The sequence below is a fragment of the Notechis scutatus genome, chromosome 1, assembly GCF_049901735.1.
Source record: "Notechis scutatus isolate UNSWTSFEM ecotype Mainland chromosome 1, rNotScu1.2, whole genome shotgun sequence".
In the NCBI taxonomy this organism is placed as follows: Eukaryota; Metazoa; Chordata; class Lepidosauria; order Squamata; family Elapidae; genus Notechis; species Notechis scutatus.
The window spans coordinates 7837173-7909106 of NC_142009.1; the positions used below are offsets into that span (position 1 = coordinate 7837173).

At 44.1% G+C, this 71934-nt stretch overlaps 1 protein-coding gene across 1 annotated transcript; it reads left to right on the plus strand.

Moving 5' to 3' along the window:
- Positions 1-4750: 4750 nt before the first annotated feature.
- TBX4 (T-box transcription factor 4) lies at positions 4751-53642 on the plus strand. Its single transcript, XM_026682731.2, has 8 exons — positions 4751-4906; positions 5790-5884; positions 27081-27200; positions 27914-28061; positions 33980-34132; positions 45237-45325; positions 47378-47619; positions 52992-53642. Exons 1-8 carry the CDS (start codon positions 4751-4753, stop codon positions 53627-53629), a joined length of 1641 nt encoding a protein of 546 aa, XP_026538516.2. The 3' UTR covers positions 53630-53642.
- Positions 53643-71934: the final 18292 nt, after the last annotated feature.

Consider the following 71934-nt stretch of genomic DNA (forward strand, 5'->3'; position numbering starts at 1 on the left):
AATAGAATAGAATAGAATAGAATAGAATATATGGAGTGGAATGGAATACAATAGAATAGCAATTAGAATAGAATAGAAAATAGAATAAAGTAGAGTAGAATAGAATAACTTTATTGTCACTTTGAATGTACACTAATTGACATACATTAACAATGAAATTTCAATGCATATAGCTCTTAAAGGGTCACCACCTCCAATTTTACACGAACGTAAACATTACATATATATTATATGACACATAGAAACAACAGAGTCTAGTTGGATGTATACACATACTCCCTGTATATTCAGGGGAATTCTTATATAAGTCCCAGACCCTGAGAACAATTGAAATCCAGCATCATAGGGCCTTTTTATGTTGGTACCCTAGCATTAATATCGCCTTTCCTGCAGGCGAGGCTGCCCTTTGCATTTTTAATTTAATTTAATTTATTTGTATCTGGCCTTTATTATTACAGTCCTATTTATGGCTCGGTATCCATGCTGCTGGTTATTTATTCCTGCATTATGCTTTGTTTAAAATCCCTCTCTCTGCTTATCCTGGCTTGTTTTTATGGAGTGCCGCTTCCATGAGATCACTATTGGGGCGAGTGGGTGGGCTGCCGATATTTCAATCGAATAAATAAAGAAGAAAAATTAGGCCTCCGGGTAGTCAGGTCTACCACATTTTGGAATAACGGGTTTTGTAATACAGGCAGTCCTCGACTTACGACCATAATTGGGCCCCAAATTTCTGTGGTTGAGCTGGGACAATTGTTATAAATGGGTTTTCGCCCATTTTACATCTTTTTTCTTGCCACAGTTGTTACTGCCGTGGTGGCGCAGTGGTTAGAATGTAGCATTGTAGGCTAACTCTGCTCATTGCCAGCGGTTCGATCCTGACTGGCTCAAGGTCAACTCAGCCTTCCATCCTTCCGAGGTAGGTAAAATTAGGACCCAGATTGTTGGGGCAAGAGGCTGACTCTGTAAACCGCTCGGAGAGAGCTGTAAAGCACTGTGAAGTGGTATATAAGTCTAAAGCAGTATATAAGTCTGCTATTGCTACTGCAGGCTAATCCTGCTCACTGCCAGGAGTTCGATCTGACCAGCTCAGTGGACTCAGCCTTCTGTCCTTCTGAGGTTGGTAAAATGAGAACCCAGATTGTTGGAGGGGCAATAAGGCTGACTCTGTAAACCGCTTACGGGGGTAAAAGCACCATGAAGTGGTATATAAGTCTAAGGACTATTGCTATTGTTATTCCCCGCCGCCCGTTCTTGCTAAGTGAATCATGTGGTCGTTAATGGCTGCAGTTGTTAAGTGAACTATCTGGTTGTTGAGCAAATCATAGTTGTTAAGTGAATGACGTGGCTGTTGAGTGAATCACATTGCTGGAAAGCAAATTGCTGTTTCATTAAGTGCATCATGCGGTTGCTAAGTGAATCACCATAGTTGTTAAGTGAACTATCCAGTTGTTAAGCAAAATCACTGCTTGTTAAGTGAATCACATGGCTGTTAAGTGAACCACATAGTTGGAAAGCAAATTGCTGCAGCTGTTAAGTGAATCATGTGGTCGTTAAGTGAATCACCATAGTTGTTAAGCAAAACATCGAAGTTGTTAAGTGAATCACCTGGCTGTTAAGTGAATCACATCATTGGAAAGCAAATTGCTGCAGTTAAGTGAATCATGTGGTCATTAAGTGAATCACTGTAGTTGTTAAGTGAACTATGGTTGTTAAGCAAGTCACCACAGTTGTTAAGTGAATCATGTGGCTGTTAAGTGAATCACATCATTGAAAAGGAAATTGATGCAGTTGTTAAGTGAATCATGTGGTCGTTCAGTGAATCACCGCAGTTTTTAAGTGAACTATCCGGTTGTTAAGCAAAACACCAAAGTTGTAAAGTGAATCTCGTGGCTCTTAAGTGAATCCATCTTCCTCCCTTCACTTTGCTTGTCAGAAGCGCCCTGGGATCCCGCAACTGTCATAAATGCGTGCTGGTTGACAAGCGCCTGAATTCTGATCATGTGACCACGGGGACACTGTGACGGGTTGTAAGGGTGAGGACCGGTCATAAGTCACTTTTTTCAGTGCCATTGCAACTTCAAATGTTGTAAGTTAAGGACTACTATACCTGTGCAATGGAAATCGCACCTCTTCCCCCTCCCAATGCACCCAGGAAGGCTGAAATTTCACAGGTATAGCCAGCAGCTCAGCATTTTGAATCCAGTTTGCAGATGTCTCCGGAGAAAAAGGACAAGGTCTAATATTGTTGTGTTCTTCTTCAACAGCTACACAACAGTGGGATTCTCTTCCTTGCATCCGGACTTGGAAAGCGAAGGGAGATTGATTTATTTCTTAGATTTATTTTTTAATCCCATCTTTATGGCTTTATAAGTAATTCAAGGCAGAGAACATGCACGATAGTCTTTCCACCTTCTCCTATTTTGGCCCACAACAACCTTGTGAGGTGGGTTGCGCTGAGAGAGAGAGAAAGAGTGACTGGCCCAGTGTCACCCAGCTGGTTTTCATGCCTAAGGAGGAACTAGAACTCATAAGATTGGCCCAAAGTCACCCAGCCAGCTTTCATGGCTAAGGCGGGACTAGAACTCACAGTCTCCTGGGGATTGGCCCAAAGTCACCCACCTGGCTTTCATGGCTAAGGCGCGGCTAGAACTCTCATCTCCTAGTGATTGGCCCAAAGTCACCCAGCCAGATTTTATGCTTAAGGCGGGACTAGAACTCACAGTCTCCTTGTGATTGGCCCAAAGTCACCCAGCCAGCTTTCATGGCTAAGGCGGGACTAGAACTCACAGTCTCCTGGGGATTGGCCCAAAGTCACCCACCTGGCTTTCATGGCTAAGGCTAGAACTCTCCTTTCCTAGTGATTGGCCCAAAGTCACCCAGCCAGCTTTCATGGCTAAGGTGGGGCTAGAACTCTCATCTCCTAGTGATTGGCCCAAAGTCACCCAGCCAGCTTTTATAGCTAAGGCGGGACTAGAACTCACAGTCCTCTGGGATTGGCCCAAAGTCACCCACCTGGCTTTCATGGCTAAGGCGCGGCTAGAACTCTCATCTCCTAGTGATTGGCCCAAAGTCACCCAGCCAGATTTTATGCTTAAGGCGGGACTAGAACTCACAGTCTCCTGGGGATTGGCCCAAAGTCACCCAGTCAGCTTTCATGCCTAAGGCGGTACTAAAACTCACAGCCTCCTGGTCATTGGTCCAAAGTTACTGAACCAGCTTTCATGCCTAAGGTGGGACTAGAACTCACAGTCTCCTGGTGAATGGCTTAAAGTCACTCAACCAGCTTTCATGCCTAAGGCGGGACCAAAACTCACAGTCTCCTGGTCATTGGCCCAAAGTCACCCGCTGTTAAGATTTCCAACTCAAACCAGGAACCAAAACTTTTGATTTTCTTTCTTTTATTATGTTACTTGATTGATTTTCAAAAATAGAAGGTTGACAATGAAATGCAGAAGAAAAAAGGGTTTGAAAAAGATAAATTATCACCACGACTGCTGTTTATACTTATTGGATGGGTGTTTTTTTTTTTAAATGTCTTTTACCTTTTTTCAGAATTTTAGAATTGTAAGCCACCCAGAGTCACATGGATGAGTTGGGTGGTTACAGAAATTGAGTAAAGATATAAATAAAATTATATAAAATAAAAACTGGGCAAAAGAGAAGATAAGACACACAGAAAGAAATTGAAAAGGAAAAGTAAGATAGAGAGAAAATGAATGACTTCTGACTTCTTTGATATAGGTATGGATAGGAAATAAAGGAATAATTAAATTCTTACTCTAGCATTAATAAAATCTTTTAAGTGTCTTTAAAGCTTATTCTCTTTCTGGTACAAATTTACTAAGTCTGCATTACTATTTCTATTAATCCTCCCATGCTTCCTTTCACCCATCCCCTCCCACTTGTGACTGTATGACTGTAACTTTGTTCCTTGTATCCTTACGATTTTTATTGACTGTTTCCTAGTATGATTTGATTGCTTATTATTGTACCCTATGACTATTATTAAGTGTTGTACTTGATGATTTTTGACTCTTGATGAATGTCTCTTTTCTTTTATGTGCACTGAGAGCATTTGCACCAAGACAAATTCCTTGTGTGTCCAATCACACTTGGCCAATAAAAGAATTCTATTCTATTCTATTCTATTCTATTCTATTCTATTCTATTCTATTCTATTCTATTCTATTCTATTCTATTCTATTCTATTCTATTCTATTCTTTCCTTTACTTATTCTATCTATCCTATCCTATTCTATTCTAATTCTATTCTAATTCTATTCTATTCTATTCTATTCTATCCTATCCTATTCTATCCTATCCTATCCTATCCTATTCTATTCTATTCTATTCTATTCTATTCTATTCTATTCTATTCTATTCCATTCCATTCCATTCCATTCCATTCCATTCCATTCCATTCCATTTTTCTATGGGTGATTCATCACTTGATATTTTTAAGAAGAGTCTAGACCAGGGGTCCTCAAACTTGGCAACTTTAAGACTTGTGGACTTCTGGGAGTTGAAGTCCACAAATCTTAAAGTTGCCAAGTTTGGAGGCCTCTGATCTAGACAGTCACTTATCTAAAAATGATATAGGTTCTCCTGCTTGAGCAGGGGGCTGGACTAGAAGACCTCCAAGGTCCCTTCCAGCTCATTCATTCTATTCTAAGAATCTCTTTTGCCTGGTGGAATCTGGATAACAACAAATTGATTAATTTCTATTTGGCTTTCTCACTTTCAGGAAATGCTCCAGGAGAAAAGCTTGTCGGATGTGGAGGATGGGTTTGTGGTGCCTCAGGGCCCTGCCCATGGTGAAACCACCAGAGGGTCTCCAGTTCTTGGGGTCGCGGGAGTCAGCAACACACCCCTGAACAGTCCTCAGGTTCCAGATGCAGAACAGGTAAGCAGTTTGCAAATGAGAAACTGTTTACAGACCCTTTTCTCAAGCTTTGCCACTTTAAGATGTGTGGACTTCAACTCCCAGAATTCCCCAAGCAAAATTCTGGGAGTTGAAGTCCATAGTTCTTAAAGTTTCTTGCTGGGGAATTCTGGGAGTTGAAGTCCATAGTTTTCAAAGTTTCTGGCTGGGGAATTGTGAGCATTGAAGTCCACAAGTCTTAAAATGGCCAAGTTTGGACACCCCGATCTAAAGACAATGTTTTTCAACTTCAGCCACTTTTAAGATGGGTGGACTTCAACTCCTACAATTCTCCAACCAAATGGGCCTTGACTGGTCAATGCTGAATAATTACAGGTAGTCCTCGACTTACGACCACAATGGAGCCCAAAGGTTTTGGTTGCTAAGCAAGATAGTCATTTGGCCCCATTTTGCCATAGTTGTTTGGCCCCATTTTGCCATTGCAGTTGTTAAGTTACATGGTTGTTAAGTGAACCTGATTTCCCCTTTTGACTTTGCTGGTCAGAAGGTCGCAAAAGCGAATAATGTGACCTCGGGACGTGACACTGCGACCTGTCATAAATATGAGCCAGTTGCCAAGCAACCAAATTTTGATCACGCGACCACGGAGATGGTGCAACGGGTGAAAAATGTGAAAAATGGTCACAGGTCACTTTTTTCAGTGCCGTTGTAACTCCAAACGGTCCCTAAAGGAATTATTGTAAGTCGAGGATTATCTGTATGACCTTTTTTTTTCCCCCCCTGCCAAAATCGATTAGGACTCCCTGGCTCTTCTGTAAAAGAGAAGAGGCGCTAATTGTCTCCTTCCGCTTTTCCAGCAACTGATCTCACTTTTAATTTTTGTTCTTTCTTGACGTATCGGAAGACCATTGAGAATATCAAGGTGTATTTGCACGAAAAAGAGCTATGGAAGAAATTTCACGAAGCCGGGACTGAGATGATCATAACTAAAGCTGGGAGGTAAGTTTGCTTTGGCAACCATCAGTTTCAACACACACACACACACACACACACACACACACACACACACCGTGTTTCCCTGAAAATAAGACCCGGTCTTATCTTCTTTTGGGCCCCAAAATAAGCACCAGGTCTTATTTTCAGGCCTCCCATGGCTGTGGCGGTCCTAAGGTAAGCGGATGGGGGGGGGATGCATCCTCCATCCTCACGCTAGCTTGATTTTGATGCATGCGCCTTGCCCCACCTCGTACAACCAGATGATGGACGGGGCTTCACTAGAGCTTTTTTTTTTTTGAGGTAGGTGCAGGCATGAAAATCAGGCTAGGGCTTGCTTTCGGGGTAGGTCATATTTTCGAGGAAACACAGTACACACACACATACATCATTAGGTAATTAATTTGCAAAATGTGGATGCTGGAAATATTGGGGAACCTCGGCCAGGTATGACTGTAGAATTCCCGTTCTGGATTTTTATTTTTATTTTAAAAAAATGCTGCATTATTATTTTTGCAAATAATAATTGACAGCATAAATATCTAATACTTCTTCCTCTTCCTAATTTCCCCACAACAACAAGCCTGTGAGGTGAGTTGGGCTGAGACAGAGGGACTGGCTCAAAGCAACCCAGTAACTTTCATGCCTAAGGTGGAACTAGAACTCACGGACTCCTGGTGATTGGCCCAAAATCATCCAGCAGCTTTCATGCCTAAGATGGAGCTGGAACTCACAAACTCTCAATGATTAGCCCAAAGTCACACGGTGAGTTTCATACTGCAGATGGACTAGAACTCACCATCTCCTGGTGATTGCCCCAAGTCACCCAGCAGCTTTCATGCCTAAGACAGAACTAGAACTCATTGTCTCCCGGCGATGCAGTGGTTAAAGTGCGGTACTGCAGGCTACTTCTGCTGAGTGCCAACTGCCTACAGTTTGGCAGTTCGAATCTCACCGGGCTCAAGATTGACTCAGCCTTCCATCCTTCCGAGGCCGGTAAAATGAGGACCCAGACTGTTGGGGGAACAATATGCTGTCTCTGTAAACCACTTAGAGAGGGCTACAAAGCTCTGTGAAGCAGTATATAACTCTAGGTGCTATTGTTATTGCTACTAGCACAAAGTCACCCAGCAGCTTTCATGCCTAAGACGTTACTAGAATTCACCATCTCCTGATGATTGGTACAAAGTCACCCAGCAGCTTTCATACCTAAGATGGGACTGGGATTCAAGATCTCCTCATGATTGGCCCATTCAGCTGGCTTTCATGCCTAAGGCGGGATTAGAATTCACTGTCTCCTGGTGATTGGCCCAAAGTCACCCAGTTGGCTTTCATACCTAAGGCGGGACTAGAACTCAAAGTCTTCTGGCGATTGGCCCAAAGTCACCCAGCTGATTTTTCATGCCTACAAAGTGGAACTAGATCTCACCGTCTCCTGGCTCTCGCTGCACTTCGCATTTCATTTCCAAAGAAGGGAGCTAGCCTGTCCAGGGCAACAACGTTTTTCAGACTGCATGTATGACATATCTGAAGAAGGCAACATAAGAGATGGAAAAAATTATCAGGAAGATAAGGCAGGAAAGAAAGAGCTTTCTCGGGAAGGCTTGAAGGAGACCCAGCTTGGCGGATTTAAAGATTGTGGCGCGATCAAAACGAGATTGCTTGATGCATTAAAAACCTTGTTCCAGCCACCACTGGCCAACTAACCATCACTTTTCAAAGCAGAGTAAGGGAATACAGAAGAAGCACGCTATTCTTGTCTACTGTTTGCACAAGGCAAGAAGAAAGCAAGTCTATAAATTTGCCACGATTTATTGCTAACATCTACTTACCGACTCCCTTTTAGGTCCAGGGGAAAAAAACAACAACTTACCATCAGAACCTGCTACAATGGGCAGGATCCGTTTGCCAAGAATGCAAGTGATTTATAAAGTGGAAACATCTTTAAAATGTTCTCGCTATCTTTCCGATGTTTGGCTGTTCTAGTTACAGGAGGGGGAGAGCAGAGAGATTATTTCATATTAAGATCATCAAAAGATTTGTGGGGTGGGGGGGAAAAAGGAGTTTATATTAACCAAGTTCCCTGAACTTTGCATAAAAGGAGGTGATTCCTTGGTGGATAAAAGGCAGAGAGCCTCAGTTATACAAGACGGAGAATGTTTCCAAGCATAAATCTACGCGCTTTTCGAGGTCCAGGATTTTATTATGACTTTATCTTGGCACGCAGAGTAGCTTTTTTGAAGGAAAAAAAAACCCCATTTATTTATTTGGGAAACAGGCCGTGCGCTAAACCTCAAAACCTCCTGGTTTGTTGGAGACCTTTAAATGATTCTAGGATGGAATGAACTGGTTCATGTGTGAAAAAGAGCATGGAATAACAATAACGGCCATAATTCTTAATATTTCAAGTTCTTGCACAACCGCGTCTTAGCTCTTCAAGCTGAACATACGGAGGGAATCAAAGCTTCATAATTAAGTATCCGCTTATGAGGGTCTGTACATTACGGGAAGCCCTCGACTTACAAACATTCGTTTTTAGTGACTATTCGAAGTTACAACGGCACTGAAAAACGTGACTTACGACTCTTGTTCACATTTAGGACATCTTTGGGATCCCATGATCAATTTTTGGATGCCTGACAGCTGACTCGCATTTATGATCATTGCAGTGTCCAGGGTCATGTGATCCAGGTTCTGACCAGTTCTGGAGAACCGGTAGCGGAAATTTTGAGTAGTTCGGAGAACCAGCAAATACCCCCTCTGAATAGCCCCGCCCCCATCTCTTCTCTGCCTCCCATTGAGTCCCAGCTGATTGGCTGGGTCTCCTTTAGTTGCCCTGCACAGGAGAACGGAGCTGGAAAGCAGGTTAGTGGGGTGGGGAGGGAATGGAGATTTTACAGTATCCTTCCCCTGCCATGGCCACCAAGCTATGCCATGGCCACCAAGCCACGCCCACAGAACCAGTAATAAAAATTTTTGAATCCTACCACTGAATTGTGATCCCCTTTTGTGAACCTCTGACAAGCAAATTCGGTGAGGAAACCAGATTCTCTTATCAACAGTGTTACTGTCTGAACGACTTCAGTGATTGACCTCACAGCTGGGGCATGAAAGGTTGAAAAACGGGACGAAATCTCACTTAACAATTGTCTTGCTCAGCAACCGAAATGGTGGGTTCAACGGTGGTCGTAAGTGGAGAGCTACCTGTATATTGAGCCATCTTCCGATCTCCTTTTGACTTAAGGGAGTTGGACAAGAAGCGGCTATTTGCAGTTATGGTTAGTGATGGCTTTGCAAATGACAGATTGCTTTCACTGTGGCTTTTCGTGATTGAATCAAGAATCCTGTTTCATCATTTTATGCATTGGGCTTGAGGCAGTAGATATAAAGATCGTAAACTTGGATGGACTTTGCTCATTGGCAAGACTCAGCATCTTCTTTTAACAACCCCGTAATCCCTTGCGGGGAATTGTGGGAATTGGCAACTGAATGGAATTGAGTGTTTACTGGCCGGATGCCTTCTTGTTGCCAGTGTGGAGTTTTATTCAGCCAATACATTCTCATCGTGCCCAGAGAGAGAAATATCTGCCTCTACCTAGGATCGAACTCACAGCCTCCCGATTGTGAAGCGAGAGCTGCATCTCTAGGCCACTATACCACTCTTGCTCATGGGTCAAGACTAACCTTGATTAAAGCAGTCTGGCTAAAGATTACCTAGCAAGGAAGGATTGTAGACAGTTTGCTTAGAAGCCCCTCCTTTGCTATCCTGGATAACGCCAGTTTTGTCCGAGGGAGGCAATTATAGGTAGTCCTTGACTTACAACATTTCATTTGAAGTTACACTAGCAGTGAAAAAAGCGACTCACGGCCGTTTTTCACACTTATAACCACTGCAGCATCCCCAAGGTCGTGAGATCAAAAATCCAGATGCTTGGTCTCTGACTCACACTTATGATGGTTGCGGTGTCCCTGGGTCTCCTTCTGCAACCTTCTGACAAGCAAAGTCAACGGGGAAGTCGCAGTTCTGAATTAGTAACTAACACCCTCGGTTAAGGGAATCTCACTTAATTAAGAACTGCCGCAAAAAAGGTCGTAAAATTGGGCAAAACTCACTTAACCACTGTCTCGCAGACAGAAATTTTGGGCTCAGTTGGGGGGGGGGTGTCGTAAGTTGAGGACTCCTTGTGCAACGGTGATGAAATTCAGCGGCATCATTAACCTTGCTCCCACTTCTGTAGGGTTTATAAAGCCCTCTTGAAGATTTACCTTTGGCTAAGTGGAAATCTAATTTTAGCTTTGTTAGGCTTTGTGTATTTCGAAGGTGGAGGGACGGAGGGGAGAGAGATTTTGCCGGGAGGAAGGTGCTCCGCTTAATTTGTAGATCTGGTTAGGAAGCTAAGAAAAACCAGCCGGTCCTTGGAAAGAGGCCAAATGTTGCCTTTAAATCGGACAGCACACAAAAAGTCCTCAACATGCAACCCCTTTATGTAGGGAGTGTTCAAAATTGGAACAGCGTGAAAAAAAGCCACTTCTGTTTTTCGCACTCACGACCGTTGCAGCATCCCCAAGGGCCACGTGATCAAAATCCAGACCCTTGGCAGCTGGTTCATCATTGTGACGGGGTCGTGTGATCGCCTTCAGGGACCTTCTGGCAAGCAAAGTCAGACCACACACCTGGAATACGGCGACCAACGTTGGTCGCCATACTACCAAAAAAAAAGACTGTTCAGATTTTGGAAAAATGTTCAGAGAAAAGCAACAAAAGAAGATTGAAACAGCCTGGAGACTAAAACGGGTGAAGAAGAGCTGCAGGATTTGAGGTTGGCTGGTTTAGAGAAAAGTAGAATTAGGGGTGACACATCAGGAGTGGGCTTCAAAAATTTTAGCAACAGGTTCTCTTCCCGGTGGCTAGGTGGGCGTGGCCATGGTGGGTGTGGCCTAGTTGGCCTCCTGCACCATGGCGGAGGGGGGGAAGGTGTTTTTGCCCTCCCCGGACTCCGGAGGCTTTTCTTGAGCCTCCGGGAGGGCGAAAATGGACTCCCCGGGCTCTGGAGGCTCTCTGGAAGCTGGAAATGCGCCCTTTTCCGGCCTTCCTGAACTTTCCAGGAAGCCTGTTTTGCACCCTCCCTGAGCCTCTGTGAGCGCCCTGCACTTGCCTCGCATCCAAAAGGGGCCGTGTGGGGACTCCAGGGAGGGGAGGTGTGGGCGTGGCCAGCCAGGAGTGGGATTTGAGGGTTCTCTGAACTGCACAGAATCTTAGCTAGGGGCTCTCCTGAACCCCTCTGAACCCCCAGCAACCCATCCCTGGGTGACATGACAACAGTATTCCAATACTTGAGGGGTGGCCAGAAAGAAGAGGGAGTCAAGCTATTCTCCAAAGCCCCTAAGGCAGGGGTCCCCAACCACCGGTCCGCGGACCTGTACCGGTCCGTGGAACAAGTCCTACCGGGCCGCTGGTTTGCTGGCGCCGCCATCTTTTTGATGAAAAGTGCTTCCGGTGAGCTTTTCCGGGTAGAAAGCTCACCAGAAGCACTTTTTCATAAAAAAAAGATGGCAGCGCGCAGCTAATGCCGGTACCGGGCCGCGCCATAAAAAAGGTTGGGGATACCGGGCCGCGGCATAAGAAAGGTTGGGGATCACTGCCCTAAGGGTAGGACAAGAAGCAACAGATGGAGAGTAATCAAGAAGAGAAGCAGGGGTGGGATTCTACCAGTTCGCACTTATTTGCTAGAACCGGTTGTTAACATTCTAAGCGGTTTGGAGAACTGGTTGTTAGAGGAAATTACTGGCCTAATCCTGTAAGGAAGGCAGGAAGGAAACATTCTGGTGTTGCTTACAGAAACTGCCTTTCCATTAACCCTTATTACATTCTTGGCAGGACTAGACTTCCTGTCTCAGGAACTTCTCTGGAGTTTTTTCCCCCTCCTTTGCTGGTACTTTGCTTGTGTGGAGTGACCATTCAAAGTTACAATGGCACTGACAAAAGTGACTCATGACCGTTTTTCACACTTACGACTGTTGCAGCATCCCCACAGTCATGAGAGGCCAGGCGAGGAGATGCGTGCCTCGATGTGAGTGATATTGACTTGGCCACGCCCAGCCAGTCACATGACCACCAAGCCACGCCCACCACCTAAACCACGCCCACAGAACTGGTTGTTAAAAATTTGAATCCCACCCCTGGAGAGAAGCAACTTAGAACTAAGGAGAAACTTCCTAACAGTGAGGACAATTAACCAGTGGAACAGCTTGCCACCAGAAGTTTTGGGTACTCCAACACTGGAGTTTTTAAGAAGAGACTGGACAGTCACTTGTCTGAGATGATATAGAAGATTCTCCTGCTTCAGCAGGGGGCTGGACTAGAAGACCTCCAAAGTCCCTTCACAACTCTGTTATTCTATTTATTTATTTTATTTGCTTTGTCAGTCACTTACAAGATAATAGGTATAAGTGTAAACATGAGTAAGAATACAGGAAATAGGTACAAATAAATGGGGACAATAAGACAGGGACGGTAGGCACGATGGTGCACTTATGCACGCCCCTTATTCTGTTATTCTATCCCTTCAAGCTCCATTGTATTCTAAATATTTTAAAAGTCGGTGAGGAAGCCAAATTCACTTAACAACCGTGTTGCTAATTGAACAACTGTAACGGTTCACTTAACGACTGTGGCCAGAAAGGTCATAACATGGGACAAAGCTCACTGAACTGCTGTCTCGCTTAGCAACATAAATTTTGGGTTCAATTGTGGCTGGAAGTCGAGGACTGCCTGTAACTTAGCCATCATTTCACAGAAAAGAGGGGGGAAAAAAGATTATTATTTTTTTAAAAAACGCCAGAATGGGAAAATGAGTGGTTTTAAATAAAACCTAGATGCTATGGTCTGTCTCTGCCTCTCCCTCCCTGTCTGGACTTAGCCCCACATTTAAAAACGGTCCATCTCCATGTAATCGGCCGGGCTCCACCGCCAGATAAATCTCTTCGATCTGTCCGCGGGCCGCGAGTTCAAGGGTGCCCGATGGGTGCCGAAAATGAATTTGGGGCTGACAAATGAACTAAGTCCACGGAGAACTCCTCTTGAACCTGTATTGTTTGTTATTCTGGCGTAAGGATCAGGCCCGGGCTAATCCTGTACTTCAAAGGGGGCCTGTCCTCATTTTGTATATCACACGTCAGAGCCGAGTGGCGTGCCATGATAAGCGAAGCTGGCGTAGGAAGAGTGTGATGCCCTGGGAACTGAAGGACACGGGCCGAAACCTCTTTGATCTCGCTCGAATACTTTCCATCAGCCAGATTTTTCCCCTCTGTCATCTCCTTCCCATCTTTCTCTTTCTCTCTCTCTCTCTCTCTTTCTATTTTTTTTTTTTAAAGAGACCCTTCTGAAACTTGGCATCCATAAATGAATATTTTTGGGGCTGCTTTCAGCTGGGGTAGTAGTGCAGAGAAGAGCCACAGAACGAGGGGGCTGGAGGCTAAAACGTATAAAGAATGGCTGCAAGAATTGGGGGTGTCTAGTTTCATGAAAAGAAGGACTAGGGGCATGATGAGCAGTCTTAAAATATTTCAGATTCTAGAAAGAAGGATGGAGAAGAGCAACACAGAGGATGATGGGGCTGGAGGCTAAAACATATGAAGAATGGTTGCAGGAATTGGGTATATCTCGTTTGATGAAAAGAAGGACTAGGAGGGATAGGATAGCAGTCTTCCAATATTTGAGGGGCTGCCCCAAAGAAGAAGGAGTCAAGCTATTCTCCAAAGCATCTGAAGGCAGAATAAGAAACAATGAATGAAAATTGACCGAGGAGAAAAGCAACCTAGAATTAAAGAGGAATTTCCTGAAAGTGAGAACAATTAATCAGTGGAACAACTTGCCTCCAGAAGTTGGGGTGCTCCAAGACTGGAAGTTGTTAAGAAAAGACTGGACAACCCTTTGTCTGAACTGGTATAGGGTTTCCTGCTTAAGCAGGGGGGTTGGACTAGAAGACCTCCAAGGTCCCTTCCAGCTTTGTTATTCTGAATCCGTGCCCGCTGACAGGGACTCGAGAACTGTGGGGCGACTCTGGGAGACAAATCAATCAATAAATCCACCGCGCCCCGTGTAATACGATTGCAAGCCCAGCTGTAAAACATGGAAATCTTCAGAAGTTTCTCTTCTCACAGTTCATTTAAAAACCATTTGGGAGGATCTGGCGTGCCTGAGACAAACCGAATGACACAGGGAGCACTTCATTATGGAGGAATAAGTCATTCGCACTTCATCGCCGAGCTATTTTAACCCCACTTTTTCTTTCTACGTCTTTTTTTTTTTTCCGCCTTCCTTTTTTCCTTGATTTTGCTTTGTTCTTGGCCACCGGCAGAGATGGTCAAAGGCTGCCAAGACAGGCTGTTGTTTGGGTAGCGAGATGGTGGGGCACCTCCCCTGGGAGAAGGATGAGTCAAACTAGGTCTCTCAGGCCAAGGAGAAAGCCGGTTGGAGTGATCATGGCTTGCTTTTCTCCGGTTCCATCCATTTCAGTGGTGGGATTCAGGTTTTTTTTTTACTACCACTTCTGTGGGAAAAGCTTGGTGGGCTTGGCATGGCTTGGTGGGCGTGTCAGGGGAAGGATACTGCAAAATCCCCATTCCCTCTCCACCCCACTGACCTGCTTTCCAGGTCCGTTCTCCTGTGCAGGGCAACCAAAGGAGACCCAGCTGATCAGGGAGGCAGAGAAGCGGGGGGCAGGGCCAGTCAAAGGTGGGATTTGCTGGTTCTCCAAACTATTCAAAATTTCCGCTACCAGTTCTCCAGAACTCGTCCGAACCGGCTGAATACCACCTCTGATCCATTTCCAAGGCACCTGAAGGCCAGGGAAGGAACAATGGATGGAAACTGATCAAGGAGAGTATTTGCAGCACATCCGACCAGCACACAAGTAAATGATTCTGCAGGATTCATTTACATAAGAAAAACTTCTTTATATACAACACCATACAGTAGAAGTCAGCATACAAAATCAGGAACACAGAAGCAATATTCTCAGAAGCAAGTCATTACAGAGTGGAGAGATACAGAGGCCCAGAGGCCTAGATTTACAGCAAGCAGACCAACTCAAAGCCATGCCCAGACTCCAAACTGTCTCTTATGGCCCCATACAAACAAATACTATGTTTCAGTTTCCAAACAGTCCCCATTGGCTGACCTGTTACCATGTCTAATCCAAACAGTCCCCATTGGTTGGCCTGTTGCCATGTCTATCCACACAGTCCCCATTGGTTGGCCTGTTGCCATGTCTATTCAAACAGTTCCCATTGGCTGACCTGTTACCATATCTATCCAAACAGTCCGCATTGGTTGGCCTGTTACCATGTCTATTCAAACAGTTCCCATTGGCTGACCTGTTACCATGTTTAATCCAAACAGTCCCCATTGGTTGGCCTGTTGCCATGTCTATTCAAACAATTCCCATTGGTTGACCTGTTACCATGTCTATTCAAACAGTTGCCATTGGCTGACCTGTTACCATGTCTAATCCAAACAGTCCCCATTGGTTGGCCTGTTACCATGTCTATTCAAGCAGTCCCCATTGGCTGACCTGTTACCATGTCTAATCGAAACATTCCCCATTGGTTGGCCTGTTGCCATGTCTATTCAAACAGTTCCCATTGGCTGACCTGTTACCATGTCTAATCCAAACAGTCCCCATTGGTTGGCCTTTGCCATGTCTATTCAAGCAGTCAACTTCTGTTCCATTGGTTGATTTTATTTTTATTTATTTATTTATTTAAATTTTATTTGGTTTGTCAATTGCTTACAAGGTAATAGGTATAGGTAAAAACATAGTTATGAATACATGGATACATATAAGAAAAATAAAAGAAACAATAGGACAGGGACAGTAGGCAGGTTGATGCGCTTATGCACGCTTATGCTCTTATCCCTGTCCCTACAGACCTCTTAGGAAAGGGGTGAAGTAATTGTTCTCACTGTCAGAAAATTTCTCCTTATTTCCAGGTTGAATCTCTCCTTGTTCAGTTTCCATCCATTATTCCTTGTCTGGCCTTTGGGTGCTTTGGAAAATGGCTCCCTCTCTGTGGCAGCCCCTCAAATATTGGAAGACCGCTATCCTGTCTCCCCTGGTCCTTCTCTTCACTAGACTAGCCAGGCCCAGTTCCTGCAATTGTTTGCAAAGGAGAGCAAGAAGCATCAATGGATTTTGAATGGTTGGATTGCAAAGGCTAGGTTGAAGTTCTCTGGAAATCTCCCAAGCTTTGGGTGACCAAGAAAATTGCACTGATCTTCAGCTGCTCTAATCTCAGCCAATGAACCCAAGGTGCCAGCCTTTTGAGACTGATGGAGCTTCTTCAGAATTGGCACAAAAGGAGTTTTGCTGTTCCCTAGTCCAATTGTCCAGTAGCTGCAAAGCATCTGAATTCTGATCATGTGACCACGGGGATGCTGCAATTGGTCGTAAATGTGAAAAATGGCCATAAGTCATAAGAACTGTGGTGGCACAGTGGTTAGAATGCAGTATTGCAGGCTAACTCTGCCCACAGCCAAGGAGTTCGATCCTCATGGCTTAAGGTTGACTCAGCCTTCCATCTTTCCGAGGTGGGTAAAATGAGGACCCAGATTGTTGGGGGCAAGAGGCTGACTCTGTAAACCATTTAGAGAGGGCTGTAAAGCATTGTGAAGCGGTATATAAGTCTAAGTGCTATTGCTTGGGAAGGAAGGAAGGAAGGAAGGAAGGAAGGAAGGAAGGAAGGAAGGAAGGAAGGAAGGAAGGAAGGAAGGAAGGAAGGAAGGAAGGAAGGAAGGAAGAGGGAGCAAGGCAAGGAGGGAGGGAGGGAGGAAGGAAGGAAGGATGGAAAGAAGCCGTGGTGGTGCAGTTAGAATGCAGTATTGCAGGCTAACTCTGCCCATTGGCAGCAGTTCGATCCTGACCAGCTCAAGATTGTCTCAGCCTTCCATCTGAAGTCAGTAAAATGAGGACTCAGATTGTTGTGGGCAATATATTGAGTCTTTGAACCACTTAGAGAGGGCTGTAAAGCATTGTGAAGCAGTAAGTAAGTCTAACTGTTATTTTTATTGCTATTGGTATAAGACACTTTCTTCGGTGCCATTCTAACTTCAAACGGTCACTAAATGAACTGTTGTAAGTCCGGGACTACTTGTATTAGCTTCAGGAACATAATGGGCTTCTTCTAAGGAAGAAGTAGGATTTTGAAATCATGGGATTAAGGGAAGCTGGACTGTGTCCCGATATTTTGAAATAAAGTCCTTATTTGTTGACAGCTGGGTCTCAGCACTAACAGAAACAGAGCGACGTCAGTCTCTACGAAGGAGAATTTTGTGGGTGATACTCTTGCAGTATTCCCTCAATTTATCTTGGACTCACTGGAGTTTTGGTTTAATTCCTGCTTTACAAATGGCACAAAATTGGGTTATGAGTGTGGGGTGAGTAAATATTATTTAAGATAAAGATGTCTACGCCTAGATTGGACCTATCTTAGAATTTACCAGCCTCAATTTTTAAGACAGAGTGGGCAGATGATGATTAAACAGATGACATGGCTTGCTGATGTAGTTTTGTGGACGGCATAAGTGTTTCTCAATGAAACCTCCTTTACACAGATGTTCCCTGTACATCACCCTTTTTTTCAACCTTAGACACTTTTAAGATGGGTGAGCTTCAACTCCCAGAATTCCCTGGCCAGCATGTTTTAAGAAGGGTGGATTCAACAGCCAGAATTCCCTAGCCAGCATGCTTTAAGATGGGTGGACTTCCCTTCCCAGAATCCCCAGCCTGCATATTTTAAGATGGATGGACTTCAACTCCCAGAATTCTCCAGCCTGCGTGTTTTAAGATGGGAGGACTTCAACTCCCAGAATTCTCCAGCCAGCATGTTTTAAGATGGGTGGACTTCCCTTCCCAGAATCCCCAGCCTGCATGTTTTAAGATGGGTGGACTTCCCCTCCCAGAATTCCCCAGCCAGCAAGGGAATTAAAATTCATGCATCTTAAAAGCATGCTGGCTGGGGAATTCTGGGAGTTGAAATCCACCCATCTTAAAGTGGCCAATCTTAAAGTGGCCAATTTGGAAAAATACTGCTTTGGACAATCAGAATGGAAGAGAAGTTTGTAAACATTTTGTACATCAGTTTGCTGGGCATGCTCACCTCCGCCCCTCCCCCCCAGTTTCTCTGTCCTGGGGTAAGAAAGTGCAATATGTCTAGGGACGTTTTCCTCTCCATCCCCCCCACCAACGCATCCCAGCCTAGGTTCTTGGGGCCAGATGTGAAGCTTTAGATATGGCAGGTCAAGGAGCTGGTTGGTGGGGAACAGCTGTCATCCTTCCCAATGAATGAAGAAGGATTTCAGCCTCTGGAAAGTCTTTGTTCCAAAACCCAACTCTTAATGGCTGAGGAGACCCTGAAATTGACAGGATGCAACCACGAGGCTTGCCCTCTTGTTATATTTAATTTCAATCAGAATAGAGCTGGAAGGGACCTTGGAGGTCTTCTAGCCCAGTCCCATGCTCAAGCAGGAGACTGTATACCCATTTCAGACAAGTGACTTGTCCAGCCTCTTCTTACAAACTTCCAGTGATGAAGCATCTACAGTTTCTGGTGGCAAGCTGTTCCACTGGTTAATTGTCCTCACAGTTAGGAAATTTCTCCTTAATTCCAGGTTGCTTCTCTCCTTGATTGGTTTCCATCCATTGTGTCTTCTCTTCAGGGGTGGGATACGACAGGGTTAACTACCGGTTCGGGATTTACGAGCTTCCCTGCACGCTGCGAGCTGCGCGCCTGTAAATCTTCATCAGCACACTGCGTGCAGAGAAGCAGCCTTTGAAACAGCCCTCTTTTCCTGATTTTTAAACTGCAGCTGTGCCTCGTTCGGCAGCTGAAGTTGAAAAATCAGGACATAAAGATCAGGTTAGAGCCCAGGTGGGCGGATGGGCAAAAACATCAGCAGGCATAGAACCGGTTCTATGTCTGCTCCTCTTCACAGCTACCGGTTCTACAGAGGTGGACAGAACTGGTAGAAACCCACCCCTGCTTCTCTTGCCTTCTGGTGCTTTGGAGAATAAGTTGACCCCCTCTTCTTGGTGGCAGCCCCTCATCCCTCCTAGTCCTTCTTGTCTCTAGACTGGCCATACCCAAAGCCTGCAACCGTTCTTTGTATGTTTTAGACTCCGGGCTAAGAATCATTTTAGTTGCTCTTCTCTACACCAGTGCCAGGACTGGTGGAACTGTTCCTCACCAGCAGTCAACACCCAGAGAACCAGAGATTACTGTGACACCAAGATCTATACTAGAACAACAATCAAGCAGTAAACAATATATCCCCAATTAAGGAACCTCCTAGACCAGTGATCCCCAACCTTTTTGACGCCGCGGCCCGGTACCGGCATCAGCTGGGCGCCGCGGCCCGGTCACCGGCATCAGCTGGGCGCGCCATCTTTTTGATGAAAATGTGCTTCCGGTGAGCTTTCTACCGGAAAAGCTCACCGGAAGCACTTTCATGAAAAAGATGGCGGCGCCAGCAAGCTTGCCCGGTAGGAGTTGTTCAGCGGACGGTACCGGTCCGCGGACCGTGGTTGGGGACCCCTGTCCTAGACAATCCAACAGCAAACAACAGCCCAGTCAAGGAAGCACCAAGACTTCTCCCGTCAACACTGACAGAAGAAGCCACTTGTATTAAACACAGAGAAAACCCCATTCCCTTCTAGCACAGATGATGTTCCCTGTTGCTCTCCTTCTTTCCTTCCTCTTCCTCTCTCATTTCCCCTTCCTTTCTTTCTCCCCCTCCCCTCTTTTTTCCTCTTCCCCTTCCCCTCTCCTTCTTTTCCTTTCTCTCTCCCATCCTCTTCCCCTTCTCCTTCCCATTTTTCTCTCCCCCTTCCCCTTCCTCTCTCCCTTCCCCTTTCCCCTCTTCCTTCCCCTTCCCCATCTTCTCTCCCCCTTTTCCTCCTGCTCTCCCTTCCCCTTTTCCTTCCCCTTTTCTCTCCCCCTTCCCCTTCCTTCCCCTTCCCCCTCTTCCTTCCCCTTCCCCATCTCTCTCTCCCCCTTTTCCTTCCTCTCTCCCTTCCTCTTTCCCTTCCCTTCATCTCCTTCTCTTTCTTCCTTCCCCTTTTCCCTCCCCTCCAAGTTTTGGGTGGCAGCTCCCAGCCATGTCAAGAAGCTGATGACACGCCTTTACTAATAAAAATGAAAATGATCACTCCCATCCTGTTGCTTGGGGTGCCTAAAAATGCACCAGCTTATTGGGACGATGAACAGGCCATGAGAGCCTACATCCAGCTGAAAACTGGGGGTGGGGGGCCCCTCACGAGCCTCCTCTCCCCCCTGGAAAAGGAGGTGAAAATTGGCAGGTGCCTCTGGCCGGTTACCTATTCTGATTTGTGGCACCCAATGTTATTCAGAGCTGTTAGGGCACAGTTTGCAGCTGAAATGACACGCAGGAGATGCAAGTTTCTCATTTGTTCTGCAGAAAAGAATTTCAGTTGTATATATTACGGCTGGAGTTCGGCTCGCACTATTTATTTTACAGTCCTCTTCTACAGAACATTATTAACTCCAACTTGTCTCCTCCGTATGAAGTCCATATGCTGAAGCTTAATTTTAAATGCCATTAAAAAGCACTTAACATTTAGAATATTTCAAATCTTGGCTCCTTTAGTAGCTTAGAGGTCCGAATGGTTTGGATAGGGTCGGGTGGGTAAAAGAGAGAGGAAGCTGTTCTATCGTGGGCGCTCATAAATATCCTTGTGCAATCTTCTAGCCGCTCTGTTTATAATGGCTCTGAACAAACTTTGTGTCTGGCCAGTCTGGGTGGGTCCCTGTGTGCCCGTGATTTTAGAAGAGTTTTCTATAGCTTAGTTTAAAAATAAAAATAAAAACGGCAAGGCGAAGAAATCTCCACCTTAAAAATTAAGTATTGCATTGTCTTTTCTCCACTTTTTTTCTGCCATTCCGTCTTTTTTTGGGGAGGGGGGAAGATTTACAGATTTAACAGAGTTGGAAAGGACCTTGTAAGTCATCTAGCCCAAGCAGGAGGGCCTACACCATTTCTGACAGATGGCAGTCCAGTCTCTTCTTAAAAGCCTCCAATGATGAAGCTCCCACAACTTCCGAAGGCGACTTCTGTTCCATTGGTTGATTGCTCTCCCTGTCAGAAAATTTCTCCTTATTTCTGGGTTGAATCTCTCCTTGATCAGTTTCCATCCATTATTTCTTTGGGTGCCTTGGAAAATAGCTTGACCCCTTCCTCCTCTCTGTGGCAGCCCCTCAAATATTGGAAGACTGCTATCCTGTCTCCCCTGCTCCTTCTCTTCCCTAGACTAGCCAAGCCCAGTTCTTGCAACCGTTCATCATATGTTTTAGCTTCCAGTCCCCTAACCATCCAGGTTGCTCTTCTCTGGCACTTTTTCTAGAGTCTCAACATCTTTTTTTATAGTGTGGTGACCAAAACTGGATGCAGTATTCTAGGTGTGGTGTTTCTAAGGCTTTATAGAGTGGAATTAGTACCTCCCTTGATCTTGAAGTGCAAAGATCTCAAATTGCATGCAAAAATTAAAATATGGAAGTGTATTTTTGCAGCTGCATATCTAATTATCTAATAATCAGTCGATCTTAAAGGAAACCAACTCGGACTGTTCTTTGGAAGTGTTGGAAGAAATTATCCTTCTGGATTCAGTTCCAAATGGGGAAGAAAGACACTGGAAACATGGAGGCTGTTTGGAAAGATGGTTTAATGGTGGACAGGACCCCATGCCTTGGAACTCCAAGGTGAAAAGAACAATCACATGCTTCAAGATGAAGGAAAAGAAGGAAAAGGGCAGAGATGCTGAGAGTCCCTGGGTTTTATGTCCTCTGTTGGGCTTTGAATTTGAGCTTGTATTCTGATTGGTTGTCAGGCTCCCATGGGGCCATGCAGGGGCAACTCTGTAGGCTGTCCTGAGTCCCAGTCTTGGTTGAGCCTTGCTGGATGATGATGATGTAATGAAAGGGCTTTGGGCAATTCCTATCATAGCTCTACCTGGAGTAGATCTTTGTTATATAAAATAGACTGGCCCAGGCCAGAGTAATGGTCCATTAGCAAAGGTAGGAGGGCTGAGTTTCTGCCTGAGTTTCTACTTCTCTTTTTAGGGGAAATATTCTGCCTCTTTAGTATATCCTAAAATATTTCATTTTCCTAGGAGAGAGGTAGGTTTTAACTTCCAACAGAAGGACAGATCCTGAAGCTGAAATTCAGATACTTTGGCCACCGAATGAGAAGAGAGGACTCAATGGAGTAGACCCTGTTGTTGGGAAAGATGGAAGGTAGAAGGAGAAAGGGACGGCAGAGGATGAGATGCTTAGATAGTGTCATCAACACAACAAACATGAATATGGACAAACTCAGACAGGAAGGCCTGGCATGCTATGATCCATGGGGTTGCAAAGAGTCGGACGCGACTTAGGGACTGAACAATAAAATCTAATGGGTCTCGGGGTTATGAATAGAAATCAAAGTAAAACACTTTTTTATGGTTCCCCCTGTGGGATGAAATGAATCACTTAGGAAAGTCTTGGAAATATACAGATAATCATCCTTTAGTGACAACAATTGGGCCTGCCATCTCTGTGGTTAGGCAACGCGTTTGCGGAGTGAGAAATTCTGTCATTTTGCAATTGCGGTTTTCTTTCTTCCCATGAACTGGTGCTTAGGTCATTAGATATGAGTACTCCTAGGTCCTTGACAGGGTCATCAATGAGGTCATAACCGCGTAGTTTGTATTTGGTGTGCTGATTTTTTTTTTTTACCAATGTGTTGGACAGAGCATTTGTTGGTTGAGATTTGGAGTTGCAAATTGTTTGACCATTCAGACACATAATCAAGGTCACTTTGAAGAGCAGTAGCATTGAGGGTGGTGTTGAATAGTTTTACATCATCCGTGAAGAGTTGCTTATAAGGTGATCGCAAAGGTCATTTATATAGAGTATAAATAGTGTGGGTCCTAGAACGCTGCCTTGGGGGACACTACTGTTAACTGGAGCAGGGTTTGATATAATGCTCCCTATTTTTACTATTTGTTGCCTTTTTGACAGGAACACAGTAATCCACTTATGGAGGAATCTGGAAATGCTGTAAGAGTTTAGTTTTAACAGTAGTTTGTCATGTACCGCTGAATCAAAAGCTTTGCAGAAGTCTATGTAAATTGCTTTACCCTAGTCAAATAGAGTAGTCCATATGTTTTTGCAGTGTAGGAGTTGTAGGTTGCAGGACATTTTTTCCCTGAAACCAAATTGTTTTTTGGAGAGTAGGTTGTTTGACTCTAAGTGGAGGGTGATGAATTGGTTAATGATTGATTCCATGACTTTGCACGTGACACAACATAGTGAGATTGGTCTGTAGTTTTCAACCAGACTGGGGTCACCTTTTTTGAAGTTAGGGATGACCTTAGCTAAGGACCATAGGTTCGGTAAGGAGCTGGTTCTGAATGATGTATCATATATATCATATAGATAGATAGATAGATAGATAGATAGATAGATGAGATAGAGATAGATAGATAGATAGATAGATAGATAGATATAGATATAGATAGATAGATATAGATATAGATATAGATATAGATATAGATATAGATATAGATATAGACAACGATCTCTCATCCCTTGATTGGCAATTTCTATTCACTGGATGCAATACTGTTGAAGACCATTACAACATATTTTTACGTGAAGTCAAAAGAGTCATCAAACTATATGTACCAATAACAACTCCAAAACCCAGAAAAAACAGATTACCCATTACATTAAGGAAGCTTCAATCCAAAAAGAGATCACTTTGGCGGAAAAACAAATCTGGTCACGTTGCCAACTTCAAAAGTTGATACAAAAATTTATGCCACCAGATAAAGACTGAATGCACCAATTATCACATTAAACAAGAGGAAAACCTTCTATGCACCAATTCCACCCGCACTTTCTACAATTTTGTAAACAACAAACTAAAAGACTCAAGGTCCATCCCACCCCTGAAAGGACCTAATGGTAAAAACTGCAACGACGACACTATTAAAACCAACCTCTTTAACACATTCTTTGGTTCAGTATTTGTAAACAGCAATGGATCATGCCCAGTATTTCTTAGGTGAACCACAGACAACTACAATGATCTAATACATATCGATTTTACAGTAGACAACGTTGAAAAAGCACTACGCAATCCAAAACCATCTCTATCTATTGGACCGAACGGAATATGTGCCTACTTCTTAAAAAAGCTATCCACTGCCATAGCCGAACCTCTAAACATAATCTTTGAAAAATGTTTCAGGACCAGCTTCTTGCCAAAACTATGGTCACAAGCCCCAGTCATCCCCATCTTCAAAAAGGGAGACCCTAGCCTAGTTGAAAATTACAGACCAATATCTTTATGCTGCGTCACCTGTAAAGTCATGGAATCAATTATTAACCAATTCATTATCCTTCACTTAGAGACAAACAACCTACTCTCCAATAAACAATTTGGTTTCAGAAAAAAACTATCCTGCAATCTGCAACTCTTACACTGCAAAAACATATGGACTACACAACTCGATCAGGGCAAAGCAATAGATGCAATCTACATAGACTTCTGTAAAGCCTTTGATTCAGTGGTACACGACAAACTACTCCTAAAACTAAAATCTTATGGTATCTCTGGACACCTGCATAACTGGATAGAAGCATTCCTGTCAAACAGATAACAAATGGTCAAAATTGGGAGCGTCCTATCAAATTCTTTGCCTGTCAACAGTCGTGTCCCCCAAGGCTGTGTTCTAGGACCAACTTTCTTCACACTCTACATAAATGACCTCTGTGATCATATCAAGAGCAACTGCGTTCTCTTCGCTGATGATGTAAAGCTGTTCAATACCACAGACAATACTGCTACCCTTCAAAAAGACATCGACTATGTATCAGAATGGTCAAACAAATGGCAACTTCAAATCTCAACAAATAAATGCTCTGTCTTACATATTGGCAAAAAATATATATCAGAAAATAAAATACAGGCTGAATAGTCAAGATGTTGTTGATGTTCCAAACTCTGTCAAGGATCTTGGAGTACTCATCTCTAATGATCTATGTGCTAGAGCCCACTGTAACTACATAGCCAAAAAGGCATTAAGAGTTGTTAACCTAATCTTATATAGCTTTTTCTCTGGTAATATAACACTAATAACTAGAGCATACAAAACATTTGCTAGACCAATACTTGAATACAGCTCATCAGTCTGGAACCCACATTACGTATCTGATATTAACACAGTTGAGAAAGTCCAGAAATATTTCACAAGAAGAGTTCTCCACTCCTCTACTCGTAGCAGAATACCCTATGCCACCAGACTTGAAATTCTAGACCTAGAAAACCTAGAACTACGCCGCCTTCGGTCCGATCTAAGTATAGTATATAAAATCATACATTGCAATGTCCTACCTGTCAATGAATACTTCAGCTTCAATCATAACAATACAAGAGCAAACAACATACAAGGTACAAACTCAAGGTTAATCACACCAAACTTGATTGCAGGAAATACGACTTCAGCAACAGAGTGGTCAATGTCTGGAATACTCTACCTGATTCTATGGTTTCTTCCTCAAACCCCAAAAACTTTAACCTTAGACTTTCTACTATTGACCTCACCCCTTTCCTAAGAGGTCTGTAGGGGGTGTGTATAAGCGCATCAACGTGCCTACCGTCCCTGTCCTATTGTTTCTTTTTATTTTTCTTATATGTATCCATGTATTCATAACTATGTTTTTACTTATACCTATTACCTTGTAAGCAATTGACAAACCAAATAAAATAAATAAAAATAAATAAATATATAATGCTTAGGGGTTCTGCTATGGCAGAGGAAAGCTTTTTTAAGAAGTATGCACATAATCCATTGGGGCCAAAAGTTAGGGATGGTTTTAGATTACATAAAGCCTTTTCTACATTTTCTCCTGTAAAGTCAATATGTAGTAGATCATTGCAGTTAGTTGTGGTACGACTAGGACCAATTGTGCATTTTTCAGTTGTCCATTGAGGTAGGGATAAAACTTCCCAGCAGCGGTATCCAGGTGGCGCGGGGAGGGAAAGGGTGGGGAGAGAAAGGGTGAAGATGGTGACCATGACTGTATGATTAAAGCCATACTGCTCTTTAATGTGTGTCACATGTGCATTGCACTAAAAAGGGGGCATGGCTTCAGTTGCAGGAGTTTTTTAACCTCCTGCCCCAACGGACATCTTTACTTCCTAGTAGATATAAAAGTTGATGATGCAAAAAATTCTGGGAATGATAATCGCAATCAAGTCACAGAAAGTTAGTCTATAACCCGGTTTGTTTTTCAATGTGTCTAATGTTGATTTCTTTCTTTCTTTCTTTCTTTCTTTCTTTCTTTCTTTCTTTCTTTCTTTCTTTCTTTCTTTCTTTCTTTCTTTCTTTCTTTCTTTCTTTCTTTCTTCCTTCCTTCCTTCCTTCCTTCCTTCCTTCCTTCCTTCCTTCCTTCCTTTCTTTCTTTCTTTCTTTCTTTCTTTCTTTCTTTCTTTCTTTCTTTCTTTTCCTCTTCCTCCTCTTCTTCCTCCTCCTCCTCCTCCTCCTCCTCCTCCTCCTCCTCCTCCTCCTCCTTCTCTTCCTCTTCCTTCCTCCTCCTCCTCCTTTTTCTACCCTCCTCCCTATTCACAACCTCATCTCCTTCTTTTGCTTCTTCTTCTTCTCTTCTCTTTCCTCCTCCACCCCAACTCTTCCTCCCCATCCTTCTTCCTCCCCCACTCTCTTTCCCCTCTTCTTCCATTTCCTCTTTTCTCCTCCTCCTTTCTCCTCCTTCTCCTCCTCCTCTCCTCCTTCCTCTTCTCTCTCCTTCTCCTTCTCCTCCTCCTCCTCTTCCTTCTTCTCTTCTTCTCTCCTCCTCCTCCTCCTCCTCCTTCTCTCTTCTTCTTCCTCTCCTTCTCCTCCTCCTCCCTCCCCTCCTCCTCCTCCCTCTTCCCTTCTTCCTCCCACTCCTCCTTGCCCATCTCCTCCTTCCTTCTTCTCCTCTTCTTCTCCTCCCTCCTCCTCCTCCCTTCCTTCTTCTCCTTCTCCTTCTCCTTCTCCTCCTCTTCCTTCTTCTTCTTCTCCTTCTCCTCCTCCTCCTCCTCCTCCTCCTCCCCCTTCCCCTCCCCTCCTTTCCTCTTTTCTTTCATCCTTCCCATAAGGAGGATGTTTCCAAGCTACAAAGTGAAGGTAACCGGGATGAATCCCAAGACTAAGTACATCTTGCTGATCGATATTGTCCCGGCAGACGATCATCGATACAAATTCTGCGACAACAAGTGGTACGTGATGAATGCAATGAATACCTTTTATGAATAACACACACAACACTCCTTCCTCCTCCTATTTCTTCCCCAACAACGACCCTGTAAGGTAGGACAGAATTACTCTTGCACTGAAAACAAACATACCTGACTAATGTCCGGTTCTTGCACTTATGACTGTCGGGTGTCCTCATAGTCACGTGATGAAAATTCAGGCATTTGCCAACCGACAGATATTGATGGTCACTGCAGCCTCCCAAGGTCACATGATCACCATTTGCAACCTTCCCCAGCCGACTGCAGGTAGTCCTTGACTTACGACCACCATTGAACCAAAATTTCTGTTGTTAAGTGAGACGCGGCAACCGTCATAAATGCAAACCACTTGCCAAGCTTCCAAACTTTGATCACGTGACCGTAGGGATGTGGCAACTGTCTTAAGCATGAAAAATAATCAAAAGTCGCTTTTTTTTTCCAGTGCCGTTGTAACTTCGAAACGGTCACTCAATGAATGATTGTAAGGCAAGGACAATCCGCATGGTTATTCGGTAAAAGTGCAGCTCCGCATGAAAGTTTTGTAGGAAAAACAAAAGGAAGCTGGATTTTTGGTCGAGGTTAGCTAATTCATAGAATATACAACAACAGAGTTGGAAGGGACCTTGGAGGTCTTCTAGTCCAACCCCGTGCTTTTTAATTTAATTTGATTATTTCTTGTATTGCTTTGAACGTAGGATGGTGGCGGGAAAAGCTGAACCTGCGATGCCCGGCCGGTTATATGTTCACCCAGACTCTCCAGCTACTGGAACTCATTGGATGCGACAACTGGTATCTTTTCAGAAGTTAAAACTCACCAATAACCACTTGGATCCCTTCGGACACGTAAGAGAAATTTCTAACTGGTTTCTCCTGGCCTCTGTCATGCCCCTGTTGGAGTCTGATTCCGAGAGGGTGGTCGAACGGCTGACAGGGAGTGGGAGTGTGGCTCCGGTGTCTGTGGAGGAAACTGGGGAAGGGCACAGTCCGGCTGGGCATTCAGAAGGCCATCCCCTCTGCATCCTAGGGCACACAGGGAGGAACGGATAAGGGAGCAACATGGGTTACTGGGGAGAAAAAGGCCCTGATTCCCTTCATTAGCTGCAGCTGGGGAAACAGGATTTAAAAAGGGTGTTTGCGCACAGAACCTTGCTGGAAGCAAAGCGTGCATTATCTTTGTTTGTCAAGTCCTATCTGGGTTCTGGCATCCTCCCAACTGTATGTGTTTCGTTATCTTTTGAGTTCTGCCATTCCTTATCCTGCCCTGTCTCGTTAATTGCTGCAGCTTTGTGGTTTGTGTTGGTTTTTATTTATAATTTAAATGTACTTTGGGTTCAGATTGAATTTCTTCCCTTTAAATCGGTTCCTGGGAGAGTTTTCTTTTTCTCCAGCCTAAGATAACTGGACATTGGAGGCCAAGTTGGAGGAATTAAAGGGACTTTACCTACTTTTGTGACTTTGTGGCTTTTGTGCCACGCCCCTTTGGGTCATCACAGCCTCACTCTCTAAAATACTGCCATTCGATCACCAGTGACTGGAGGAAGCTGCAACGATGTCACCTACCTGGTAATAATGTCCCTACAAAAATGATGTCATTTTTTGCCACGCAGATTACAGCATGGAAGCGGTGCGATGGCCTAGAGATGGAGCTCTCGCCTCACAATCAGGAGGCTGTGAGTTCAATCCTAGGTAGAGGCAGATATTTCTCTCTCTCTCTGGGATCACTGAGAATGCGTCTGCCGAACAAAACTCCGCATTGGCAACAGGAAGGGCATCCGGTCATTAAAACACTCTGCTTGCTCCATTCAGTTGCCCAGACTCCACCCCGCAAGGGATTACGGGGTCGTTAAAATGAAGATGATGCAGATTGCCAGTATATCTCTGGTGATGTCGGTCTCTTCCCTTTCCTCCACTTTCTTTAATAAAAAGAAGGACTATCAATCAGAGTAGAACTGCTGGAAGGAACCTTGGAGGTCTTCTAGTCCAGCCCCTGCTCGGGCAGGAAACCCTATACCATTTCAGACAAAGGGTTGTCCAACCTCTTCGTAAAAACCTCCAGTGTTGGAGAAATTCACAACTTCTGAAGGCAGATCATCCCACTGGTTAATTGTCCTCACTGTTTGGAAGTTTCTCCTTAATTCCTGGTTGCTTTTCTCCTTGATTAGTTTCCATCCATTGTTTCTTGTCCTGCCTTCAGGGGCTTTGGAAAATAAGTTGACCCTTTCCTCTTTGTAGCAGCCCCTTAAATACTGGAAGACTCCTACCATGTGCCCCCTAGTTTCTATTCCTATTCTATTCCTATTTCTATTCTATTCTATTCTATTCTATTCTATTCTATCTATTCTATTCTATTCTATTCTATTCTATTCTATTCTATTCCTTTCTCTATTCTTTTCTATTTTTTCCTTTCTCCTATCCTATCCTATCCTATCCTATCCTATCCTATCCTATCCTTTCTCTATTCTATTCTGTTCTGTTCTGTTCTGTCCTGTCCTGTCCTGTCCTGTCCTGTCCTGTCCTGTCCTATCCTATCCTATCCTATCCTATCCTATCCTATCCTATCCTATCCTGTTCCATTCCATTCTCTATTCTATTCTATTCTATTCTATTCTATTCTATTCTATTCTATTCTATTCTATTCTTTTCTCTAGACTGGCCATACCCAAATCCTGCAACCACTCTTGAAAAGTTTTTGTTTCCAAGCCTTTAATCGTCTTAGTTGCTCTTCTTTGTACTTTTTCCAAAGTCTTTTTTGTAATGTGGTGACCAAAACTGGATGCAGTATTTCAAAACGAGGTCTTACTCAGGATTTATAAAGTGGTAGTAATACTTCACATGATTTTGGTTCTATGCCTCTGTTTACACAACCGAGGATTGTATTCGCCTTTTTGGGTGCTGCCGCACACTATTGGCTTATGTCGATAATTGTCTATGGACATTCTCAGTCTTCCAGGTGTTGGTTCTCCCAAAGGTGCCTTTTTTATTTTATTTTTACAAGAAGCAACTGGACTTTCTAGTTTTTCTTTGAAGACTTTTTGCTTCTCATCCAAGAAGTGAAATGTCTTCAAAGAAAAACAAGAACATCCAGTTGCCTCTTGAAAAAAAGAAAAAAGCACCTTTGCGACTTTATGTCGATAGTTGTGTTCCAATGCCTAAGGAGGTGCCACAAAGAAGAGGGGGTCAAGCTATTCTCCAAAGCACCTGAAGGTAAGACAAGAAGCAACAAACGGAGACAAATCAAGGAGAGAAGCAACCTGGAATTAAGGAGAAACTTCCTAAAAGTGGTGAAAATTAACCAGTGGAACACCTTGCTTTTAGAAGTTTAAGTTTACTTTATTGTCATTGGACCTTGTACAACGAAATTAAATGCTATCTTCAGTATACATTATACATAAAGAACAAAAACAAAACACACATCCTTCATATTTTATACAATTGAATTGAAAACCCCTGATATTGCATTAATATTGCACTATACAGTAGACTTCAAAAGAGCTACTGCCCTGGGATAGAAACTGTTTTCCAGCCTATTTGTCCTTGTTTTTATTATTCTGTACCGCCTGCCAGATGGTAATAGTTCAAATAAAAAGGGTGCCCAGGATGAGATGGATCTTTGAGAATGTTTTGAACTTTCCTAAGGCAGCAGGAGCTATAAAGCTCTTCCAAAGAGGGGAGAGGGCAACCCATGACCCTCTGGGCAATGATGTTAACCCTCTGGAGTGCTTTCATATCTGCCCCTGTGCAATTGGCAAACTATACAGAGGTGCAGTAAGTTAAGATACTCTCTATGGTGCAGCGGTAGAAGGTCACCAGCAGTTTTTCATTCAGTTGTTTCTTGAGAAGCCTCAAGTAGAATAATCTCTGCTGGGCCCTTTTGACCAGGGCTGCAATGTGAGCACCCCAGGTCAGGTCCTCTTTTATGGTAACACCCAGAAACTTAAAACTGGCCACTTGCTCCTCTCGGTCTCCATTGATAAACCAGGGCTGGATGTCTGACCTGTTCCTTCTATAGTCCACTATAAGCTCCTTGGTCTTATTGGTGTTGAGGACCAAGTTATTGTCTCCACACCACGAAAGCAACCGTTGGTCCACCTCAGTTGTTCCACCTAGAAGTTCCACCTAGAAGTTGTGGGTGCTTCCATCCCTGGAGGTTTTTAAGAATAGATTGAATCACCATTTGTCTGCAGTGGTATAGGGTCTCTTGCTTGAGCAGGGGGTTGGACTAGAAGACCTCCAAGATCCCTTCCAACTCTGTTATTGTGTTATTCTTGAATCACAGAAAGCCCATGTCTTAACTCATCAAATTAATTCTGCCAATTAATGCGTTTGGAGATATTTATGGCACCCAACAAGGTTCTCCTTGAAGGACATTTGGGTACCAAATAGGAGAAGTTGTATCAATGTTGTAAATGCTACACACTTTTATTTTTTGGAGGGGTCAAATCCCAAGCTGCAGCGAAAGAGTTAAAAGTACATCTCACGCGAGGCTCAGAAAATGCTAGCTTTCCATTCTCCCACAAAGGGGAGCGGGGGCGAAACCTCATCTGGAAAATGTCACCAATAAAAACTGCATTTTGGAGGGTATAGGATGCAGTTGCTTCAGTGGATAAGGTTATACATTGCAACCAGATTTCAAAAAAGGGGGCCATTAAAAAGCTGATCCCAACCTAATGGACAGGCTCATCAATTCAACAAAGGTAGAGCTTCTGTTTTCTTCTAATCTTCATACTGGGCTCCATCAATTGAGGAGGTCAGAAACACTGAAATGGAGAAAAGTGTCTTTGTCGATGCTTTTTTTTCTCTCCAATGAGAATTGGAATGCTCCAAGGTCAAAGGATCCAAGTTCAGACACCTGATGTGAAGACCTACAGTAACTTTCTGGAGAAGGCACTAATGTTGGGCCTGGTGGAAGGAAAGGGAAGAGGACAACAATAGAATAGAATTCTTTATTGGCCAAATGTGATTGGACGCACAAGGAATTTGTCTTAGTGCAAATGCTCTCAGTGTACATAAAATAAAAGATACGTTCGTTAAGAATCATCAGGTACAACACTTAATGATAGTCATAGGGTACAATAAGCAATACCAGGAAACAGTCAATATAAATTGTAAGGATACAAGCAACAAAGTTACAGTCATACAGTCACCAGTGGGAGGGGATGGGTGAGAGGAACGATGAAAAGATTAATAATAATAATAGTGCAGACTTTGTAAATAGTTGAACAGTGTTGAGGGAATTATTTGTTTAGCAGAGTGATGGGGTTCGGGGGGAAACTTTCCTTGTGTCTAGTTGTTCTGGTGTGCAGGGCTCTATAGAGTTGTTTTGAGGGTAGGAGTTGAAACAGTTTATGTCCGGGACGTGAGGGGTCTGTAAATATTTTCACAGGCCTCTTTTTGACTCGTGCAGTATACAGGTCCTTGATGGAAGGCATTGAAGTTGGTAGCAATTGTTTTTTCTGCAGTCCAAACTAGATAGAATCCATTTCAGCAGTGTTTTTTCAACCTGAGGACAAATGGAGTTCAACTCCCAGAATTCCCCAGCCAGCCATGAGTTACAGTAATAATGGATGCATCATTTAAGGACCACATTGGTAGATTGTCCTCATTCCTAAGGTGGGACTAGAACTCACTATCTCCTGGTGATTGGCCCAGTCACCCAGCTGCTTTACATGTCAGGACTAGAACTCGCCGTCTCCTGGTGATTGGCCCAAAGTTACTCAGCCAGCTTTCATACTTAAGGTGGGACTAGAACTCACCATCTCCTGGTGATTTGTCCAAAGTCACCCAGTCAACTCTCGTGCTTAAGGTGGGACTCGAATTTATCATCTCCTGGTGATTGGCCCAAAGTCATCCTGCCAGCTTTCATACCTGAGGTGGGACTAGAACTCACAGTCTCCTGGCAATAGTTCAAAGTCACCCAGCCAGCTTTTATACCTAAGGTGGGACTAGAACTCATCATCTCCTGGTGATTGGCCCAAAGTTACCCAACCAGCATTTGTGTCCGAGGCAGGACTAGAACTCACTGCCTCCTAGTTTCTAGCCTGGTGCCTTTACACTAGACTCAGCTGGATTTCAGGGCTGTACCAGTGGTGGGATTCAAAAACTTTTACTACCGATTTTGTGGGCGTGGCTTGGTGGGTGTGGCTTGGTGGGCATGGGTTGGTGGGTGTGGCAGAGGAAGGATACTGCAAAATCCCCATTCCCTCCCCACCCCACTAACCTGCTTTCCAGTTCTGTTATCCTGCGCAGGGCAACAAAAGAAGACCCAGCCAATCAGCTGGGACTTGGGAGGCGGAGAATAGATGGGGGTGGGGTCAGTCAGAGGTAGTATTTGCTGGTTCTCCAAACTACTCAAAATTTCCGCTACCGGTTCTCCAGAACTGGTCAGAACCTGCCGAATGCCACCTCTGGGCTGTACCAATCACAGAGCAACACAATCACCTCTTCAAAATCAAAGCCAACCTATTCGATGGTTTTAAAGTTTTGCTCTGCTCCATTATTTCTTTTAGCAGAACAGTCTATGGAGCTTCTCAGTCATCCAGATCATGGGTGCCCCAAAGATGCTTTTTTTTCAACTGGACTTTCTTTGTTTTTCTTTGAAGACATTTTGCTTCTTATCCAAGAAGCTTCTTCAGTTCAGAAGAACGTCTTCAAGGAAAAACAAAGAAAGTTCCAGTTACTTCTCTAAAAAGCATCTTTGGGACATTTAACCAAACAGATATTTATTGGTAATTCTCTTTTTCCGTCTCCTTTTCCTCTCCCAGATCATTCTCAATTCCATGCACAAATACCAACCCAGGTTGCACATAGTGAAAGCGGATGAAAACAACGCATTTGGCTCAAAGAACACAGCTTTTTGCACTCATGTATTCCCAGAAACCTCCTTTATATCGGTGACATCCTACCAAAATCACAAGGTGGGTGTTTAGTCCTATTTTTCTTTTTTCCTTGGCTTTGTGAATTTGATATATGATGCAAATTAAACGTGAACAAGGTGAGTTTTCTTTAAGAACGTCTATTAAATCTGAAGCGGTCAAATTCTCCTTCATCCCAGCAAACTCATGTGAATTGTGAATTATCACTCTCAAAAATATAAAAAAAATCTTTTCCACAACCCTCTTGCTTATTTCCACATGTGCAGGCTGTGTGCAGTCCAGAAATTAATTATAGACAGTACAGCATAATTTTTTTCCTTTTTGTCCTGATCTTATTTATGCATTGAATTTTTAATAGGATAGTACTGGGACAAAATTAAACAAAATCAAAAATTTCTCTGTCTCTCTCTGTCTTTCTCTCAAGAGTGGAGTTTAAATTAACTCAAAACTAAATTTCTCCTTGAAATTCGGTTCAACTCTTGGTGACTTCATGGAAAAAAATTAGATTTTTGGCAACAACCTGGAGATGTTTGCCATTCATTGTTGTGATATTCATTTCAGGCTAGGCTACAATGTTGGGGGTTTTCTCCTGAGCTTTCCCAACCAATTGGTCTGATTCTGTTTAGGTATTACTTCCCCCAAAATGTTGAGGAAATCAAACCAGCTCTCCAAAGGTTGAAAATTAACTGCTGAATAGTCCTAGGATTCTCTGTATTGGGGAACATTCTCCAGAAATTGTTCTATTTATTATTGTTATTGTTGTTGTTGTTGTTTTTAAAATATTGAGCACTGCCTAGAATAGTGTTCCTTAATCTTAGTGACTTTAAGATGGGAGGACTTCAACTCCCAGAATCCTTTAGCTCAGCCAGCCAGAAGTCCACTCTAGGCAGTCTTCCTCAACCTTGGCAACTTTAAGAAGGGTGGACTTCAACTCCCAGAATTCCCCAGCCAGCCATATTGTGGATTTTTAATGCTGTAACCTGCCTAGAGTCACCTGTTAGTTGGGCAGCCATATAAATGTCTTTAATAAATAAATATATAAAATCTCTTGCAGTTTGAATATGAAAGAAAAGTGGAGCCTTTTGTAAGGGGCAAGGAAGCCTGGGGAAGTGGAATCAGAACAGAAGCCATTGGAAAAGATTGATCCATTGTCCTTGACCATAGATATATTCCAGGTCAAAAAAGTCAAAATGGAAGCCAGAACCGAAAGTTCAAGCCCCACATTTGAAAGAACTGCAGATTATAGACCGCATCGTTGTAGCTGCCATCTTGAGTTTTTTGACACAAGCAAAAGAGGGCAGAGCTTCAATCAGCTGGTAGGGAACAGGTGATTAAAACACTGCCCTCTCCAGGTGATTGAAGGCCTGCCTTCTCCAGGTAATAGAGGCCCCATCCTCTCCGGGTGTTTGAGGCCCCACCCTCTTTGAGATGATTGCAGCCCCACCTGCTCCATGCAGTTGAGGCCACGCCTCTTTTGTTTGTGTCAAAACACTCAAGATGAGTGTCATGCCCCCATCAGAGTCTGAATCCGAGGAGGAAGGTGAACAACTTATAGAGAGTAGGAGAGTGGCTCCGTTGGCTGTGGAGAAAACTGGGGAAGGACAAAGTCAGGCTGGTCAGAGCAGGAGAAGAGGTAGAACAAGGGAGAGGGGGTTCAGAGGAAGACCCAGGCCCACCCCTTCTTCATCCTAGGGCATGCAAGGAAGAATGGAGAAGAGAGCAACGTGGTTTGCATGGCTTACGAGGGAGGAAAGGGCCCTGATTCCCTTCACTAGGCACACCTGGGGATGGAGTTTAAAGGAGAGGCAGATGGGTGGGGCGGTTGTGGGAAATAAATGTTGAGTTTATCTAGTTCCTGGCATCCTCCCAGCTGGTTTGATTTACTGCCGTGTTACTTCACTTCTGGCGCTCGTTATCTTGCCCTGCCGGATTTATTACCTTATTTTGCCTTGTTGGATTTATAATTTAAAGTGTTCTGTTTACAACGTTTGGACTGGAATATCTGCAGCCAAAGGCTGTTGCAGGTTTGTGGGAGAGTTTTGCTCTAGACCAGAAGGGAACCGGAACATTGCGGGCAAAGTTGGAGCTAATAAAGGGACCCCTACTTATTCTCAGGCTGAGTTGCCTTTGTGCCATGCCCTGAGTCATCACAATGGAAGTCACAATAATGAAGTCCAGGCTTTGACTTTTTTGCCCTCTCCTGTGCTGAAATATTGTGGAAATTTGAAATATTGTGGAAATTTGGCAGGAAGACAGATGTCGGATGAATCAAGGAATCCGGAGTCAGAAAAAAAAAATCGGGAAAACGTTTGACCAATCAGGTTCCAGAGCTGGGCCTGAGGTGGCTTTCCTTCATGCTCACCTTGAAAGATCCATTTTTTAAAAAAATCCTTTCCTCCCCTTACAGGTAGTCCTCGACTTACAACCATTCATTTAGTGGCCGTTTAAAGTTACAACAGCAATTGTGCTGGGCTCAAATGTGGCCGTAAGTCGAGGACTAACAGATAACAGATAATCAGAGTTGGAAGGGACCTTGTTAGGTCATCTAGTTCAGCTCCCCGCCCAAGCAGGAGACCCTACAGCATATCTGACAAATGGCAGTCCAATCTCTTCTTGAAAGTCTCAAGTGATGGCACTCCCACAACTTCTGAATGCAACTTCTGTTCCATGGGTTATTGTTCTCACTGTCAGAAAGTTTCTCCTTATTTCCAGGTTAAATCTCTCCTTGTTCAGTTTCCATCCATTATTCCTTGTCTGACCTACAGGCGCTTTAGAAAATAGCTTGACCCCTTCCTCCTCTCTGTGGCAGCCCCTCAAATATTGGAAGACCGCTATCCTGTCTCCCCTGGTCCTTCTCTTCACCAGACTAACCAGGCCCAGTTCCTGCAACTGTTCTTCATATGCCTTGGTCTCCGGTCCCCTAATCATCCTGGTTGCTCTTCTCTGCACTTTTTCTAGAGTCTCGACATCTTTTTTATAATGTGGGGACCAAAACTGGATGCAGTACTCTAGGTGTGGTCTTACTAAGGCTTTATAGAGTGGTATTAGTACCTCCCTTGATCTTGACTGTATCCCTCTGTTAATGCAACTTAGGATTGCATTAGCTTTTTTGGCTACTGCTGCACACGGCTGGCTCCTATTTAGCTGGTTGTCCACTAAGACTCCAAGGTCCCTCTCCCAGTTACTGCTGTTGAGCCTGGTTTCCCCCAGTCTATATGTGTCCTTTTGGTTTTTCTTGCCTAAGTGTAGGACTTTACTTTTCTCTACGCTGAATTTTATTTTGTTAAATAGGGCCCAGTGTTCAAGTCTGTCAAGATTCATCTGTAATGCTTGATTTTATTTCACAAGGCACCAACTAGAGCCAAGGACAATGAAGAAGCTGGGGGAGGGGCTTTGTTTTCCCATCCATCCCCAATTTAAACCTGAAATCTTTTCTCAGAGAAAAATCTGTTCCTGTGGGGTTTTTTCCTCCCACTTTTGATGCTCTGCTTTTTGGCAGCCGATCCGTTATTTATTTGCTACCATCCATCAACCGGGAGTCAAGAAGTCTTCCGGATTTTTTGACCCTGCTAAATCCAGACCTGGCTTCCTTTTTACGGGGCCACACCGGGCTTTAAAAGGAGACCTCCAGATGCCTCCAGAGTCCTGGAAAAAAAAGAAGATGGCAAGCTTACAAAGAGCCATTAAATTTATGGAAGGAACTGGCCCTGGGGAATTTTTTTTTTATTTTGTTTTACTTTTTTTATTCCTTTGCTTCCTGATGAAATCCAAAGTGCTGGCTTTAAAAACCTTGAGGATGGTCTTGTGTCGATTTAGGAAAAGCCAGGCCGGATACAGAGGTGGGGAGAAGGAAAAAAAAAAGAGGACTCTGTGTGTGTGTGTGTGTATGTGTTTGTGTGATCCTACTTTAGCACAAAACAGACCAAAACAAAATTAGAAAGGAAAGAAAAAGCAAAAAAATGCTTGATTCAGGTAGCCAGGAGAAACCCAGGACCCCTATAACTTGGTTCACCTCGGGCAAGATTGTCAGTTGCAAATTGAAGCTATCCAGAAGCCGCTTGCATTTCGAGAATCTTTATGGAAAGATATCGCCCCAGGACCCTCTTAAAATGTCACTCTTAAGAAGGGGGTAATATTTCTACATTAAATGAGGTTGAGACATGGCTTTCTTAGCGCCTGGGCTTCAAAGCTGCCCTCCCGGCACTCTAGGAACAGATCGTTCCAGACTTGTTGGCTTCCATCTTTAGAGGAATAAAGAAAGAGGGAAACGCTTAATTATGGTGCCTAATTTGGCAGTAGAGAGAGAGAGAGGAATACCTGGATAAAAATGAGGTCCTCAGCCTCTTCCTATCATTATGTCCCAAAGGGGCTTTTTGCAAAAGGCAACTGGACTCTCTTTGTTTTTCCTTGAAGACATTTCACTTCTCATCTAAGAAGCTTCTTCAGTTCTGACAGAGCCAGAACTGAAGAAGTTCTTGGATGAAAAGGGAAACGTCTTCAAAGAAGAACAAAGAATAATACGGAGTTGGAAGGGACCTTGTAGGTCATCTAGTCCAACCCCCACCCCAAAGCAGGAGACCCTACACCATTTCTGACAAATGGCAGTCCAATCTCTTCTTGAAAGCCTCCAGTGATGGCGCTCCCACAACTTCTGAAGGCAACTTCTGTTCCATGGGTTGATGGTTCTCACTGTCAGAAAATTTATCCTTATTTCTATGAATCTCTCCTTGATCAGTTTCCATCCATTATTCCTTGTCTGGCCTTCAGGTGGAAAATAGCTTAACCTCTTCCTCTCTGTGGCAGCCCCTCAAATACTGGAAGACTGCTCTCCTGTCTCCCCTGGTCCTTCTCTTCCCTAGACTAGCCAGGCCCAGTTCCTGTAACCGTTCATCGCATGTTTTAGCCCCCAGTTCCCTCATTATCCTGGTTGCTTTTCTCTGCACTCTTTCTATAGTCTCAACATTGTTTTTATAGTGTGATGACTAAAAGTGGATGCAATATTCTAAGTGTGGCCTTACTAAGGCTTTATAGAGTGGTATTAGTACCTCAAGTTATCTTAATTCAATCCCTCTGTTAATGATATTTAGGATTGCATTAACTTTTTTGGCTGCCACTGCACATTGTTGGCTCATATTTAATCGATTGTCCACTAGAGTCCACTATGATTCCAAGTCCAGTTGCTTTTTGAAAAAGCACCTTTGGGACAATCATGACTTGGATGATTGAGAATTTATTTATTTATTTATTTTATTTATTTGATTTGCCAATTGTTTACAAGATAATAAGTATAAATGTATACATAGTTGTGAATACATGAAATGGGTACATATAAGAAAAATAAAAGAATAAGAGAAACAATAGGACAGGGACGGTAGACACGTTGGTGCGCTTATGCACGCCCCTACAGACCTCTTAGGAAAGGGGTGAGGTCAATAGTAGACATCTCCACAGAATCTCCACAGAATCTCCACAGAATCTCCACAGACTCCTATAATTATGAGTTGTTTTGATTCAGGGAGGTTTCAACTTACAATCATTTATTTAGCAACCATTCAAATTTACAATAGCACTGAGAAATTGACTTGCAACCAGTCCTCGCGCTTACAACTTTATTAACTTTAGTTATAAGGTATTTATAGGTGGTCCTTGAGCTATAACCATTTGTTTAGTGACCATTACAACAGCACTAAAAAAAAGTGACTTACAAGCAGTCCTTGCTCTTATGACTTATTTTTAAATTAAGCCTCAAATTAAGCCAGGACTTATAGTCAGGGTGCATGAAATTCCAAGTCAAAACAGAAATGCTTCCTTAATTTGGAATGTTAGTTTTAAGTAGTGGGTCATAGCCTGATCATGGCAAAATAGAAACATGTGGTGAGAGCATTTTTTGGACTGTTGTCCCTGAGTCCACACAAGCATGTTGGCTGGGGAATTTTGGGGTTGTTGAAGTCCACTCATCTTAAAGTGTGACCTGTAGCCTGTTCTGGATGGCATTCAAAAGTATGCAGAAAATTGAGGTGTCCAGGAAAGCCTCCTATTCCTTTGGACTGCTTTCATTTTCAATTTCATTTATATTTTGCTTCCCCTATTTTCATGATTTTTTTAAAACTACTTTTTCCAGTGGCGTAATAGAATACATTTTAAAACTCCCTGTGGGTCTGTTAAAGTTCTCTCTATCGTGTCAAAGGCTGAAAGAGTTGTGCAAGGGGAATAAAATAAATAACCAGCCCACCGAGAATAAGAGCAGAAGGACTCCAGGTTGTGCATAACACTAAGTAACAGAGGAGGAAAAGGGAATTTGGATGTAAATCTCTTGCAGCGAGAAGCCCGGAAGAGGGAGATGGAAAAGCAGCTTCCCAGCCAGAAAATTCTGCCAGCTGCAGCCAGGAAGAGCTTCTTCTGAATAACATCGCCCCAAAAGAAGCTGAGTTTGGCTGCATGCTTGTTTGCAGGGAGAGCGATAGCTTTTGTGGTCTGAGCAGGTTTATTAAGTTGCTCCTGGTGGGAGAAACCAGCTAGGAAGGCCAGGAAGAGGATGGGAAGTCCTCCTCTCCAGAAAGATTATAGTTTTTTTCGGACATTGCTTGAGGAACATCTGCAGGGGGATGGTTAAGATCCAGCTGCGGGATTTCCAAGTGGTCTCCTGTCCTCACATCTTCCTTAGCATTGGAGAACAGCCAAGGTTGGCTCAAGGCTGCCACCTCCTGTTGATCTAAGGAACAGAGGAGATTACAACTTCAATCTCTGTTCATTTTAATATTTAATACTAGTTCGATACCCGTGCTTCACTACGAAGCTATGTGGTTGGGCTTAGTTTTTGGGGAGGAAAATAAGGGGAAAAAATTCTGCTTCTGCCTACCAGCATCCATCAGTATTCATCTGGCTAGTGTCCTGTCAGTGTGTGAAAGAGTTGCGGGCTATTTGGAAACTGAAACAGTATTCGCTATGTGAGCAAGAAAGAGACAGTAAAGAGCCTGGGTATGGCTTGACTCAACTGTTCTGTATTAAAGCTGTTTAGCGCTGTGAAACTAAAACTAAAACTGAAACTAAAACTGAAACTCCTCTCCTCTGCTTGTGTTTTGCATTTGGAACAGATTTCTTTCCAGGTGGGGAGGGGGAGTAGAACTCCTTAGCATGAGAGCGTGTTAATAATGACATAGGAAATACTAATAGCTCCGAGGGTTATTTTGAAAAATCCTTTCTTAGTGGGCCCTTAGAAGCCAAGAGGAACATACGTGCCAAATTTCAAGTTTGTAGGCTTTATGGTTCTGGAGATTTTGTGATGATGCGTGAGTGGTGTTTCGCTTTTATACAGTATATATAGATTTTAGGGTCTTGTGGTTGCTTTTACAACAGGGTTAGCTGCCCTGCTTTGCTTGATAGTGAGATGGACAGTATATAAATTCAATAAACAAACAAATAAATATTCAGAGAATAATATACCTGCGAAAGAACTGACGTTTGAAATCCTTGACTTACCATTGTTCGTTTAGTGACCATTCAAAGTTCAAACGGCACTGAAAAAAACCGACTTATGGCTGGTTTTCACACCTATGACCATTGCAGGCCACTTGATCAAAATTTGAGATGCTCGGCCAATTGACTCGTATTTATGACGGTCACAGCGTCCCGGAGTCACTTTTGCGACCTTTTGACAAGCATAGTCAACGGGGAAGCCCAGATTCATTTCACGACCATATTATCCATGTAACACCTGTGGTGATTCATTTAACAATGGTGATCAGACAGGCTGTAAAATGGGGCAAAGCTCAGTCTTGCTTAGCGACAGAAACTGTGGGCTCAGTTGTGGTCATAAGTCAAGAATTAACTTTTCGGATGTGCTGAAAGTGGACGTTGCAAAGCTGTGTCCTGGGGAGTCTTTAATTTGTTTCTCCCCATCGGGGAGTGAGGTTGGACTAGATGTCCTCAAGGGAGCCCACCGTTTCCTGAATGCTGGCTTTCCAAGCAGGGGAAGGAAAGATTCCAGCAGAATCATGGAATGAACTGTTAATTCTAATTGGTTTTATATTACCCGGGCTGTGAGATAAAATCTCAGAGGTGAAGCAGGTGGGGAGGAGCAGGGGATTCTACCAGTTTGCACCTATTCGCTAGAACCGGTTGTTAACATTCTAAGCAGTTCGGAGAACCGGTTGTTAGAAGAAATTACTGGCCTAATCCTGTAAGGAAGGCAGGAAGGAAACATTCTGGTATTGCTTACAGAAACTGCCTCTCCGTGAACCCTTATTACATTCTTGGCAGGACTAGACTTCCTGTCTCTGGAACTTCTCTGGAGTTTTTTCCCCTCCTTTGCTGGTACTTTGCTTGTGTGGAGTGGGCATTCAAAGTTACAATGGCACTGAAAAAAGTGACTTTTGACCATTTTTCACACTTACGACTGTTGCAGCATCATGAGAGGCCAGGCGAGGAGATGCGTGCCTCAATGTGAATGGTATTGAGTTGGCCACGCCCAGCCAATAACATGACCACCAAGCCACGCCCACCAACTTAGCCACGCCCACAGAAGCAGTTGTTTAAAAAAATTGAATCCCACCCCTGGGGAGGAGAGAAAGCTAAAGGGAAGATAGGATAGCAGTCTTCCCATACACGAAGGAATTTCTCAGGGAAGAGATTGTGACTTTATTTGCCAAGATATTTCCTTAGCCAAACAGAGAAACAGAAGACGGGCTAAAAAAGCAGCGCAGGAACAGGAGAGATTTCTGACAACCGGCCAGCTTCCCCGTTGAATTTCCTTCTGGGAATCTGGCAGGGACCATCAAAAACTTCCCTTCTCTTCCCTTCCTACATTTTCCTTTCCTTTCCTTTCCTTTCCTTCATATCTTTCCCTTTTCTTTCCTTCCCATATTTTCCTTCCCTTCCTACATTTTCCTTTCCTCTCCTTCATATATTTTCCTTTCCTTTCCTTCCATTTTCCTTTCCTTCCCACACTTCCCTCCCCTTCCCTTCCTATATTTTCCTTTTTTCCTATATTTTCCTTTCTGTCGTACAGTTCCCTTCTCTTTACTTCCTTTCCCATATTTTCCCTTCCTTTCCTACATTTTCCTTTCCCTTCCTTCCCTTCCTAGATTTTCCTTTCCTTTCTACATTTTCCTTCTCTTCCCATATTTTCTTTCCCTTCCTAGATTTTCCTTTCCTTTCCTTTCTTTTTCTTTTTTTTCTTTTCCTTTCATTTTCTTCCTACATTTCCCTTTCCTTCCTACAGTTTCCTTTCCTTTCCTTTCCTTTCCTTTCCTTTCCTTTCCTTTCCTTTCCTTTCCTTTCCTCTCCTCTCCTTTCTTTTCCTTCCTACATGTTCCTTCCCTTCCTTTCCCTTCCCTTTTTGGCAGGCAGATAACTCATCGCTGCTGGGTGGGGAAAGGAGTGAGGGATTGTTAGACTGGCTGGGAAACTGTCACGGAACATTGCAAATGAAGGTCACGTGACGGCAGCAGCAACAGCAGCAGCCAAGCAATACAGCCGCCGCTGCTACTTTCACTCCCTCAGGAGTCACAGGTTCCCAGATTTTGGCCACGTTCTGTAAGTTAACCCATGCGAGGTACCTTGGTTCAAAAATCGTTACCTTACAATGCACCATTTCACCCAGTTAGAGGTCATTCCAATGAGAATTTTAGTAGGACATAAATTTCCCAGTCATGACAGCTATTTCACAATGGAACTGCCTTCTTCCTGGAGTTGGGAGGGCACCATTGCTGGAGGATTTCAAGCATGTTTGGGCAGCCGTTTGTCTGGGATTCCTCCTTGGTGATGGTGGGAGGGGTTGGACTAGAAGACCTCAAAGTCCCTCCCAGCCATCTCTGTCTAGGATTCTTTACCAAGACCACAGGCAATAGACCAGCTATGTGGTGGCAATAGCAAAGGCTGAACATTTTGGCTATTTATTTTTTTTGTGGGAGAGTTAGGCAGAGAGAAATAAAGCAAAACAGATGGAGCTGTAATATGCCTATTATTTATTTCTAAAGCCTCAAATTGGGCTGTCAACATTTTCTGCCAAATGTTCTGACAAATTTCATCAGAACAATCTTGGTGGGATGATGGGTCACAGGCAGCTGATGGACGGAAAGTCATGCTGAAAGGATGGCTTTCCACATCCCTACCAGTGGGCGTGAGAAGGAGAGTGAGTTTTTTTTTTTTAATTTAAATTACTTGTTTTTAATTTATGCATCAGATCTTTTTAATCCCACCTTTACATGTAACATACATAAAACTCCTCACTCCTCTTATTTCTCCCATAACAATAACCCTGTGAAGTGGGTTGGGCTGACATAAAGGGATTGGCGGGACTAGAACTCACCATCTCCTGGTGATTGGCCCAAAATCACCCAGCTGGCTTTCACGCCTAAGGTGGGACTAGAACTCACCATCTCCTGGTGATTGGCCCAAAATCACCCAGTTGGCTTTCACGCCTAAGGCGGGACTAGAACTCACCGTGTCCTGGTGATTGGCCCAAAGTCACCCAGTTGGCTTTCATGCCTAAGGTGGGACTAGAACTCACCGTGTCCTGGTGATTGGCCCAAAGTCACCCAGTTGGCTTTCACGCCTAAGGCGGGACTAGAACTCACCGTGTCCTGGTGATTGGCCCAAAGTCACCCAGTTGGCTTTCATGCCTAAGGCGGGACTAGAACTCACCGTCTCCTGGTGATTGGCCCAAAGTCACCCAGATGACTTCCATGCCAAAGATGGAACAACAACACTGAAGAAAGTGTTGTTTATAACCGTTTTTCACACTTATGACTGCTTTAGCACTCCCAGGGTCACATGATCAAAATTCAAGTTCTTGGCAACATGTGTTCCTGTAACCTTCCCAGCTGGCTTCCAATAAGCAATGTCAATGGGGGAAGCCAGACTTATTTAATGATTACATGATTCGTTTAACAACTATAGTGATTCACTTAACAACTCTGGCAAAAAGGCCGTGGCAAAGTCACTCAACAACTGCCTTGTTTAGCAACAGAAATTTTGGACTCAACTGCAGTTATAAGTCAAAGACTAACGATAACAGGCTCCATGTCCTGATCAATTTTGATATTTCCTGTTCTTAAGGTGACAAACCTTTGCCGTCAACAGACCAAGAATCCTGGCTTGTGCCAAACTGGATGTAACTTTTTTTTCTCCCCCTTTCCCTTAAAAGATCACCCAGCTGAAGATAGAGAATAATCCATTTGCCAAAGGCTTTCGTGGAAGTGATGATACCGACCTTCGTGTGGCAAGATTACAAAGGTGGGATGAAGGACATAAGAAATATTTCCAGACGTAAGAAACATAAGAAATATTTCCAGATGTTTAAGAAACATCTGGAAATATTGTTGATGGAGATCATTCCGATCATAGTTGCCCCCCAAAGGTGCTTGAAAACTTTTCGCTTTACTTCCCAGAAGCTGAACTGAACAGAAAGGAAGAAGCTTCTGAGCTGAGAAAAATAACCAAGGAAATCCAGTTGGAAAAGAAAAGCGCCTTTGGGAGCCTTGAAAAGTTATATTCTAAGTCAGGGGTGTCAAACTCCATTTCATTGAGGGCTGCATCAGGGTTGTGTTTGACCTCAGAGGACGGGGTGGGGTGGGGTGGCCATGGTGGCCATGACAGGGGACTCGTGGTGGCCAAGTGCTAAGGTAGGACTTCCCTCAGACCCTCCCTCACTCTCATTATAATCTTCCTTCCTTCCTTCCTTCCTTCCTTCCTTCCTTCCTTCCTTCCTTCCTTCCCTTCCTTCCTTCCCTTCCCTTCCCTTCCCTTCCCTTCCCTTCCTTTCCCTTCTTTTTCCTTCCCTCTTCATTCTCCCTTCTTCTTCCTTCCCCTCTTTCCTTATTTTCCCTTCCTCGCTCTCTTCCCATCTTTTTCTTTGTCTTTCCTCTTTCCCTTTCTCCTTTGCAAGGCATGTTTGCTTTTGTTTTGTTTTTAGTTTTTTTTTTAAAACAATTTTATTAGTTTTTAAAGACAAACAAAACAAACAAAACATAAAAACATCCAGCTTTCTTTCATAAATATACAAACAGTGTGTCGGTTGGTTTACCAGTTTTTTGTGCATTCATTTCGTAGTCTCAATTACAGTTACATTACATAATAACTCATATTATCAATCAGAAATTATATACCCTAGTATCACTATTAAACAATCATTTGACTATGATTTTATTCATTCATACTTTGCGAGATAACTATAATTTACTTAATTTATTTTATAACAAATCACATAATCATACCAAATCTATCCTGAAGACATTTTATAGATGTGATATCAAATAGAAAAGAAAAAATATATATATTTTTTCTTTTAGTTTGTTTTAATAACCCTCTGCAAGTGAAAATGGAGCCCGGGGGGAAGGCACATGCACCCCCCCCCCAAACTTCATTTTTGCTGGCAGAGGACTGCAGGAGGCTCTTGTGGCTGAAAACGGGCAGGGCACATGGGGGGGGACGACGACTCCATTTTTGCTGGGAGAGGCACTGCAGGCCAGTCCTTTGCTATGTCCAGGTCGGCCTCGCTGGCCAGATCTAAGCACCGTGTGAGTTGGATCCGGGCCACGGGCCTTGAGTCTGACACCCCTGGTCTAAGGGAATGTCAGCTTCGGCATAGGTCTTTCTGACCACATCGCTTCGAGCATAAAGTTCTCCTCTCCTGTGTCTGTGGAGATTCTCCATCTTCCAGGTCACAGTTATCACAAAAGGTAACTTTTTCGAAAGGCTGCTGGACATTTTTCCCCCCCCCCCGAGGAAGAAGATAAATAAAACATTTTGTGTCTCATCAGAGAAACTTCATCCCTTTTTCTTTTCTCAGAAGAGACCAGACAGTCACTTATCTGAAATGGTCTTGGTTCTCCTAGCTTGAGCTGGACTAGAAGCAAGGATGGGCCTGCTACCGGTTCGCACCGGTTCACACGAACCGGATGCTAATCATACATCTGGTTCGCCGAACTGGTAGTCACAATGACTGGTTGACCCCGCCTGCCCCTCCCCACACCTCCCAGGAGTCTCCACATGGCCCATTTTGGATCCCAGATAAGTGTAGGCTTGGGGAGGGTGAAAAACGGGCCTTCTGGAGGCTCCAGCCTCTGGAGCCTGGGGAGGTGGGAACTGGGCCTCTCGGAGGCTCGAGGAAAGCCTCCGGAGCCCGGGGAGGGAGAAAACACCCCCCCTTCAGTGGTGCAGGAGGCCGACTAGGCCACGCCCATCCAGCAACCGGGTAGAGAACCAGTTGCTAAATTTTTTTGAAGCCCGCCCCTGACTAGAAGGCCTTCCAGCTCTATTCTAATTCTATTTCTGCTAACGTTTCAGCAAAGAGTACCCTGTGATCTCGAAGACTATCATGAGGCAGAGGCTGGTGTCCACACACGGTCAACTCTCTGCAAAATCGGACCTCAGTCCACCCCATGGAAGCCACCAGGCTCTCCACCACTACCAGTACGAGAATGGAGCTCACATGCAGTTCGCCAGCTCTGATGCTCAGGATCTGCCCCTGAACACCTTCCCAGCCCAGAGGGAATCTGGGCTTTTCTACCACTGTCTGAAACGGAGAGGTAAGACAAGGAGATGGACTGGTGGGTGGGTGGGTGGGGAGATATTTTTGCCTTTCGAATAAATTTATTTTCTTTGATGATAGAAAAATAAAATACAAAACAGAAAAACCAACCAACAAGAAAAAAATATGCATCCAGCATTAACAACAATGAAAAAAAAAAAAAGATTGGTCTACAAAAAAAGAAGAAAAAATAACTTGAGTTATCAAATAAAATTAACATTAAACACACAGTATAGAATCTACGCCGGCTGGATACTAAAAATAAAAGAGAAAACAATCAAATTCTCCTCCCCTTTATATAGAGGTTCTACAAATAGTTATCAATCATTCACATTGCCAGTTCTGCCACCCTTGGACAGAAATAAATTAATTTTGTGCCATTCACTTTCAATATAAGTGAGCCGGTTTGGGGTTGTAGTGAAGGTGCTGGCTTAGAAAACAGGAGACTGTGAATTCTAGTTCCGCTTTAGGCATGAAAGCCAGCTAAGTGACTTTGGGCCAATGACCAGGAGACGGTGAGTTCCAGTCCTGCTTTAGGCATGAAAACTGGCTGGATAACTTTGGGGCCAGTCACCAGGAGACTGTGAGTTCTAGTTCTGCCTTGGGCATGAAAGCCAGCTAAGTGGCTCTGGGCCAATCAGTAGGACAAAGTGAATTCTAGTCTCACCTTAGGCATGAAAACTGACTGGGTGACTTTGGGCCAATCACCGGGAGACTGTTAATTCCAGTCCTGCCGGCATGAAAGCAGCTGAGTGACTTTGGGCCAAACACCAGGAGACCTTGAGTTCTAGTTCTGCCCTAGGCATGAAAGCCAGCTAAGTGACTCTGGGCCAAACACCAGGAGACAATGAGTTCTAGTTCTGTCTTAGTCATGAAAGCCAGCTGGGTGACTTTGAGGACCAGTCACCAGGAGACTGTGAGTTCTAGTTCTGCTTTAGGCACGGAAACTGGATGGGTGGCTTTGGGCCAAGTTCTCTGTCTCAGCCCAACCTACATGAGAGTGTTGTTGTGAGGAAATAAAGAGGAGAAAGGAGTATTAGACGTGTTCACTACTTTGAGTTAAGTTTGTGAGTGTGTGTGTGTGTGTGTGTGTGTGTAAAAACCACAGGATACAAATCGAATAATCACCATTTTAAAAAAGCATCTCAGGGCGAAGCATAACAGTTAGCAAAATGTCTTGACCCCAAAACCCTGTCAGATAAGAAAGGGGATATGTTGATTTTTTTCCCCTTGTTTTTTTTTTTTAAAAAAATCAGTTAAGTCTTCGTTTTATCTTGCAAGATTTCTCTAGCCTCCTGACAACGAGGGCTCCTGGCAAATGTAAAACACCATTGTTGTTGTTGCTGGAATGTGCTCACCATAAGTTGTGTTAAGGCTCCTTGAACTTGTCAAAAGCCCAAGTTATCGGCATGTATGTTCCTTGTCAAAGTTTGCAAAAAGTCATGGCTGGATAGAAGGAAACAGCAGGGTGCTCAAGTCACTGAAATTCTCAGATGATGAAACAAAACCTTGGAAATTAAGATTGATAGGATTAGTTAGCTAGACCTCGGCTGCTTTCTGTCTTTTTTTATTTATTTTTAACTAACCAGGAAAATCCTTTGAGGAATAAAATAAGGTGATGAGATTCTGCTGTTGTAGTAGTTTCTTAAGCAATTTATAATGGTTTGGATCAGTGGTGGGATTCAAATTTTTTTTACTACTGGTTCTGTGGGCATGGCTTGGTGGGCGTGGCAGGGGAAGGATATTGTAAAATCTCCATTCCCCACCCCACTAACCTGCTTTCCAGCTCTGTTCTCCTCTGCAGGGCAACCAAAGAAGATCCAGCCAATCAGCTGGGACTCAATGAGAGGCAGAGAAGAGATGGGGGCGGGGCCAGTCAGAGGCGGCACTTGCCGGTTCTCCGAACTACTCAAAATTTCCGCAACCAGTTCTCCAGAACCAGTCAGAACCAGCTGAATACCACCTCTGGTCTGGATCCATTTTTAAAAAGAAAAATTAACCTACACGGTTAAGGACTATCTATGCCAAGCAGAAGTAGTGAACAAATCTAATTTTGCATAAAATCAATCAGATACAGGCAGTCCTCATCTTACAACAATTCATTTAGTGACCATTCAAAGTTACAACGGCACTGAAAAAGTGACTTATGACCGTTTTTCACAGTTATGATCTTTGCAGCATGTGATCAAAATCCATGTGATCAAAATTCAGGTGCTTGGCAACTGACTCATTTTTGTGACAGTTGCCACATCTCGAGGGTCAATGAAACCCTTTTGCGACCTTCTGACAAGCAAAGTCAATGGGGAAGCCAGATTCGCTTAATAGCCAGGTTACTAACTTAACAACGGCAGTGATTTGCTTTACAACAAGGCAAGAGAGGTTGTAAAACGGGGCAAAACTGCCTTAACAACTATCTCACTTAACAACAGAAATTTTGGGCTCAATTGTACTTGTCGTAAGTTGAGGACTACCTGTAAGGAGACTGGAAGGAACTAAGTTAGGGAAAAAAAGAAAAGATATATTTTCAACTTTGTTTTAATTAAGTTTCGTTACAAGATTAAAATTATACAAGAAACAAAAGTTAGGAAAATGAGCAAAGGAAAGAGAAAAATTCCAAGAGAGACAAAAATTAACAACCTTTGACTTTCTTCGTTGCAGTAAATTAGAGAAATAATACAGCTTCACCCTTTTTCTTTACATTTTACAACATTTCTATAATCAAAACCAAAAATCAAAGTTTCATTTTTTTTTAACCAGCAAAAAGTCCAGAAGCAGTTTCCAAATAGAAAACAAAAGTTGTGCTGTCCAGACAGTTATATAGGTAATTGGGAATTGAGATAGTTGTTAGAATTGGGAGCTGTCCCCTTAAGGGAATGCCTCATGGTAAATGTAGTTAATGCATCATGGGAAATGTAGTTCCTGTCATGTGGTCACATCTGTAATCCTGATTGGTCACTGAATTGACCCTTGGTTGGGTTAAGGGAGTTTCCTTTACTCCTGCTTGGACCCCAGCAGCGTGCTGGTATCTCACCCCCTTGCTCCATCGTGATGGGATGAAAGATCACTACCCTTTCACACGATGAAGTCAGCTGCGCAAAGAGTTGGACATTAGATGAATCTCGACATAACCGTGAGTTACACCTTGAGAATACCTTGTGATCCAATAAAGAAACTTGGTATGGAAGCCTTTGTAGAGTTTGTCTTGTTTGTCTTTATATTCAGCCAGCAGTCTAAAGACAGAACAAAAGTAGATACAGGTAGTTTCTACAACATACAACCATAAGTGAGCCCAAAATTTCTGTGGCTAAGCAACAGGGTTGTTAAGTAAGTTTTGCCCCAGTTTACAACTTTGCTTGCTGTGGTTGTTAAGTGAATGAAAGAACAGAAGGCGAAGTGATGGCGGAGATAGAAAAACGGACTGTTTTAATGAAGGAGAAGAAGCTACAGATAATTCTCCACTTACAAGCATTTGCTTAGCGACCATTGGAAGCAACAGTCCTAATGAAGTGACTTACAATGGCTTTTCGCACTTACGATTGTTGCAGAGTCCTCATGGTCACGTGATCAAAATTCAGGTGCTGACACCTGGCATGTCCCAAAGGGTGCTATTTTTTCAAGAGGCAACCAGACTTTCTGTTTTTTTTCCTTGAAGACGTTTCGCTTCTCATCCAAGACGCTTCTTCAGCTCTGACTGGATTGGTGGGGAATGGAAGGGTTTATACTCCTTGCAGACAGCCGGTCATTTGCATCCTTTTTGGAGAGTTGTTGAAGCCGCTTGGACATCTATGTCCTCAGGGTCACCTGAGTGGTGCAAATGGGTGTGCAGCCTTCTTGGAACTGCTGAAAGGACTGTGTTGTAGACTGAAGAATGATGATGTGGTATCCCTCCCACACTGCTAGGGCTGCTCAGTTTTGACATAGATGGCTTATATGACCCCTCTTTCAAACCTCCAAGCGGCCTCAACGACTCCCTAAAAAGAATGCAAATGACCAGCTGTCTGCAAGGAATATAAATTCTTCCATTCCCCACCGTCCAATCAGAGCTGAAGAAGCTTCTTGGGTGAGAAGTGAAATGTCTTTAAAGAAAAAAAGCAAAGAAAATCCAGTTGCTTCTTGGAAAAATCACCTTTGAGACAACCGTGACCTGGATGACTGAGAATCTCCATAGATGTCTGACACCTGGCATGTAATTATGAAAGTTGTAGTGTCCCAGGCTCTGGGGAATCACTTTGCGACCGTGAAATTTTGGGCTCAGTGGTGGTTGTAAGAAGTTTGGTTTTAGTTTATTGTCATTACACCTCATACAACAAAATCAAACACCATCCTTCAGTGTACATTGTAACTATAAAAATAAAACACAAATTGCATTCTATACAATTGAATTGAAAACCCCTTGATATTGCATTAATATTGCACTATACAGTAGAATTCAAAAGAGTTACTGTCCTGGGATAGAAGCTGTTTTTCAGCGTATTTTTTCCTTGATTTTATTATTCTGTACCATCTGCCAGACGGTAATAGTTCAAATAAAAAGGGTGCCTAGGATGAGATGGATCTTTGAGAATGTTTTGAACTTTCTTAAGGCAACAGGAGCTATAAAGCTCTTCCAAAGAGGGGAGAGGGCAACCCATGATCCTCTGGGCAATAATGTTAACCCTCTGGAGTGCTGTCCTAATGATGAATGAATGAAGGAATAAATGAATGAATGAATGAATGAATTTTTTATTGGCCAAGTGTGATTAGACACACAAGGAATTTATCTTGGTGCATGTGCTCTCAGTATACATAAAAAAAATACATTTGTCAAGAATCATAAAGTACCACACTTAATATAGTCATAAGGTACAAATAGGCAATCAAATCATATTAGGAAACAGTTGGTTTTGTTTCCTATCTTCCACTGTGCAATTGGCAAACCCTACACAGGTGCAGTAAGTTAAGATACTCTCTGTGGTGCAGTGGTAGAAGGTCACCAGCAGTTTTTCATTCCGTTGTTTTCTGAGAAGCCTCAGGTAGAATAATCTCTGCTGGGCCCTTTAGACCAGGGCTGCAATGTGAGCACCCCAACTCGAGGACTACCTGTGCATTGAAACTTTGAAGGGTCATGAAGTGACCTGTTGTTACATGAGGTCTACCTGTATGAGGTCTTACCTAATGAGTCCATGCCAATTCCCTCCTTCCTGCTGGGATGGTTGCTATCCAACAACAATAGGACAAAACTCAAGGGAGGAAACCCTGGCTTGGTTTACACTGAAAATTAAACTCCACCAGGTTTATTCCTATGGCATTAAGTTAGATTTGTTTTCTCTGTGAACTTTTCTGTATGATAAAACCAAGGACTAAAAAAATGAATTCTTTGCACATCCACAGAAGGGGCCCGGCATCTGGACCTACCCTGCAAACGCTCCTACTTGGAACCAACCTCTTCTGCTGGAGATGACCCCTACTTTCGGTCGCCACCACCCTACGACCAACAGATGTTGAGCCCCGCGTACTGCAGCGACGTGACCCCGCGAGAAGCATGCATGTACTCCGGCTCTGAAATTGCCAGCGTGTCGGGGGTGGAAGATCTGCCTCCTCCTCCTCGTCCCCCTCCTCCTCCCCCTCCTCCTCCCCCTCCCCCTCCCCCTCTGAGCTGCAATATGTGGACCTCGGTTGCACCTTACACCAGTTACAGCGTACAGACCATGGATACTGTCCCGTACCAGCCCTTCCCTGCTCATTTCGCCACCACCACCATGATGCCACGCCTCCCGCCCATCGCCAGCCAAGGATCCCAGCCACCGGGCAACAGCCCTTTTGCCGTCTATAATCAGCTCTCCCAACCCCGCGAAAGGCTCCCTGGATCGTCCTTCCCCAGGGAACGGATGGGCGAGAGGAAGCTCCCGTCACCCCACCTGAGTGCGGCCAATGAGTTTCTGTACTCCCAGACTTTCTCCTTGTCCAGAGAACCCTCTTTACAGTATCATTCAGGAGTGGGCACAGTGGACAACTGGACTGATGGATGATTCCACATGTCGTCGCGAGGATTCGATTCGCTGCTCCCGGACGGTTAATTCGGTGTGAATATCCACGGATGCCTTGCACGTCCGCAGCATCTACGCAGAACTGTGTTTCTGTGGATGTTGGGAACTTTCTGCGCAATGGCAGAGGAACTCTGTTGGGAGGGGAGGATGGGGGTCAGGTTCAGTGGAAGAGATTTGGCTCAGCAACATGGACCCTGTCCCAGGGATCCAGTTCAGGTATTTGCCTCTTAGAGAGATGCATCCCTCACTGAGTTCCCGTCAGTCGCAAAGAACGAGGACTACAAATTAAGTGCCTACACACCAGAATCTGGTCAACTAAACCTTCAGTACTAAATTGGTGGTAGAGAAAAGTCAATGGAATTCAAGAGGCTTAGACCATTTGTGGGAACATAGCGATTCTAGGCTAATTCCTCTTTTGACTCTGCCTCTCCTTCTCTTACAGTTCCTAAAATGCTCAAAGCATCATTTGATTATCTTTCTAAACCAGGGTTCTTCTACTCTAGCCAAGAAAAGTCGATCGACATAACTTGGGCTCCTAGATGTGAGGGCAGCAAAAAAAACCATTCCCACCCTCTTATTGGCAGCCAATTTGCTCTCCGGTAATTATCACTTACCAGAAAAAAAAAAAAAAACAAGGCCAGCCTGTATTTTTTGCTGGCAATTGTCCAGAGCAGGGAAATCAGGAAGTCCAGGCAATTCAAATGAATATAAAGGTTTATGGCAAGCTGATGCTCTCTACAAGAACCTGAACTACTAACAGTCAAAGCAAATTGGTGGGAAATAAGAGTCAGTGGAATTCAGGGTAGGCTGGACTTAGATCTCTTGTGGGCACGAAAGGACTCGAGACTGGTGATGCATTTGACTCCTCCCTCGGGCTCAGGCTGGTCCTCTACAGTAGGGGTGTCAAACTCAAGGTCTGGGGGCCAGATCCAGCCCGTGGGATGCTTACATTTGGGCTGTGGGGCCGCCCTGGAAACAGTGAAGGACTGGCCCGCGGTGCCTCTGCCAGCGGAAATGGAGCGGCCCTTCTGAGCTCTTTTTTCACTGGCAGAGGGTTGCAGGAGGCCGTCGCAGGCGAAAACATGGCTGTTTTCGCTGGCAGAGCCCTGAGGCTGCCACAGGTGGCCCCGACATGAGTGATGTCGATCTGGCCAAACCCATCCCGGCCCCCTGAGGTCAAAAACAACCCTGAATGAAATCAAGTTTGACACCCCTGATCTACAGCAAGATATGGCTCTGAGCATGATGCCACCATGCGAGCCCCTTCCCACAATGGCATCCATCGGTCATTGTGACAGTAATGTCAACAGTGCACTAGGGGGGCATCTGTATGGTGATGTCACTGCCGGACTAGGTTTGCACCAATCACGTCTGATGTCAAAGTTGGAATGGGTTTTGCTGCTCACCTATTGGAAGGGCTTTCTCTCTGGGGAGGGGTCTAACATAGCAAAAACAGGTTTTTTTGTTGTGTTTTTTTGAAAACAGGAAACCGACCTCCAATATTTTCCCCCTTCCACCCAGAAACACAGCCCTGCATCTTGAGTTCTGAAGCTCAACACTCTTCCTGGATTTTAGGGTAGGGAAAATGCCAAATCCATTTTTTTCTCCCAATATAAGCCCCCCAATATAAGCTTTGCAAAACCAGCTATGTGATTTACGCCCTTGGGTGTTTAAAGGCTCTATTGTGATCCTCAATTCTCCAACCTGCTGGCTTCCTTGCAAACTTACCAGACTGTCTGCTTGTGACTTCCAACCGCTGCTAATCAGAATGGTTAGAACACCGAATCATAGGGCTCGAAGGGACCTTGGAGGACTTCTAGTCCAACCCCCTGCTTAGGCAGGAAACCTGGCCTACAGCATTTCAGACAAATGGTTATATCCAATCTCTTCTGAAAAAAACTTCCAGTGTTGGAACAGCCACAACTTCTGGAGGCAAGTTGTTCCACTGATGAATGGTTCTCACTTTCGGAAAATTTCTCCTTAGTTCTAGGTTGCTTCTCTCCTTGATTAGTTTCCATCTGCTGCTTCTTGTCCTGTCTTCCTGAAGCACCTGAATGTAGGACAAGAAACTACAGATGGAAACTGAGTTTAATGCACAGAGTCATGCTGCCATTTTGACTTTTTTGACCACACTTAAAAGTAAGGTTCTACATTTAGGCAAGAAATCCAAATGCACAGGTACAATATAGGTGGTACCTGGCTCAATAGTAGTAACTGTGAGAGGGACTTTGGAATCCTAGGGGACAATCCCTTGAATAGGAGCCAGCCGTGTGCTGCAGCTGCCCAAAAAAGCCAACGCAGTTCTAGGCTGCATTAACAGAGGGATAGAATCAAGATCACGGGAAGTGTTAATACCACTTTATAAGGCCTTGGTAAAGCCACACTTGGAATATTTGCATCCAGTTTTGGTTGCCATCATATAAAAAAGATGTTGAGACTCTAGAAAGAGTGGAGAGAAGAGCAATGAAGATGATTAGGGGACTGGAGGCTAAAACATATGAAGAACGGTTGCAGGAATTGGGTATGTCTAGTGAAAAGAAGGACTAGGGGTGACATGATAGCAGTCTTCCAATATCTCAGGGGCTCCCCCAAAGAAGAAGGAGTCAAGCTATTCTCCGTAGCACCTGAAGGCAGGACAAGAAGCAATGGATGGACACTAATCAAGGAGAGAAGGAACTTAGAACTAAGAATAAATTTCCTGACAGAACAATTAATCAGTGGAACAACTTGTCTCCAGAAGTTGTAAATGCTCCAACACTGAAAGTTTTTAAAAAGAGATTGGATAACCATTTGTCTGAAGTGGTGTAGGGTTTCCTGCCTAAGCAGAGGGTTGGACTAGAAGACCTCCAAGGTCCCTTCGAACTCTGTTATTCTATTCTATTTTATTCTACTCTACTCTACTCTACTCTACTCTACTCTACTCTACTCTACTCTACTCTACTCTACTCTACTCCACTCCACTCCACTCCACTCCACTCCACTCCACTCCACTCTATTCTCACTTTGGGTGCCCTTGGTTTGAAGGATAGGCAGAAGGCTCCTCCTAGATTTTAGGATCATCCAAAAGAAGAGAGGGCGTTTTTAAAACGGAGTTGTTTTTAAATGTGTTAAATAGTTCTCCTCAAAAGTTGTGGTGCCGTTCAAAAAGTAGCCAAGATACCAGATTTAATCTCCCTCAAAAAAAAACCCTCTGGATTAAACCTAGCATGAGCTGTGTTAAAAAAAAAAAGAACTCAGAAGTTTGGGCTGCAGGAATTTGCTTTCTGCATTCCCCAAGAGCAGAAATAAAACCAGTGTTTTTCTGCCATTTGTAAGAAGCCGAATTCTAGAGATGCTAAATTGTCCTGGATAAAACCAAAGAAATATGAGGTCATATTTTTCTGATTTCCTGGATTGCAGGAATTTCCGTTCTTGGGGAAACACCCCCCTCAATTTGAATGATGTCTCTTAATCCAACCCTTAATCCTGAGGCTCAACCGAGAACTGCAGAAAATTATTCAAGCTAAACTACAAATACAGAAGCTGTGAATTTTAAACCTGTCCCTCAGTAATATTATATAGCCATAGCTCATTCAGCAAAGGATGCAGTGACGTCTAATCAGAAACCCAGATTTATTATGGAATAGGGTGAACTCTGCCTCAGACTTCCAGCCTTGGTTGTACAGGTAGTCCTCGACTTACAACCACAATTGTTCAGTTGTTAAGCGAGACAATTAAGCGAGACAATTGCTAAGTGAGTTTTGCCCCATTTCACGACCTTTTTATCACAGTTGTTAAGTGAATCACTGCAGTTGTCAAGTTAGTATCACATTTATTAAGTGAATCTGGCTTTCCCTGTCAGAAGGTCACAAAAGGGACACTAAAACAGTCATAAGTATGGGTCAGTTGCCAAGCAGCTGAATTTTGATCACATAATGCTCCATCACTTGAGACCTTCAAGAAGAGACTAGACTGCCATTTGTCAGAAATGGTGTAGGGTCTCCCACTTGGGCGGGGGGTTGGACTAGATGACCTATAAGGTCCCTTCTAACTCTGATTATCTATTATCTGTTAACGGTTGTGTGAAAAACGGTCATAAGTCACGATTTTCAGTGCTGTGGTAATTTCGAACAGCCACTAATTGAATGATTTTAAGTCAAGGACTACCTGTATTGGGGAATTGGTTTAAATACTTTTAAAATGTGTTTAAACTTCTCTTTTTTCTTGCCAAGAATTCGCCCCAACACAGAAATCTTTCTGATTCTGAAAGTGTTCTGTGATGGCATTTTCAAAACTCCCCGCAACTAAAAAAGCTAGCACAGAAGGGGACAGATTTATTCTGAATTTTGCAGGGCATTTTTTAAAAAATCTGGGAAGCCCTCCGAAATGATTCCTAGCTGAGAAGAGTCCCAAAGAGCAAATTTGCCTTACTTTCCCTCAGAACAGTGTGTTAAGCAAGATCAGCATTTAATAACAATGGTCACACCATAGATGAAGCCTTAATTCGTTTAACTAGGGTGAGCAAAATAATCATGGACTGGTTTACATAAAGCTATAAATTCTGCTTTATAAACAATGCAGGCTGCATTCAGATGTCAACCTATTCCAGAAACAAGTCCTAAATATTTTGTTAATGTGGGTTGTGTGAATCCAGCTGCTAATTCTTTTGCATTAAGAAATGACCAGGGGCATACCAGGTGAACAGGGGTGGGATTCAAATTTTTTAACAACCGGTTCTGTGGACGTGGCTTAGTTGGTGGGCAGGGCTTGGTGGTCATGTGACTGGCTGGGCGTGGCCAACTCAACATCACTCACATCGAGGCACGCATCTCCTCGCCTGGCCTCCATTGACTGTGGGGATGCTGCAACAGTCTCTTAAGTGTGAAAAACGGTCATAAGTCACTTTTTTCAGTGCCATTGTAACTTTGAATGGTCACTCCACACAAGCAAAGTAGGAGAGCAGAGGAGGAGAAAAAACTCCAGAGAGGTTCCTGAAACAGGAAGTCTAGTCCTGCCAAGAATGTAATAAGGGTTAACGGAGAGGCAGTTTCTGTAAGCAACACCAGAATGTTTCCTTCCTGCCTTCCTTACAGGATTAGCCCAGGAATTTCTTCTAACAAATCGGCTCTCCGAACTGGTAAGAATGTTAACAACCGGTTCTAGCGAATAGGTGTGAACTTGTAGAATCCCACCTCTGCAGGTGAAGCAGGCAAGAAAAAAACCCAAGATGGCGGTTGAACAGTGGGAGGGAAGCTCCACCCCTTTTTGACGTTAGGTAGTACATCTGGTTGTGAGCGCCATCTTGACTTTTTTTGACTTGTCTTGCACAGAGTAGATTCAGCTCATTTATTTCATATCAGTTTGGCATAACTGGTGAAGGCACCAGGCTAGAAACTGTGAGTTCTAGTTTCCCCTTAGGTACAAAAGCTGCCTGGGTGACTTTGGGCCAGTCACAAGAAACAGTGAATTCTAGTCCCACCTTAGGCATAAAAGTTAACTGGGTAACTTTGGGCCAATCACCAGGAGACTGTGAGTTCTAGTCCCACCTTAGGCATGAAACCAGCTGGGTGGCTTTGGGCCAATCACCAGGAGACTGTGAGTTCTAGTCCCACCTTAGGCATGAAAGTCAACTGGGTGACTTTGGGCTAATCAATAGGAGACTGTGAGTGCTAGTCGCAATTTAGGCATGAAAGCTGGCTGGGTGACTTTGGGCCAATCACCAGGCGACTGTGAGTTCTAGTCCTGCCTTAGACATGAAAGCTGACTGGGTGACCTTGGGCCAATTACTAGGAGAAGGTGAGTTCTAGTTGTGCTTTAGGCATGAAAGCCAGCTGGGTGACTTTGTGCCAGTGTCCCTCTCTCAGCCCAACCCAACTCGCAGGGTTATTGTTGTGGGAAATATAGGAAGAGGAAGGGATATTTCATATCCTTGCCACCTTGAATTATTTATAAACATAGGAAAGGCAGGATAAAAATAAACAAATAAACAAAATATACCTGTAGTGGAGGTCGAACAATAATCTCTGAAGCTCATCTGGAATTATTCTTATTCCTAGCTTTTTAAAGAAGAATTAAAGATTGAAAGTTAATGCATAATCTAAGCAACATTTGAGCTTCTTAAAAATTCATACTTTTATCAAGTTTTATTTTTTCTTGGTCACACAGCCCATCCTTTCATGGGGATCCGTATACTAAGGAACAAATCAGTAACCAGGACAGAAAGTAGATTTTTTTTGGAAGAGGAAGGATTAAAAACAAAAACAAAAGTCATTTTCCTATCATCGAGTTTACTAAAGAAAGGGTTATTTTTCATCCAGAAGATTGGCTGTTCTTTTTTTAAAAAAAGAAAAGAAAATAATAATCAAAATTGGGGCATCACTACCAATGTTGCATGCTGAATAGTTATTTATATACCTATATACCTATATATAAAATATATATATTATCTCTCACAAACGCAGGCCCACATGTTCCATTCAGCTTTGCTTTTTGTACGATAAAATTCCTAGTAAAAGAAGGAATGTTGCAAGGGGAATTTAAACAAAATAATTGAAAAGACAGCTATTTAAGGGTTTTTTTCCACCCCGTTGTTATTTACACCGGTCTCTGTTGTAAAAACTAAGATTTGGTTACATGACATGTATATGCTACAGATAAAGCTCTATTAGAAACCAAAGTAGATTTGTGTGTGTGTGTGTGTTTTTTAAAAAAAACCCAATTATAATATGAACCTTTTATTTTGCGTATCAGTACATTAAAAAAACTACTACGAATTGCCTGTGGGTAGCTTTCACTAACAAGCAGGTAAAAAGTCTTGGATTGGTGTTATTCATTGAAAATAGTCACTCATTGAACGATCGTAAGTTGAGGACAACCTGTATTAAAGCAGATAGTGGAGGGCTTACAGATAGTCCTCGACTTACGATCACAGTTGGCACCAGTGGTAGGATTGAAAAAAAAATATTATTACCGGTTCTGTGGGTGTGGTTATGTGGGCGTGGCTTGGTAGGCATAGCCATGTGACTGGGTGGGCGTGGCTCTTTTATTTTTTTGCGCCCACCCCGCAACTCCATTTGGGGACCTTCCTGGCCTCAGAGGAGTCTCTAGACGGGATGTTTTTGCTCCAAGAAGGCCCCTCTGGGGCTCAGGAAGGCAAAAAATGGAAGGGGGAGCCATTTTTTGCCTTCCTGGGCCAAAACCAGCAGAGCTGATTTTGGGGAGAGAAAAGAAAGAAATACCTTAAGGGCGAGCGTCAGGGCAGGTGGGGCAAGCGAGCCAGCAGCAACCGGGCGACCAGGTTGGGGAAGTATGGCCAGCCAGAACTGACTACCGGCTCAGCGGCCCACGCCAAATCCTTGCGAACCAGCTGAATACCACCACCAGAATTTTCATCGCTAAGCAAGACGGAAGTTCAGTGACACCCAATTTGCGACCTTTTTCTGCCATTGCAGTTAAAGTGACCGGAGCTCTGGAAAGAAAATGGAGGCTGATTGGAAAGAAGGATTCAGATGAGCAGAATCACACAGCATGCAGTTCTGGGACAGCTGACAAAATGGAGTCGAGAGTGGGTGGCGGGTTTTTTTATACCTTCTTTAGGCTTTGTAGCTGAGGTTCCTGTTCCTGTACAAGAACATGTCCTTTAATATTCTAATGCAGCGGTGTCAAACTCAAGGCCCTGGGGGTGGGGGAGTGGATTTGGCCCATGGGGTACTTAGATCTGGCCCATGGGGCCGCTTTGGAAACAGTGAACGACTGGCCCATGGTGCCTCTGCCGACTAAAATGGAGGCCGGGAGGGCTGTGTGCGGCCCTCCTGAGCTCTGTTTTCAATGGCAGAGGGTTGCACGAGGCCATCCAAGCCTAAAACGGAGCTTGTGAAGGCCGTTTTCGCTGGCAGAGTGCTCAGGCCGCCACATGAGTGACATCAAGCTGGCCACGCCTATCACGCCCACCCAACCCAAGGTCAAAGACAACCCTGATGTGGCCCTCAATGAAATTGAGTTTGACACCCCTGTTCTAATGGGTGTTGACAGATTCCAATAGGGTCATGGCTGCTTCTATAGGCAAAAGGGGATGTGCAAATCCTAGGGCCGTGATGGCAAACCTGTGGCACACATGCCAGAGGTGGCACCCAGAGCCCTCTCTGTGGGCATACAAGCCATTGCTCCAGCTCAGCTCCACTCCGTATGCCTCCCGCCCAGCCAGCTGATCTTTGGGTCTCTGCTGTGCATGCGCAGGGGTGGGATGTATGCACAGAGGATGTGTTTGCACACGCGGGGGGACAATTGTGTCAGCCTTTCGCTTGCCTAGGGGTGGGATTCTACTCAGGGGTAGGATTCAAATTTTTAACAACTGCTTCTGTGGGTGTGGCTTAGGTGGTGGGTGTGGCTTGGTGGTCATGTGACTGGGTGGACATGGCTTGGTGGTCATGTTATTGGCTGGGTGTGACCAACTCAATATTACATCGAGGCATGCATCTCCTCGCCTGGCCTCTCATGACTGTGGGGATGCTGCAACAGTCGTAAGTGTGAAAAACGGCCATAAGTCACTTTTTTCAGTGCCATTGTTACTTTGAGTGGTCACTCCACACAAGCAAAGAACCAGCAAAGGAGGGGGAAAAAAAACTCCAGAGAAGTTCCTGAGACAGGAAGTCTAGTCTTGCCAAGAATGTAATAAGGGTTAACGGAGAGGCAGTTTCTGTAAGCAACACCAGAATGTTTCCTTCCTGCCTTCCTTACAGGATTAGGCCAATAATTTCTTCTAACAACCGGTTCTCCGAACTGCTTAGAATGTTAACAACCGGTTCTAGCGAATAGGTGCAAACTGGTAGGATGCCACCCCTGATTCTACTGGCTCGGACCAGTTCGAGCGAACCGGTAGTTCTGGTTTGTATTTGGCCCCGCCCACCTGCCTCTGCTCTTTCCTGTGCTTTTTTCCATTGTTTTAGAGCACAGCAGAATGGTTTTGCCGTGCCTCAGCTGTTTTACTCACCGGGGCTGCAGTAGAAGGTAAGTATTAGAGCTGAAAATGGGCTTTTTTAAACGCTGTGCGCACACACGCACTCACCAAAATGGTTGGTACATCGGTTGAATTGCACCACTGATTATATTGCTTTTTTGGAGTATCTGTCTAACCCAGCCTTGCTGAACGGATTACCAAATCTGCATTTCTACTTGGGGCAGGGAAATATTTCTGGCTCCCTTAAGATTTTTTCCCCATTTCTCCTTTACGGGAAATATTCTCTCCTGCCTTTTTAATATTTCTCCAAAACATTTCATTCTCTAGGAGGGTGGGCGCTGACTTTCTACACATCCAAATTTTGTTCATGTTGATCGTTGGATCACATCATAAGCGCAAGGACCGGTCATAAATTCCTCTTTTTCAGCCCTGTTGTAACTTTTTTTCACTAAACAAAACAATTGTAAGTCGAGAACTACCTGTAAATTTCACACTAAAATATGCCAGGACTTTTGGGTTTGTTTGTTTTTTTAAAGGAAACTTAATTCGTGGAATGAAAAAAATAAAATAAAAATAATGGATGCATTAATTTTGGCAGATTTCGTGTTTGAGAAAAGCCAACATCTGGAATTAAAAAGGCCCATTTTGGCAAGGATATCTGCCTAACAATGAGGAGAAAGGAAGTCTTCACAATCTGGAACACGCAAGTGGCTACAGAGTACTTTTATTATGTCATTAATTTGTAAGGCAACGTGTAGAAAAAAAAAATCGAGTTTCTTTTCGGAGGAAGGAGAAATCTCCTAGGAGAGAAGGCCTAATGTTAGGTATAACATTGATACCCAACAAGGTTTGGATGGATAAATATATAAACTAAGGTATCATAGTTTAAGTGTTTGTAACTTTAAGCACCACACTGCATGTAATTAGCCAATTAAGGGTGCGGTTAGAAACTGCAATAAGAGGAAGCAGGAGAAAGCTGGAAAGCTTACTGATTACTGCTTACTGATTTACTACTTACTGCATAGTGCTTTACTGTTTGCTGTTTACTGCTGTTTACTGCTGGATACAACTGTTTATTACTGTTTTACTGCGACTGTCTACTGTTTGATCGTCCTACTGAATATCCAGCGTTATCATCTGGAGAAAAGGATCGGAGGAGGAGAAGATATCTTTATCGGCTGATAAAGATATAGTAAGGACTATTACCTGGACTGAGTTAGTGAGTCTTACTGAATGGATATATTGTGAATGACATACGGACTGATTGACAATGCTTAAACTCTAACTGGATTAAAAACTATTTAAACTACAAACAGTGTTTGTGTTCAGTGTGTGTATACTCTAAAACCCTTCATCTCTCATTTGGCTGCCTGGCTTGACTGCTGCTGCATACTCTGCTAGGGGTTTATCCCCAAACACTAACACCTAGGGCGGTGATGTTTGTGGTGTGCCAAAAGCACGCGCGAGAGAGATAGTGCATACGTGTGTGTGCGATGTGTCCTGCCCCCCGCTGCACATGCGCACGCAACACTCCTGCCCCCTTACCTGCACTGCACATGCGCACGTCTCCCAGCTGATTTTCGGCCTGTTTGAGGCCCTTTTTGCCCTCCTGGGGGCTCGAGGGAAGCCTCTGCAGCCTTGGGAGGCTGGAAAAAGGCCCCAGAAATACCAGAAGTGCCAAAGCGGGCCTGTTTTTTCAGCCTCCTGCGGCTGTAGAGGCTTCCCTCAAGCCCCCAGGAGGGCAAAACAAAAACAAAAAAAAACAGGCCAAAAATCAGCTGGGAGACGTGCGCATGTGCAGTGCAGGTAATTTTGGCTGGGGCTCACGTGCTCACACAAATGGCTCTGCATGCCACCTGTGGCACGCGTGCCATAGGTTCGCCATCACGCGCCTAGAGCAAGAATTTTTGTACCCTATTAGGATTCTCTAGCACCCCACCCCAGAGACAGAAGACGCAAAGAGTTGGCAGAGCAATTTGGGGGCTACAAAAGAAAATTCTTAGGACGTCTGCAAATTCCAAATGGCTTCCAGATTGAATCAAAGCAGATCCACCACGGAAATCAATACTACTGCAGCATTGGTGTCACGATTGGTATTGCAAGTCAGTGCCATTGTCTGCCATCTTTGCTCACTTCTTTGGCGTTCTTATAAATAAGGAGTGAGATCCGGCTTTCGGCACCCAACCTTTGCTCTACCATCCAGACCGTTTTGTTCTGCTCTTGCCTCTGCTTCAAAAAATAAAGGAATAAAGGTGTCTGAATGGTATGGCTTAAAAAAAAGGCGAAATGGTGGCTCTGTAGTTTATGCGTGGTCCCCACCTTTTATCTCTTTTTTTTTTTTTTTTTTTTTTTTTTTTTTTCTCCCCCCCCCCCCCCCCCCCCCCCCCCCCCCCCCCCCCCCCCCCACCCCCCCCCCCCCCCCCCCCCCTTGCCCGGTGTCCACGGGTGGCCCCTGTTAATGGTTACGGCGCTAGGCTGGAAACTAGGAGATGGTGAGTTCTAGTCCCGCCTTAGGCATGAAACCCAGCTGGGAAACCTTGGGCCAATCACCAGGAGACAGTGAGTTCTAGTCCTGCTTTGGACTTGAAAACCAGCTGAGTGACACTAGGCCAATCACCAGGAGACAGTGAGTTCTAGTCCCTGGTGACACTGGCCAATCACCAGGAGACAGTGAGTTCTAGTCCTGCTTTGGCTTGAAAACCAGCTGAGTGACACTAGGCCAATCACCAGGAGACAGTGAGTTCTAGTCCCACCTTAGACATGAAAACTGGCTGGGTGACTTTGGGCCACGCACAAGGAGATGGTAAGTTCTAGTCTTGCCTTGGGCTTGAAAACCAGCTGAGTGACATTAGGCCAGTGGTGGCTAACCTTTTTGGGCTCCTGTGCCAAAAATTGTGTGCACACTTGCAAGCTTGCGCTCGCGTGCCAGCACCCAGAAGGCAATGCGCGCCCCCCATGCATGCGCGTGCAATCCCCACCTCCAGCCCCCGCCGCCCCCTTACCTGCGCTGTGCCTCACAGCTGATTTTCGACTGGTTTGAGGCCTTTTTCGGCTTCCCAGAGGCTTGAGGAAGGCTTCTGCAGGCTTTGCAGGCCAAAAACTAGGCCCGTTTTGTCACTTCTGGTATTTTCAGAAAAACAGGAAGTGATGAAATGGGCTAGTTTTTAGCCTGCAGAAGCCTTCCTCAAGCCCCTGGGAGGCCAAAAAAGGCCTCAAACTGGCCAAAAATCAGCTGTGAGGCGCGCACATGCACAGTGAGGTAAGTTTGCCTGCAGCTCGCGTGCCGGCACAAATGGCTCTGCGTGCCACCTGTGGCACGCGTGCCATAGGTTCGCCATCATGGCACTAGGCCAATCACCAGGAGACAGTGAGTTCTAGTCCCACTTTATACATGAAAGCCGGCTGGGTGACTTTGGGCCAGTCCTTATCCCTCAGTCCAACCTACCTCACAGGGTTGTTGTTGTGGGGAAGATAGGAAAAGGGAAGTGTGTTGGATACGATTGTCTTGTTGAATTATTTGTAAAAAAAAAAACGATAAAGGTAGGATACAAATACAAGTGCAGAAATAAATGGTGGGACTTGGACTGCATGGTTGCCATTTTGACTTGAATTCTGGGAGTTGAAGTCCAGACATCATTAAGCGGCCAATGTTAAGAAACACTGGCCTACACAGGAACCTAATGTTGTGTGACTCCAGTCAGGACAAAACAGTTGGCACAAAAGTCATCAATTTTATGTCACGGGCAAGGCATCTCCTGGGCAACGATGCTTATCATTAGCAACTCTTTTCAACCCAGAAGCACCCTTTGGTTAGCTTTGTAGGTGATTCTGACCCAAATACCAAGAGATAGTCTATAGTTGAGCTAATGCACTCAGCCCCTTTCCAGTGGTGGGATTCCAATATTTTTTACTGCCGGTACTGTGGGCGTGGCTTGGTGGGCGTGGCAGGGGAAGGATATTGCAAAATCCCCATTCCCTCCCCACCCCACTAACCTGCTTTCCAGCTCCGTTCTCCTGTGCAAGGCAACCAAAGTAGACCCAGCCGATCAGCTGGGACTCAATGGGAGGCAGAGAAGAGATGGGGGCGGGACCAGTCAGAGGTGGGATTGGCCGGTTCTCTGAACTACACAAAATCTCTGCTACCGGTTCTCCAGAACCTGTCAGAACCGGCTGAATACCACCTCTGCCTTTTACCTGCGGGTCCTCATTCATCACTGGTGGTTTTTAAGAAGAGACTGGATAGTTACTTGACTGAAATCATACAGGTAGTCCTCGACTTACAACTGTTTGCTTAGCGACCATTCAAAGTTACAATGGCACTGGAAAAAGTTACTTATGATCATTTTTCACACTTATGACCATTGCAGCATCCCCAGGGTTACGTGATTTACATTCGGATGCTTTGACCACCGATTCACATTTATGACTATTGCAGTGTCCTGGGGTTACATGATCACCTTCTGACAAACGAAGCCAAGGGGGAAACCAGGTTCACTTAACAACCGTGTTATTTAATTGAACAACTGCAGTGATTCACTTAACAAACAGGGCGAGAAAAATCGTTACATGGGGGAAGATTCACTTAACAACATAAACATTGGGCTCCATTGTGGTCGTAAGTCGAGGACTAACTGTAGAGGGACTCCTGCCTGAGCCAGGGGTCAGACTAGAAGACCTCTGGGCTCACCTTCCAACTATTCTGCTATTCTGTCCTCAACCAGCAAAACTCTCTTTTAACCCAATCTCCTTCGACAAAGAAAGAAAATAATGATGATAAAGGTTTAGCAAGACACCCAAAGGCAGCCATGCCTGCTTACTCTCCCGCCCAACAAGCAGCCAATTAGACAAAGCAATTTATCATGATAGAGGAAGGAAGACAGCTTGGGAGTGTGGAGAAAGCGGGGAAGCCTTTCATTGGGATTTCTGGGCATCGTCACTGAGATGAGTCTTTACAATCACACACACACACACACACACACACAGAGTCCACATTGTTCTGTCGCCAGTAAAGAGACTCGCAGACCGGAGTTGAATTCAGCTCTTTAATAATAACAGTAACTTCAACTGCAGTCGAACCGCAGCAGCCCTTTTTATAGCGGCTGCTCCACGGCTCGCAACCAATGACATTTAGTTAAACTTCCCGCCGCTATTGGCGGCCAATCAGGTACTAACGTTACTAACCAAACGTATCGTTGCTTCTGTTAACCAATAGGAACATCGCCCTAGAAGTCTCTATTTAAATACACTACATACATGCTTAGCTGTCTCTTCAAGCAATCCATGGGACATGCCCAGTGGTGGTATTCAGCCGGTTCACACAGGTTCAGACGAACTGGTAGCGGCAATTTGGTACGGGTCGCCAAAAGGGTAGTGACTTCTGGCTGGCCACGCCCCCCGACCCGATCACCCAGTCACCCCTCGCTTGCTTGCCCCGCCCACCCAATGCTCGTCCCGCCCAGTCACTCCTCACCTCCTACGCTGCACACTGGGTCCTTGTGGCTTGCCTTTCTAACCTGCCTTCCCGAGTGGTGCCTGTGCCCCAACTGAGCAGCCCTGATCTGCCTGCTCACAGGTAAGCCTGTGAATTGTGCTAGCCCCCCATCATCCCCGGAGCTTGCTGCCCCCACAATCCCAGGAGTTTGCCCCCTCCCCCATCACCCCTGGAGCTTGCTGCCCCTTCCCCCACCATCCCCGCAGCTTGGCTGGCTGGCTTCACTGCCGACGTGGCCCCACCCCAGGCGGTGGTGCTGGCTGCAGCCTAGCTAGCTGCTCCCCCACTATCCCTGGGCTTGCCTAGTTGGCTAAGCCACCGGCGCACCTCCATCCCATGCGGCACTCTAACAGCTTTTCCTACCATGTGGCGGCCACGGCGCAGCTCTCTGGGCGGGCAGGCGGATATCCTGGGGCTGCACATGCGGCGCGCAATTTGCAGCAGCCCCGGGACATATCTTGCGAAGCAGTGCCGCTGTCACCACCGCTCACTTTCTTCTTTTCGCCCGCCCCCCAGGAGAAGGAAGAAAGCAAGCAGCCGCAGCAGTGCTCTAGGATGGCAGGCAGATATGGGGTATCAGGGATGACACGATGGCAGTGTTCCAATATTTGAGGGGCTGCCCCAAAGAAGAGGGAGTCAAGCTATTCTCCAAAGCACCTGAGGGCAGGACAAGAAGCAACAGATGGAAACTAATCCAGGAGAGAAGCAACCTAGAACTAAGGAGGAATTTCCTGACAGTGAGAACTATTAACCAGTGGAACAACTTGCCACCAGAAGTTGTGGGCGCTCCTTCACTGGAGCCTTTGAAGAAGAGACTGGACAACCGCTTGTCTGAAATGGTATATTGTCTCCTGCAGAGGACTGGACTAGATGATTGCCAAGGTCTCTTTCAACTCTGTTATTCTATGTTTCTGAGATTTTCAAAATCTTTAGACGTCTTTAAGTTCGACAATTTCTCCCCATGTCTCTCCTTTCCTTCTAAACCAGGGAAATTGTGGTGACGTCAATATTAGAAAATGCAGCTGCCCTTCAGATATTCACGGCAACGGAAGTACTCAAAACCATCGTGAGGTTTTTGCTCATGAAATTCTAGCTGAATTCCACTTTGTGGAACCAGACCTCTTGTCAGTTAGGTTTGGATGCTGGCTAGGATCATCATAAAAAAGGGATTCCGTTATCATCGTGTGACTGCAATTCACCCCCAGAAGTCTTAGTGCATTGAGTAATTTGAGGCTTCTTAAAGGATCAGCTACCCTAAGAAAGCCAAAGAGAATCCATCAACAGTCAAAGTCGCACTCCTTTTAATGTTCTTTGAGGGTGGCCATCAAAGGACAGACTCTTTTCGATGGATCCCTGGTAGAAATAGGGTTGGGTTCTGTTAATGGCACCAGGAAAATGGCCGCAGGTTAGATAATCCTGCAAGTATAAAAGCTGTAACTAAATTCACGAGGATGAGTTTGAAGAGAAAGGGATGAAGGAAACCAGAGAAAGGATTACAGGTAGTCCTTGACTTAAAACCACAATTGGAACCAGCATTTCTATTGCTAAGTGAAGCGGCTTTTAAGTGAGTCGCGCCCAATATTACAAACTTTTCCCCCATGGTTTGCAGCTGTTAAGTGGATCATGTGTTTGTTAACTTCCCTCATCGACTTGGCTAATTGGAAGCCGTCTGGGAAGAACAAAAGTGATCACATGATCTCAAGACACTGCAACTGTGCCAAATCTACGCCAGTTGCCCAGTGTCTGAATTTTGACCCCTTGATTGTGGGGATGCTGCAATGGTCGTAAGTGCGAGAGACTGGGTGTAAGTCACTTTTTTTCAGTGCTGTTGCAATTTCAAACAGTTCCTAAACAAATGGTTGTCTGTTGAGACCTGCCTGTAAATGTAGTCACTCAGAAGTCATGCAATTGTGAAATGGGTGACGTATAAATTAAATAAATAATGTTTATTCTGGGAAAGAATTAGAGTATGCGTCTTCATACACCACAGAAACAAAAGTTGCCATGGTACTGATTCCTTCTCATGTTCATTGTATATTATTATTATTATTATTGTTGTTGTTGTTATTACAATAAGTTTCCAAGCTTTACTTGGAACAGCTTCCATCCTGCAGCGATATCTGTAACACTATCAGACATCCAGATCTGCCTATCCCAGGTTTTTGGTGAGGACTCGATAGGTAGACAAAAAGGCCAAACTCAGTCTGAACATCTGGCTGACTGTGCGGTGAATAATAATAATAATAATAATAATAATAATAATAATAATAATAATAATGATGATGATGATGATAATGGATGATAATGGATGATAATTTATATTTCAGCCCCAATATGGATTAGAAGCTTGCTTCTTCAAGTCAGGAAACAGGACAATACAGCTAGTCCTATCATACAACAGTTCATTTAGTGACAACAGCGCTAAAAAAATTGACATGACCATCTTTCACACTTAAGATTTTTTCGTGGTCGCGTGATCAAAATTCAGGCTCGTGTCCACTGACTCATATTTATGATGGTTGCAGAGTCCTGGGTCATATGATTCCCTTTTGCAACCTTCTGACAAGTAAAGTTGATGGGGGAAGCCAGATTCGCCATGTGACTAACTTACACAACCGCAGTGATTCACTGAACAGGTGACTCACTTAACAACAGAAATTTTGGGCTCAGTTGTGATCGTATTTAGGAGTTTAATAAGAGTGATTTAAAGTACAGAAAGAATTGTAAGCTAGCTCAAAGGGAGAAAGGTCAAAGGCCTCCTGCTTGGGCAGGGGGTTGGACTAGATGACCTCCAAGGTCCCTTCCAACTCTGATTATCTGTCATCTGAGAATCAAATTTGGAACAGACACAATATTTTAAAACTATTCAACTTCCAGGTATACCTAGGGTTAATATTCAAGGAGATATTGCTATGTGTACTGCTGCAAACTTGTGGAGGAAGAATGAGACATAAATCCAATACATAAATAAATACAATGCTTTGATTAGTCAACAGAATTCTCACTTGCTGTGCAGACTTTCCTCCTTCCCAGATATTAAAAGAATAAAAAAGGGGAAAAGAATTAATTTAAATTAATTCAAAGACTTTTAAAGAAATCAAAGGATAAATAAATATCTTGGCTTCCAGGAATGAAAAAAAGCAACCTTTAATTTCTTTCTCCTGTTGGACCAAACATCTTCAACCAAGAGACTATTTAAAATGCCATTAAAAAATCTTAACCAGGGGCCTCTTCTGCAAAATTCAGAGGAGAGAGCCTCAATGAAAAATGACAAAACCCCTTTAAACTGATGACTAAAAAGGACTAAATGACTTTAAAATTAGATTTATTTCCTTCTGGCTGTGAATCATTTCCTCTCATGAAATCGTGCAATGAAAAACAAAGTCTAAGGAACATCCAATAACTGTATTTCTAACCTCCCAGGAAGTAGCAATTTACTTATTTGAAATTCCCAAGAGCTGAAGGCAACAGCCAACAATATAGTACTGTAATCAATAAAAATACAGTAAAAAAAAAATGCCCTCAATAAAACATCTCATAAAAATCGTCAACATATCCAATAAAGCAATGCAGAGACACCCAAACCCCAAACAATGGAAGCCATAAATATGATGACGCCATCGCCATCCAATCTCGAAGGACGGTTTCTTACTCACATGCCTAAATAAGAAATAACGATATAAAGAAATGAATACCAGCTAGCAGTCAAAAGTCATGATGAAAAACTTCTTAATTGCACAACACAAGATTGGGCAGAGTTTCAACGGGGAAAATATAAGCATCCTAGATCAAACCAAGTCCCCCCCCCAAAAAAGCTGGAGAATTTCTGGAAGCTGGCACTCGGACGTATCAGCCATCAAC

What these genes read in the sequence shown, in the direction of transcription:
- TBX4 (XM_026682731.2), top strand. Translation starts at nt 4,751, where the DNA reads ATGCTCCAGGAGAAAAGCTTGTCGGATGTGGAGGATGGGTTTGTGGTG. An exon ending in AAATTCTGCGACAACAAGTG is followed by an intron (nt 27,201 to 27,913) that starts GTACGTGATGAA and finishes CTTTGAACGTAG; the next exon opens with GATGGTGGCGGGAAAAGCTG. An exon ending in CATCCTACCAAAATCACAAG is followed by an intron (nt 34,133 to 45,236) that starts GTGGGTGTTTAG and finishes TTCCCTTAAAAG; the next exon opens with ATCACCCAGCTGAAGATAGA.